The sequence below is a fragment of the Chenopodium quinoa genome, unplaced genomic scaffold, assembly GCF_001683475.1.
Source record: "Chenopodium quinoa cultivar QQ74 unplaced genomic scaffold, ASM168347v1, whole genome shotgun sequence".
Taxonomy (NCBI): Eukaryota; Viridiplantae; Streptophyta; class Magnoliopsida; order Caryophyllales; family Amaranthaceae; genus Chenopodium; species Chenopodium quinoa.
Window position 1 is genome coordinate 526,818 of NW_018744348.1, and position 55,684 is coordinate 582,501.

Sequence of the window (55,684 nt, forward strand, 5' to 3'; positions counted from 1 at the left end):
TTATCCATTTCCAACCACACTAAATACTCTTCAATGAAGCTAAGCTCACGAAGAAAATGCTAAAAACGTACATATAAAATTGCATAAGCAAATTCAAAACCATACATATGTAATTTTTGTTGTGTTGCTCGACAACAATGAAAATAAGAGGCAATATATATATATACTAGTGTAAAATGTACGAAGATGCAAGTAAATAAAAGGTGGTTTGACTGCTTTATTAGCATGGTACAATGGCATCATAATGCTAACACGAAGAACAGGTACTAATTCTAGTGAGTTATCTTGATGGTCCATATTTTGTTCTCCCAAAGCCAATAATAAGGTAATGCCGGTTGTAACTTTAGTGTACGTGTGGTTGACTAGTTGTGTTGATGCTGATTACTCTATCTTAGGAGACCAGGATATTCTTCAGCATTTCTTTTATGATACCTAATTCCTCATTCCTTAAGTTATATTTGTCGTTGCGTATGTTAGTATGTACATACACGATACACCACTTCTAGGCTCCGTTGAAAAATAACAGTCATATACTCTGTCGATCTCCAATTAGCTTTATTTTAAAAGATTATATACTTTGTATATATTGTTTTCAATATACAATAAAGAGACTGAGTAGTTCTCGGTTCTTAAGTTGTGTCACACCACAATATATATTCTTATTTTTGTTTTATATTCAGATTAATTATGTTGGGTTGGATTTGATTTTATTCAAAACATATCATGCATGTTATTCTATCTCAAACAAAACCATGTATTGTTTGCAACATTTTGTCTAAAATTCACCTTTTCTGTTCGTGCATGCCATATATAAGTATCAAATATATTGGCAAATATCAACATGAACGGGTATCAAATCTATGAATGCAAAATCGTTATACTTCATATAATCTTAAAGCAATGATGTACGGACTATGAGCTTCTGTTATTTTTCTTAATTTTGTGATAACTATATGCTTTGGACAAACCTACTTAATTAGTAAGTACACTTAGTGAGCAATCAAGCAGTTGCAAGTTCGTCAAATCTTTCGCAATCAAATCACTTTCAGAAAAAGCATTAGTAGTTATGATTTGGAAAGATTCATAAGTTTACACTAATTGTCTGATTGCTTAATAAAATTAATTAAAAGAATTATATTAAGGTGATAAACTGATAACTCAGTAAACCAAGAAAAAAAAAAGTAAAACAGTGTGAGTAAATGTTGCTAGCCATCTGTTCTCTGGTAATTTAGCATTACTTGTTGAGTTGTTGTACAATTTACATGGTGGATTATATGCACCTTATTGTTCATTTATCAATTCTAATTTAATACTTCTTCCCTTTCTTTTTAGTTGCTACTTTTCTATTTTGGAAATTCTTAATTAGTTGCAACACTTTCCATTTTTGATATTCTTTTCTCTCTATCTCTGTCCTACCTACATGGATCCATCTTATTTTCTCTCTATCTCTCTCCTACCCACATGGATCTATCTTATTTTTCTCTCTATCTCTCTCCTCTTAAAAAACTGTCTAGAAGACCGTGAAAATAAAAGTATAATGACTTAAAAAAAACGGAGGAAGTATAAATACTTTTTAATCTCACTTTTTATTCTAAGGTATATTGCGTCTATTATTTGATTGACTAGTTTTACGCATGATAGAATATATAATATCCACCTATCTAAAAATTAAAATTATGCTATGACATAATTTTTGAAACCGTACCACAAATTAAAGGTCGTAAGCACGTGATTTTTTTAGTTAAGAATAAAGTTTATAGCTAAGTGTAAGAAGAGTATGTCAAAATAATATGTATTCTTAGGAAGATAAATTACATATGCGCTGAAATTAACACAATAATAAGGAAAAATGGAATCTAAAAATCCAACCTTTGGCCTGTCTGACAATAAAAATCCAACCTTCCATTAATTTCACAAAAATCCAACCTTTGCCTCCACCTTCTTTGACAGGTCCATTTGACCTTGAACCTGTTAAACAGGTTATTTTTTTTTTCCTTTTTTTTCTTTCTCCTTCCTCCTTCCTCCTTCCTTTCTCTTTCCTTCCCCTCCATGTTTTCCGGTCACCAACCCAAAACCACCCAACCACGACCACCCAACCCCCTCCCCTTCAAAAACCGACCACCCAACCCCCTCCCCTTCAAAAATCGACCACCTAACCCCTCCCCTTCAAAAACCGACCACCTAACCCCTCCCCTTCAAAAACCGACCACCCTAACCCCTCCCCCTTCAAAAACCGACCACCCTAACCCCTTCCCCTTCAAAAATCCGACCACCCAACCCCCTCCGTCCCCTTCAAAAACCGACCATCTAACCCCCTCCCCTTCAAAAACCGACCACCCTATTTTTTTTTCCTTTTTTTTCTTTCTCCTTCCTCCTTCCTTTCTCTTTCCTTCCCCTCCATGCTTTCCGGTCACCGACCCAAAACCACCCAACCACGACCACCCAACCCCCTCCCCTTCAAAAACCGACCACCTAACCCCCTCCCCTTCAAAATCCGACCACCCTAACCCCCTCCCCTTCAAAATCCAACCACCCTAAGGGGTAGTGGTGGCAGGGTATGGTGGGGATGGTTTTTTTTTTCTTTTAATTTTTTTTAAAAATTAAAAAAATAATTGACCAATTAATAGCTGACACGTGACATGTAACTTACAAAATCCGGTTATCAACAGGTAATGGATCTATCAAAGAAGGTGGGGGGAAAAGGTTGGATTTTTGTGAGATTAATGGAATGTTGGATTTTTAATGTCAGACCGGCCAAAAATTGGATTTTTAAATTCCATTTTTCCCAATAATAAAGCTATAGAGTGAGGAAGAATGATTAAAATACAAGATTGGTGCTATGGTGGTTTGGACTACACCTATTTATTTGTTAAAAATGAAATTATGTTGGACTATGTTATACTTTCCTTTGGTGTGGACTTGTACTGGCCAAGTGATGGTTTATTTATTTTTTATTTTATTATTATTTATTTATTTATTTTTAAATTAAGCACTCACTTGTCCAAGATTTCCCAAGTTACCACCCTATATATAGGGAATAAAAATGAAATTAAAGCAAAAAGAACTTGTTTAATATCTTTAATATCAGCTTTATATAATTTGTTTTCATAATTAATAACTAGGGTTTCGTTTGGCATCACTATGGTTTTCTGTTTTTTGGTTTTTTGTTTTTTAAAACCATATGATATATGTCACATAACGAGTCAAAAATTATTAAAACTTATTAAAATCATGATAATTTTAAAAACTTACAACAAAAAAGTGAAAACACCTTTTTCTTATTTCTTTTTTTTGGTTTTTAGTTTTCAAAAAAACAGAAAAACTGAAAACAAAAAACGATGCCAAACAAGCCCTAGTTTACTTAGTTACATTAATAATCAAAGTTTTGTGTTGATGACATTACCAAAAAAGGGGGGGGGGGTGTTAAGGTAACATAGGACACAATTGTATCAAAATTGCCTTATTTAGTAATATAACTTTTTTTTGCTATATGAGTTTTTGATTGGAAATGGAATAATAGCACACTTATTCTAATTTTTCAAATTAAAGACAAACCACTTGACAAACAAAAATGTGTGATGTATACATCAATTATAATAAAGAGATTTATGAAATAATAACTCTTATAATTGAAGATAATTAATTAATATAATCGAGTAGATAATAGTGAACACTGATTGGTCCAGCTAATTTCCTAGAACAATTCCAAATGTGATAGCTTAAATTCAATTATCAACTAACACAAGCAAATATAAACTATTATTTAATCATTCAAAATTGCATAATTTTAGCTTAATTATGCGTATATGCATGTTGGCCTCTTGCAGACATTAATTCTGTCTTATCATGTTGTAATATTAATTTAGGTTTCTTCAAGAATTATACAAAGTAGTTGCTAGATCTCTTCCGATGAAAAAGTTGAAATTATAATAATTATGAAAGACTAGATGTAATTATGCGTCAATTTGTAGATACATGTTCTTATCTTTGAATAAGAATTTAAGGTTTCAAAACACATGAAATTGGATCTCTTTTGTCAAATGTTGATTTTGATTCACATCATGCATGTCGACATTATTGACTCTAGTTTCATGGAAACAAATTCTACAATGACTTAATAGGGGTTGTATTGAAGCGTGTCGACCCTTAGTAATTTTTTTAAAAGCTATTGATAATAGAATTTGTATTCAATCTATCTAACTATTAGAAAAATACACGAGATAATTATGATTTATTTAAAGGATGCCACAATTTTCTCCTTGTTCGTTATCTAGACTCCTTATATATGTTATATCAATCTTGCAACGAACGTAACATTTAGGTGTTGTTTGGTTGATATGGGATTTTATTTACCCATAGGCAATTGCATTTCATTGGAATTAAGTTCCCACATTCAATTTCCTAGAAATTGCATAAATTTGTTTGGTTGCTATAAAGGAAATTGTAATTCATGAGAATCTTGAGTTACCAAGGGGGGCCTTGGTAATTTATTTCCCACATTTTGTAGGAATTGGAAATTCCCATGAATTTGCAATTCCTACATATTTCACTTTTTATAGGCTTATAGCCAACCAAACAAACCCCCAATTTCTAAATTCCTATGAATTTTCAATTCCCCCATTTTTTTGTTCAACCAAACAAGGCCTTAATTTGTGCCTTCTCTTAGTATTCTCATCTCTAGATCTAAATAACACTTTCATTCGCCTTTTGCACACGTTTTTAGGAGGGTGAAGAAAAAAAACAAATAGTAGTGTTCGGTTAATTAAAAGTGAATACTCAGATAATGAGTGACATATAAATTAATCAAGTTGAAATTTATAGGGACAAAGGGTAAAATGATACTGTTATTTGGGGATAGGGGTATTTTCTTTCATAGAAGAGATTAGTAAGAAAAACAGCATATAATTACACTCGGATGTATGACATGATCAAATTAGAAATTAAAATAACTTTAGAAAGTTGATTTCAATTGAATTATTTTCCTCAAAATCAAACACACACTAATACGAAGACCTCAACCAACGTCATTTGTCAACTTTAAGTGTGACATACGCCATTGAAGTGTTTGAATGTGTAGCAGACATAATACTCTTCAAGAACAAGCTCATATGAACAATAATATTAGTTTTTGTTCATGTCATCTTCTATGATATATCCGAAATTCGCAATAATTCATCGAAATCGACGACTTCGTCCGCCATTACAGGGGAGTAGTTGCTGGGTTTTTGTCAAGGGAAAGTGTCTAGAAACCTTGAACAAGATAAATAAGCAGAAAATATGATTGTCAAAATTATGATATAACTTATGAAGCACTTCATGCATATTAAATGTGCCCTAAATGTTCATTTTCACATAGTTATGGATTTTTCCTAGATGCTTCACAATTAGCTTCTATTTATCAAACAAATCAAGTGAATTATAAAGTACGGAGTATAATTTTAAACATATACACAAGTTTTTAATTTTGAACTAGGTAGAGTAAATTGAAGATAGAAGAAATGTATCAAGTATAGCTAGAAGGAAATTATCGGGAAAATACTAAGATTATGCAAATTCGGTCAATTTTATGTTTCCAAAACGCATGGACAATATTGATGTACATACGTAGTCTATCATAAAATGATGGGTCACTTTCTAAATTAATAAGCTAAAAGTTTAAATTACTTTTACTAATACTGTATATATTTAACATCATGTTGATATGATATTGTTAAAAAAAAAAAAATTGTAAGAATGGCCATTTATAATATGATCGAATATTTTTAGCGTATCATTACCTAAAGGAAATATATAATTCATGTGAAAATAATTACTCCGTATAAAATTGGTTTTATTTTTTTTTTGAAATAAAAAATAAAAGAATGTGAAAATACACGTCATATCCTTTAATTAATTTATTAAATACGAAGTATTAATGTTAGAGCGAGTCATGTGACAATTAGTAATTCCGGACAAAAGAAGTATGAGATGGCTATTGAAGTACATATAAATATAGATGAATTGTACATGATTTTAGCCCGTAATTAGTCCAAATATAGTAACTACTTTCAATACACATTATCTTTCATACGTAAATGAGTCCATAAGTGTAGAAATTCTTATTACGTAGATTTCTTGTAAACATACACTTAAATTAAAATAGCATAACCAAGTGGTGTAATTTGTGTATTACGCTCACGTATGTTAGGTAATAGATAGGAAGATAGAGTTCCCTCTTTTTGCTATCGTTTATTTACTGCTGCCACTCTAGACCATGCAACCCCTTCTGTTTCTGAGAGAGAAATAAATTCAATGCCCTGCTCGTTAAGTTAGGGAAAATAATTGTATAGCATGTCTTGAACTCTTGATCTACACTTGCGCACCCACGGGTGGTGCAAAGTTATAAACAAGGTTAACATTATAGAATGTCAACTAACTTAATTAGTACGTATAATTTTAAAAGTAATACCTTATGCTGATGAAAATCAATATTATTCTCGTTAACATCAATTACCTTTGGAGTATTGATCCCAATAATCTATGGCCTATGGGATGTGAAAAATGTCCTCTCTTTTTTTTTTACTCGTATAAGTTTACATCTTATTTTCTCGATAGTTTTTATTGGATAAAGTTTATACTGGAGCCTCCATTTAAATTTCATTAGTAATGGTCAAGGCTAATCCATACTTCATATGTGGCATTGTCTTAATTTTATTAATTAAAATTTTTATAGGTGGTGATACCTAAACTAAAATTAAACTCTGAAACCTCATGTAAATTTTACCCCTAAAAATTGGACTTTTCTAGCCAATTTGATTTTTTTTTTTTTGTGTGTGTGTGTGGTGTCAGTGTGTGATTAATTAAGGAGAATCCCTAATCAGAGCTCAAACGGATGATACATGACCGGAATCCCTACCTCTAGGCCCCAAAACACCCTCACTTGGCAAGATTATTCCAAGCCCTACCCTTAGCCGGTGCAGATTGTGCAACTGCACAGTACTTAAATTTTGTTTGAGGCCTCAAATAAGCAACATGTTATATACTACGTACAATTTGTTGAGCAAAGTTAGAATATGAGGTGCTTTGGTTCAGTGGTGTAGTGAAGTTCTTAAGTCAATGGGGGTTGCTTTAAAATTCTCACAAAACAGACTTTTTTTTTTTTAATTTTGTTTTTAAAATTTATGTGTATATTTAAATTAAATCGGAACACTTAAATAAAAAGTAAAGGAGTAATACCGCAGGATTTGAACCCTAAACCTTTACAATATGAGATAAGAACCTTACTAACACTTTATTTATTTTTATTTGGTAATCCTATCTTGGAAGATGGAATGATCAATATTAGAAATTTAGAATGTTAAGTAAGAATATATAAGTATTGAGGTTAATTACAATTGGGCTTGGGCAACCCACTCATGAGCAACTCAATCCACATCTACTTCATCAAAACTTAATTAGACAATCCAATCATATTAATGGGTTCAAACTTCAAAGTCAATTCAAGTGTTAAGCAAATTGTCGAATGTGATGTCTTTGGTTGGCACAACATTCCCTTTAAAGATTGATCCAGTTTTATCAAGGTGTCCATTTTCCAGCTTCCACTCTATACTTGGATGCACTCTCAATATTTGTTTTTACCCGTTTGCTTATTGTAATTTTTTTTTTAGTCTTGGTACCTAATCATTTTTTTTTTTTAATATAACACAATGTATAATCTTACATATATAATAACCAATAGTATTTTAGGTCCGTAATCGTCTCAACATTATTTATAAGAGTTTAGTCATACTTTAAAACATTAGGGTTAGGGATAACTGTCTTACGATCACATTGATAAAATATAAAATCAATCTTGAGGTTGACCATCTGTTCATGGGCAATTGGGCGCAAATCTCATTACCCTTTGTTACAAAAATATTTAGCGATAAGTATAAAAAAATCATGTTGTACCCACACTTCAAACCTAAAGCATGAATATCATAAAAAGGATTGTGATAGAATATAATCAATCACACATCATTCATCGCACCCAACATTAAACTAGATTGTATGACTCAAGAATCAAACCTCCCGAGTACTTGAATTGACCAGAATCCGACTCAACGACCCGACTGTCACCCCTTACGAGTATCGCTTAGCCAAATAGCCAATTAACCATAGTCAATTGACTCAATTGCCAATTCCAAATTGCTCTTCCACTCCCCTCCACCCCTTCCTTCCAAAACCCCTTCTTCTTTTCCCAAACTCCCTTGCTGTCTTCCACACTCCTCCTCGCGCTCTCTTTCTCTCTCCTCCTCCCAGCAGAGCAGCACAACCCCATAAAAATGGTGGAAACAGCCGACTTACAAACTGAGCACACAACCCCACCACCAGAAACGACGGCGGAAAACACCCAACCGGCGCCAAATTCAGAAGCCGCCACCACAACCACACCTAAGTGGCCCGGTTGGCCCGGAGACAATGTCTTCCGCCTCATTATTCCTGCCCCTCAAGTTGGGGGTGTAATTGGGCGAAAAGGGGAATTTGTAAAGAAGATGTGTGATGAAACTCGAGCTCGGATTCGGATTCTTGAAGCCCCTGTTGGTACTGCCGATCGTGTGGTTAGTTACCCTTTTCGTTGAATTTAATTTGGAACTGTTTTTCTTGGTTTAATTCAATTTGGTTTTTAATTAGGGTTTTGTAGCTTTCATTTATTTGTGGGTATTGTGAATTAGGTATTGATTGTTATGATGAGTATGACTTTGTAGAATTGAGCTTTTAGAGGAAAAGATGGAATCTTGTAAGGTTTTGGTTGATGGGTTTTACTGGGTTTTGTTGTTTGGTTGAAGTGTTGGTGTAGTTTGATGTGATCGTTTTGGGTGAGGTAATGTTGGTTCAATTTAGGGTTTTGTTCATTGGGCTGAATGGTTTTCGATGCCGGGGAGGTATTTGACTGAGAAAGTGAGTTCTTTGGAGGTTAAGCTGTTGGTTTTCTCTAAGTACAGTAGTTTTGGAACTGGCAAATTTGGTTGCTTTTGCTGTGGAACTGGTATTTGAGTTAGGGCTATGTGTCTGTAGGTATGAAGGATATTGTGGTGTTGAAATTGGATAGAAATGTGTGTGGAAAAGAGAGCTTTGATGGTTAAAAGTTTGGTTCTTGGGGTATAACATATTAGCATTGATTATTTTTGGTTGTTTTAGTCAAGGCTGTTTTGTTAACAGGTAGTAATAGATTTGAATTTGATCTTCTTTTGCTGTGAAGAAAATTAGGCTTCAATGGAGAACATCATTTTGAGGTTGGGTTCATGATTACCTAATTTACATTAAGCTCAGATCATAAACATAGTGTGGGTGTGCAATGTTCACCTCCTAGACCGTTCAGCACGATGGAGTTTTATGAGTCACTAGTACTCATTTTGGGACCTATAAATCTGTTTTATAAATTGTACAAACTTGGTACATATTTTCAAACCCCTTGCTTATGAATAAACTATCTATTACTTAAAACTTCTTTGTGGCAGAGGAACATCTTCAAGGGTATATTTCTTTGGAGTGAAATGTATGATTAAAGTTGGTTTTTCCTAAAGATGACCTTAGATGTGCTTTTATAGTTGTATTGAGACAAAACATGTTGTATCTGATGTCATGAACAAACAGTAAGGATGTGGATTGAGAGGGCTGGTGCTCCTTTTTTCCTTTTTGCCTTTTGGGGCCAAGTCGACAGTTCATTAAGTTTGTATCATTAACTGTTGTTGACTTGTAGAGGAGGTCTGCTGCGAGGTTGCTTTTTTGTGAGAAGAGCCTTAACCTTGTTTTGCTTGAAAAATCTTATTGTGCTCCAGTATTTTCTCTTCTAATTTTCTACAGGCCACAAATCATCACTTTCTAGATATCTATATTAATTTTGATTATGGGGTTACAATTTGTGATTTAGCAAGTACAATTGGTAGTGACATGTGCACATGTAGGATGCTTGACTGATATGATTTTGTCCTAGGCTTTTCATGCAAAATGCACCTGATTATTGTTAACTTTTGTCATTTCTTGAGATTGTTTGAAAGATGTGATTTGATAGGGGATTTATTTGGATTATTTTCCTTTCAAAAGATTTTTTTTTTCCAAATTCCTCAACAAATCACTTTCCTAGTTGAGACTTTATCCTGATAGGGAGCCTGGACAATATTAAGCCTTTTTGTGGAGTGTAGAGAGTTATGGTTGTACTGGCCATTATTTTCATACTCAGTAGTCTGTACCATAAGACTGTAATAAGTGAGTTTGGTTTGGTTTGATTGGAAAGAAGTGCTTTATGGGTTATGTGGGTGATTTATAGCTGTTTAACATATGCTGTGAGACAACCAATAACCTTATTGATCATATGTCTGTCAGTGTGGCTGCTTTTAAGTTTTTAAGTTCATCCATTGGGATTTTAGGTTGACAGTGTTTTCATATTTATCATCTCTGAGGACATGTTGCCCTCAATGTTTTATATTTATGCATCATCCTGTCTGATAAGAGTGACTATTGTAAACCCTGAAAATGAAAGAACAAGAAGAGTGAAAGCTATATTACTCATCAGTGTCCAGTTATCAGTTTGGGCTTGGGAAAGGGATGAGCTTTTTCTGTATCCTCTAGTTCAATGGCTGTTGATATTTGTTGCACTCTTCAATACAATAGCTGTTCATAGTGTTCTTTATTTATATGTAGGTTCTGATATCTGGGAAGGAAGAGCCAGATGCTGCTCTGTCTCCAGCAATGGATGCAGCAGTAAGAGTGTTTAAGCGTGTTTCTGGTCTTGGTGAAGGTAACGATAAAGGTTCAGCAGCTGATGCAGCCGCTTTTTGTTCAATAAGGTTATTGGTCGCCTCAACACAAGCCATTAATCTGATTGGAAAGCAGGGATCTACAATTAAAGCAATACAGGAGAGCAGTGGTGGTGTTGTGCGAATTTTGCCCGAAGGTTTGTGTTGCAACTATTCTTTTGCTTTCAATACTTTTTTTTTTTTTTTTTCTTTTTCCCTGTTTGTAAAGTACTCTAGTTCTACTTATCACTTTGCTGTCCCTGCTTATTATTTTGCTTCAGTTAAAGTTCATTTTATAGCTCTATTTTCTTACCTTCCTCAAAAACTTTCGTCTTTGTGTACAAATTTTATCATTTGTGTTTGGGACGTGTCTCATTGAGTCACTGTTGAAGGTATGAGCTTATATGTGGTTGTAGCAAGGATATGGTCTTACAGGGAAGTACACTTCTTATCATTTTATGATAAAAGTTTAATCTTGATTTTGAATCAAGCCAGATTAATCTGATCTATGTTCATGGTGTTCATAAATAAATACTAAGATGGAACTATGGAAGTATGGGTTTGATGATTAACTTCTATATAGAACCTAATTTTCCTTTCAATGAAAAATTTATGGAAAGGGAGATCTTGATGGTTTTAGTTTTCTGATTTATAACAGCAAGAAGGGGATGTAATGGAATTGTTGGACTAGAGGTGCTGTTTTAGGTTGTTTTGATGTTGCAAAGATGTATTATTATATTCAAGGCTTGGAAAGTAGTTTTGATTGATGCAAGACTGTAAGGTCAAACTTATTCCTCATGACTTAAATCATTGTATTTACATATTGAAAAAAATGGAAGCCTTATTCATCTCAAGATACGGATACGTTAGAGCTGGAATGACAGGAACTACCGGAGAGAAAAGGAGATTGATTACCTATTTACTTCATACGCCATCAAATGTTCGGGTTTGAGTAGTGAACCCTAGTTCTGGTAATTGAAGTTGAAATATATGATTATCTTTTTCAGATTTTGGGCCTTTTGCTCATGAGTTTGGGCCGAGAGAGAGAGTGGGGGGGGGGGGAGGGGGAGAGAGAGATAGAGAATCACATGCTGGTTATATGTTATAATTTCCCTTTAATATAAATAACCAAAGTATTTGACTCTTAAACTTTATATTTGGGTATCTTAATAGAGAATTGAGACAATTTGTATGAAAAATTTATAATTGCCATCATGCCTGTGTCCAAAGTTAAGATGGTGCCCTTGTAGTCGAAATTGTCAGAATTATCGTGTCGGACATTTAGATCTGTACCCGTGTGTATGTAACATAGTGGATGAAAATAAATTGTTTCAGTATTTGTTTGCTGTGTCACTCAAGTGACTCAACTACCACTAGTATATGAACTTCAGCCCAATAGTGCTTAGGACAAACTATTGGTTCCAATGGTTAAGGTGCCGCTGAATTCTGTATGATTAGCTGGGAGAACATTCTCTGCAACAGGTGCCCTGTGCTGGGTTGATTCATGCATTTGTAAACACAATTTTGTCATCTTGAAGTGTTGCTTCACAAAAATTCAGTAGAATCTTGTTCTATCCCTTTTGTTATATAGTTCATTGTAATTTAACATAAGATATTATTGTTCCATCTTCTGTTTTGCATAAACTCTACTGGATATATTCTTGTCTAGGTGAACTTCCGTCATATGCAGCTTCTGATGAAAGGATTATTGAAATACACGGGGAAGCTCTCAAAGTTCAAAAAACATTTGAAGCAGTCCTTGGTCACCTGAGGAAGTTTTTGCATGATCACAGTGTTGTGGCTGTGTTTGAGCAAACTGTAAGAAGTTGTATTTTTGAAATTTAGCATTGTCTTCTTTCATTCGGCATTTGTTGTGACTTATATGCTGTTTCTGCAGTACAAAGGGACAATATCGCAAGATAGGACAGCTGATGCTTTGGAAGATAAATCCCAATCTTTGGTTCAGGCTACCACATCTCAGTCATTAATTGCTGATCATTCTCTGTCATTGAAGCGGGAAAGCTATTATGACCGTGAAGCTGAACTTGATATGAAATTCCCTCGTTCTGCGGTGTCACTGTATGGATCAGATCCAGCGCTCAGTTCTCTTCATTCTATGGGACTTTCTCGTGCTGCTGCTCCTATAATTACTCAGGTATAAACGATTATTTCGTTGTACATATGTTGGGGATAGGGATGTTAGGTGACATGCACCTTGCAAGAAGTCAATTATTATGTAATGTCAATTTGATGGCTTTAATACTGATATATACGAATTATATTTTATATTTGTCTTGCCTAAAGGGCAGGTGGTGTCGGGGAGGAAAATTATGAACTATTGAAACTGCAAAGAGTTTGTTATGAATCAGTGAATTACATAGTGAGCAGCAATTACCTGGACAAATTTCAGATAAATTTTATGTAATGAGAAAAAATTGTCTTATCAACTGCTGAGATTATTAAGGTAGGAAGTATACCTACTAGGATACTGCGAGTAGTACCATTACCTTTTTTTTTTCCTCAACTACCATCACCATCCTTCAAATTTACACCAGCTGCCACTACCTTTTCCTTAATTGTCGCTACCGCTACCAACCTTCCTCCCGTCATCGCCACCACTCCCCTCCACAATTCTCTCTCTTTTTCGCTTTTTCTCTTAGATCTGGTTCGTAGGTAGCTTATGGTGGTGATTGGGTGACATTAGGGATGATTTTTGGGTAGCTGGGTGATTTGTGGAATCTTGTGGTTGGTTTTCGGGGTAAGTGGGTGGTATTCGAGGTGGTGGGAGGGTGGCTTTTGGATGGGCATTGAGGCTGTTTTCTGTGATGACTTCTGAGGAGGGTTGATGTGGCAATGGGGTGGTGTGATGTTGGTTGGGGACATGGGGTCAGGCGTTGGTGAGAAGTGATGGAATAGTCAATGCTGGTCAAAGATGGTTTGGTGTAGAGGAATTTAGGGGTATGGCTGATTCCTTATGGAAGGCAGGGAATCATGTTAGAAGGAAGTGGGGGAAACAGCGGGGTGAAGGGAATGATTAAAAAGGCTTAGCAAACAACAATTTAGGTAATTAAGGCTGTCTTGCTAATCTTTTCCTTGAATACCCCAAACCAAAAGCCCCCTTGAGAGTTTTGGGGTTCTCCTCTTCACTTCAGAGGGAAGCGAAAATTAAAAAGGTTTTTTGGATTAGTCAAAGAGACTGAACTCAAATGTTCTCCTACTATTCTATGATTGAGGATTCTGGCTATAATAGTATTCAAAAAGCAAACAATCCCTCCTACTAAAATTGAGGGGGACTAGGGGATACCGAAATCTACTAATTACTTTTACAGTCACCCATCTTCTAAAGCATCTGCTCAAGGATAAACTTTTTACTTTTCTGCAATACAACCAAAAAAAACCTCTGTTTCTCCTACCCTTGATCCTCAGATCATTGAACATCACACTCTACTGTTGATTTTACCCATGACTTTACCTGCTGATCAACGAGCCAAAATATTGCAATCTCAGAGGCTCACCCTTCTTTTTCCATCAAAGAAAAGAATCCTAATAGGTCTGTCAAATCTGTACTTGCAAGTTGCAACACGTCATTGTTTTAGTGTTAACTATATAATGGTTTGACCATTCGAAACCACAATCCAATGAAAAGTTATTTTTATCCTATCTAGGACTTTTGCTTGCCAATTACTTTTTTCTTTGGAGAAATGATATCACATAATATATTTAAGAAATAATGATGTTTGAGATGCTAATTAAACCTGTTAATCAAGAGCACAAAAGAAAGAAAATAGCAAGAATCCAGTAGATATAGAATATAGTGAGAATGAATAATATGAAGTGACTTTAAATGAAATCGTTTTAGCTATTATGGGTTAAGTGCTGAGTGCTGACCATGCCTAACACGTTATCGATCAAAATTTAGTTGAGATTGAAGTTTTCATCTGTGATGCGTATCAAAATTTAGTTGAGAAATTTATTTGCAAGCATAGCGCATTTGCTGATACATTATTATTCTAGAGAATTTCCTGATTAATTGTGCTGTTTTGTGAGGCCGTGTGGGACTGTTGTGGGGGGGGGGGGGGTATAGAGCAGGCTTCGCTTGGGATTCCTGCTGCCAGTATTGTTTGTCCTTTTCTAGGATTTGTTTCTTGATGACTTAAGTCATTTTATGGTGATGTTTGCAATTTTAGTAGTTTTCTAAATTTTGTCACGTGTCTAAGATACATGAAGAGGCTGTTGTGCATATTTTTAGTTTTTCCATAAAGAAAATTTGAGTTTTTGTTGTCTTTGGAAGAACCCTATACTTTTAGCCCAGTAGCTCTACTCTTAAAATGCTATTTGTTTGTGCAGCATATTAGAGCAACTCCAATGGCAAGCTAATTGTCAAATTAGCTGGCCATGCCACCTAAGATTGCAAAGCTATTATTCCTTCTAGCTAATTCATACCACAATGGTTAGGCTAATTAACATTTAGATTTTTTAGCTTTATTTTTTAAATAATTAGTATATTATTAGAGATAATTAATTTCTAAGCTAACTAGCTTAGGTAAGCTAATTTGCTTGGCATTAGCTTGACCAAGCTAATTATTAAATATACTCCAATGGTTGGGCTATTAGCTTGAAAATTATTAAAATTGCAAGCTAGTCCCTAAAAGCAACCATTGGAGTTGCTCTTATAATCTTAATATGACTTGTGAAGGTTTGGGATAGAGTAAGTCAGGATGTTCTGTCTGTGTACTAGATTGAGTTTCATGTGTTAGCCTCTTAAATTTGTGCTGGCCAGCGGCTACTTGTGTATCTTGTTTTATTGAATATGAGTGTGTGGATGAGAGTTGTGTGAGATCATAATTTTTTGTCTGTGGAAAGAGATTAATTATAGTTATTGTGGGGTAGTTTCCGAATTAGAAGTGAAAAAGTTAATTTGGGGCAAGTAAAAAAGTTAATTTGGGGCAAATGAAGAAGGGATGTTAAGATATGGTATGTTTTGCTTCCCAGCAACATCATAGTTGCAATTGAGATATTCAACAATCCTACATATTATATTTTGCATTAAGGACACTGTGTTCTATTTTTTTTAACTCTGTATATGCAATTAATTCCATTCTTTTGACTGATTGCTCTAATCAGGTTACACAAACAATGCAAGTACCACTTTCTTACGCTGAAGACATCATTGGAATTGCTGGAAGAAATATTGCCTACATTCGTCGTGCCAGTGGTGCAGCTCTTACTGTCCAAGAAAGTCATGGTCGAGGTGATGAGATCACTGTAGAAATTAAGGGCACTGCAACGCAGGTCCAAACTGCTCAACAGCTTATCCAGGTTTTTGCCTTCGTTTACTTCTTGTTTTTCTGCATCTACTTGCGACTTTTGCAATATGTTTTTTTCATTCTAATCAAAAAGTTTGTGTTCAATCTTTAGATACTGATTTAAGACCCTTTGGTATTTCAAATAATGATGAAAAGTTTTGGACATCATAGCACGACTTGACTTGACCAAAGCTAGTAAGACAATGTTGAACCAAACATGACCTGAACCCGGCCTGATTTGTTCCATTTGTCATAATGTGTAATCATAGTACATTTTATAACCACTAGTATTCAATATTTTCTTTTTTCATCCATAGCCTATGTCTACTTGTGTATCATGTTTAATAAGGGGTTTTTTTTTTCTCATCTATAAACTGGACCTGGAGTTTATTACGGTTTTTGTAAAACTTAATGACAACTATATGTCTTTATGGTAATGTCAATGATGATGAATTGGTGATAATTTAAATGTTCTTCTAGTTTACCTCAGAATGAGTAAAATTATTGATATGTCCTAACGTTTGCAGGATTCGATTAATGGGCAAAAGGTAGCCCCTGCTAGCATGTACGGAAAAAGTGATTTGGGCTTGGGTGCTGCATATTCACATCTTCCAGAAAGCACGTATCACCCTTCATCATTGTCGTCTTTATCATCCTATACAAGTCAAGGTCTTGGAGGAGGTTATTCTTCTGGCTTGGGAGGCTACAGCAACTACAGGTTTTGAGGTGTCTTGTAGTAACCACTGCAGTACCAGATCCGCCTTCACTTTGTATCTTTTAACTTTCTTGTTTGATACTTGTATTGTTTACTACTAGATGAACTTTATAGGAAATTTTTAAGTTGATAACCTTCTAATCTTGTCAAATGCAAAAGACAGAAGGTTGTGCTGTACGATATTTCCATTAATCTCGTGCCTTTCTGTTATTTGTTTATTTTTGCGTGCGAACTGAGAATTGCTGGGTTATATCTCTCTTCGGACAATAGAGCCTTAAATATGTGAGAACCTTCTGCCTATTATAATTTTATTCATGCATTATTTGCATACAACTGCTTGTGAACGCAGAGAGAACTCCAGCGTATCAGTATCCTTATTATCTGACCTGAAAATTACCGGGGTTCCCATGGATATTCAACTCAATTGTACACAGACTGATACAGTGATACTAGTGACCACTGATGTAAACAGGCGAAGACAGGATTCGAATCTGTAATCCTCAGGGCAAGACTCACTTTACGAGTCCGTCCAGCTGCTCTTGCTGAAATCATTACTCTTCATTCTCCCATGCTCCAGCCCCGATTAGGCGGAATTAGTGGTTTACAGCAAAATTGGAAGATTCAACCATTGATGTATAAATGTATTTTTAGACTTGCATATAAATAATTTTTGGATCAGCTCATTTTCTAAGAAAAATAAGCTAATTTGAAATCAATTATCGTAAGAGAAAGCTAGCAAGGGCTGCCAATTGGAGAAAGCTAGGGTTCCAAATTGAAAAGAGAATACTATTACCAAGTTTGACTTCGTTGATCATTCTTAAATTAACTGATTTTCGCATGTCTATCATATACATGAGAATTAGTTATACTAAACAAAAATTTTTGGTATCTAGTACATATATTATAGAACATTACTTCAATTGGTTCACCAAAAAAAAAAAAAAAAAAAGTAACCTTTAGGTGTGTGTAAGAAGACACGACGAGCAATAGGTATGATTTAAATCTCTCACCTAGTTTCCTAATTCTAATTCTTTCATCTTTATTTTTCTTTAATAGGTTACTTTGGCATCAGTTTATCTTGTAAAGTGTTTGTTTCTCGGCCCGCCAGCTCTGTAATCTCTTCGAGAAGGGCCAGCTTTTTGGCCACCCTGTTTCCCAGTGTTTCCAAACTTAAGGGGCACTATAGGTTTAAGGTACGAAAACCCTGGAAAGTGACGTTTATCCTTGGGTAGCCGTCTTAGCTCCGGTAACCAATAGGCTACATACTCGCCTTCAGGATCGTATACCTGTGCCTGAAAATCAAATTCAAGCAAGTTCCCTTAGAATGTCAGCAATGCTTTAGTTGGCATGATATATTCTTGTGTTCTTTTGCTACCGTAACCTATAAAATACAGTATTGTGTTAAGTACATTTCTAGATTATTCTGTTCTGCAGTTCTGCTTGCTGAGACCATGAACTGGGATTGTTTCAAGATTATTATGCTACAGCCCTATAAAGGTTAAGATTGATCGTGTGTTAAGTCGAAAAAGCACCCTTTATACGAAGTACTTGTTATTTTGTATAGAGGGTTGAAATTTGAAGGTTATACCTGTTTGGGAATGCTGAAATATCTATCTTCCCTGGGATCATTTCCAACACCTGCACACACAGCATCGCACAGAGACTCAGTAAACTAAAATTTACGACGCATGGATATTAAGAAGTGGACATAGCACAGATAGATGAATAAGCTGGTGGCCTGGAGCACCATCTATCAGAATGGCTTAATCTTTTTAAAATTCACTATGTACTACATCCCCCTTTGTTAGCAAATCAGAATCAATTTCAGATCGATGTGTTTACAGTATAACATATCCGGATGAACTTGTACTCCATATTATTAGATTAAAGTGAACAGTTTTGAGCAGAAGAACACGAATGACATGCAAAATAAAATTCCCTAGATATTGAATGTGAGGCAAAACTAACATCAAAGCATTGTAACAATGACCATAAGATGAACATTGAAGATTGAGCCGTGGCTAGCAACCATGGACAAGTAGACAACTAGTGAATACATATGATTTCGTGTTTGTGTGCTCAAGAGAGAGATAGGAAAGAACCTGCTCCATATGTCCAATTTCCGTAATTAGAACAAGGATCATAATCCAAGAGACACGTCTCAAACCATTCTGCCCCCATACGCCAGTCAATACCCATATCCCTCACAAGAAAAGAGCAAACAATCTAACAACAAAATTCCAATGCCTCAATTAGGTTATATACACGTTAAAAATCAATAAAAATTTCAATATCTTCACAAATGGCAACAAGCTTGATGAGAAGTCGGAATTTACCTGTCTACCCCTGTTAGACATGAAGCCAGTAGTTGCTAATTCTTTCATATTTGCATCTATTAGTGGGTACCTGAAAAAATGTTGTTTATAATAGATGTGAAATGTTTGACCAGAATGCCTGACCACCGTGCATCTAAAAGCATAAATGAATCAACAGCTCATAAGGCCTGTTTTGTTCATGAATTATACGCCACAATTCAAGAAAGCGAGAGACAATGTGCCACACATTCAAGACCAGGCTCAAAAAAGAGGTGCAACTGGTGTGTTTGTATACAATAGGCTTAATCGCCCCAAATTCATAGTGTCACCCCAATTTACATAAAACCAAGCTTCAAAAAGGTGTAACTTTCATTTGATTTGAAGTTACATTTACAAAATTGCAAGTGTCTAAGCCCATTATTTTACTCTTGACCTACTAGAAAATAAAAGGTAGAATTTGAAAATGCGATATCTGAATTGATATAAAAGCAACTTGAATGAAAAATGTATACCCAGTTTTGCCGTCTCTCCATGATTCAAACAATGCAGTATCCTGGCTCCATTTGTTATCTAAATGCCTAGGACCACCTAAAGGATAGACAAGGAAATAAATTAAGAATGGTTACATAACTATCAACCAGACCACGGTTTTCAGGACTTAGGAGTGAAAATGAAGAGTCTAAATGTTCCATGCATTTAATTGAGAGCAAGAAATTTAGATATTACCCAAATGGAAAATAGAATTTCCGTATTTGATTGATATAAATCTGAAGTAATCTCTCCATATCAATTCAAATAACACCCTGAAATTATATTGAACAGTTTAGAAACAAATTTCTCGTTGGACAAGCTGTTAATATGAGTATATAACTAATAAATGAAACTATTACCAGTATGTTGAATCATTAGCTACCCTCTCCCTTTCATACCTCTTGACCTATAAAAGTATAAACATAAAGTCATTCTCCATGTGTTATAATTTTTTTCCATGGTTTGAAGAGACTGAATATTTAGATAAAGAAAAGGTTCAATACTCAACCTCCTCGTATATGAGGCGTGGAGACAAACTTCCACTAGCCAACCATGGAGAAAATTTCGTTGAGTATTCAGATCCAATCATTCCATTCCGTGTCTCCTTGTATGTTTTCAACAGATCCTAAACATTTTATCATAACGTGAACAACAATCTTAAAAACAATTGTCATAGTAACATGAGCTGTTAAAACGGCAATGTAGCAACACATGTACAATATGTTTCACATCGTAAGGATGCATCTTATTATGTGCTAGAGGAGATTGACATCACTTGTCAGCTCAAAAATCAAGCAGCTAACCTGTTTCCAGAAGTATTCATGAACTCTGCTCAATGAAGCGCTTTCACCACCAACAAATACTAGACCTTTGTCTACCTGTCACATAACAAGAAACAGGCCATATTCTATCTCTGTCAGGAAAATGAAACAGCAAAAGAAGGGCACTTGTGAATTCGTTGATTCGTGATTTAGTTACACTCAGATACCTCAGTAACATACCTCTTGGTTATGTAACCCTAACTGGTCAATAGAAGGAATGGTACCCCAGTCTTCAATTTTAGGAGGAGGGCCAAGTGATGCAGGAATCTTGATGAAGGCTCTGATTTTGCTCTTGGATTCAATGGACTGTAAATTCCAACATATGTAGTAAAAAAAATTTGTAAAAAAAAGGGATGAACAAGAAATGACTGAACAACTAGTGGAGGGTGTTTGGTGCCAAGTATTAAAAAGACCTTACATACCTTACGGAATTGTGTAGACATCAGGAATGTCTTTCACATTAAAGGGAAGATCATTTTTATGGTACAAAGTAGCTCCCCAAAGAAGTTGCAATTTAGGAGTCTTTGCTCCATTTTGGGCTGTAGATTGGCCTACTGTTGATGGAAGCGATACTTTTTGCAAACCTTTATTTACCCGTACTTCAACATTTAGCTCCTCGCTGCATGTTTCCTTCTGAGCATATATCTGGTACAGCCAAATTGAAATTTATGTTGTTTAAACAATATGGTTAACCAAAAGCAGAGGACAATTATTCTTCTTCAGAATTCAAATTAAGGAATTATCTTAACTGTGTGAGCTCCAAAGGTTTCTGCAAGTGCAGGAAGAATTTCCTCAGGCTTTCCATGTTTAATCAGCAAGTTTAAACCATGCTTCTGTAAGTTCTTCCTCAAATCGGCTAAACATTCTATAAGAAACTGTGCTCTTAATGCTGTCATATTTTTTTTGTGAGCTTGACATCAGATAAAAATCACAAGCTGAATACTTCTTTTGTTTTAATATTTCAAACAGAAAGCATAATAGAAATCCTCCTTTATGTTAACTTTGGAAGAAATAGCATTAGCAGAAAGCAGCTCATAAGCAATTAAGCACACAATAATTTCCAGTTATTCCAGCTTTAGAAAGCTCTAGAAACTTGACTGCATGAAGTATACAATATCATTATCAAATTTCAGCATAAGTACAAAGTTCCAAACTATTCAAGTAGGGCGGATAGACGTAGGAGCAATAAAGAGCACATTTTTTGTTAACATTCATGCCAATATTGCCAACTGTCAAAGCCAATCTTTAATGCTTAGATGAACCCACATCCCCAGAAAGTAGGCCATAAAATAGAAACACAGCCTAAAGCATTGCAACATTGAAGCAAGTTAGGCATCTCCAAGCAAGTTAGGCATCTCCAAGATATACTTGATCAAAGTTAGTTTTATAAACATCACCTTAGTTGAGAGTTCTTGCCTCCAATAATTGCATCTTCCCACACCTGTCCATTAAGGCAATGCTACCTAAAACTCACAATCTTCCTAAGCATCCAAGCCATACCCTTGGGTAAAAAAGTTTATTCAGTCTAGCATCGAGCAAATTTCCTCCAAAAGTACAATAGTAGTTCATAGTTTCATACTCCGAATTTTCCATCCAGCTCATTTCCACATTCAACTATCCTGTCCAAATAATTTTCCAACCCTCAAGAGTCCTAATAGAAACGACCATGTTACCAAAGCCCTTGCACTATTTAGTACCAATCCAAATCTCTCTCAAATTGTTATTGAAACCCCATTGTAAACCTCATGAGATCCAGAGAAGAAGAAGGTAAAAAACACATTATAAGATTGAAAAGTCACTCATCTTATAACATATTCTTTGTAAAGCATCAACTACATTATGATAAAATTTAAACAAGATAGAATTTTTGTATGTGTAGAAAGCCACAAATGCCAGAATTGTAGACAGGATTTGATACCCCAGAAAAATTGCAAACATATAAATACACTAAGATGAAAACACATCCAAAATCCATACAAAAATCAAAAAAGAATAAACACCCACATCACAATATTACAAATTCTCCTCCATTAACACATCAGAAACCCAATAATTTAACTTTTAACAAGAATTATATGAAAGAAGCAATCATACCTCCAGTTTTAGGGAACCCAAAACTATAAGTAGTCCCAAAATGGCGAGGATCAACACAGTAAACAGGCAAAACGACCTCAGAAGAAGCCCAAGCTTTGAACAATGCTTCATTATCCAACACTCTCAAATCATTTCTAAACCATATAATGCAAACCCCTTTACCATTTCTCTTATTTTCAGAAGAAAGATAGTATCTTTGGAAAATTTGCCCTGTAATTTTATCAATGTCATTAGTTTCCAAGGCAGGAACTTTATAAATTACTGATTTTTGGGATGGTTTTGATTGAATATTTTCAGAATTAGAGGCTGAATTCATTGCATAAAATTGTTTTGGAAAGTGATTTTGGGTTAAATTGATGATAATTGAGGTGGGTTTTGATGAATTTGTAAATTTTTGCAAGGATAAAATTGAGAGGGAAGAATTTCTTAATGTGTACATTTTTTAATTTTTCTGTTTTTAGTGTGAGATAGGAGAACAGAGAAAGGTGGAAGAGGAGAAGATGAGAAGTTGACACGTGGAAGTGTTTTTTAGTTATTGATGAATGATGATGTGGAGCTTTTTTGGCCTGTGGAGAGGTAGATTTTGTGATTTTGTTTTTAAGATTTGGATTAGTTGCTTGTAAATTAATGTTGTAAGGGTGATGCTACATTGCTATGTGACAAAATTGTACATACTTTTTGGTTCATAACAGTGTACATTGTTTGATTCATAACCTTTTTACTTGTACTCGGGTATCTATGTTTGACACGGATACGAGTACAAGTATCCGATTTGGCTCTTTTGTGAAAAACTCTTTGATTTTGAACTTAAAATGAAGTGTTTAAGTGTCATACTCATGTTCGAGCGTCAAGGGTCCGACACGGGTACTTGATATGAAATGAAGAGACCGAATAAAATTGTATATAACGCTAATAATTTAATTATTTTCAATTTTAATCATTCATATTAAATCTTTTTAACCAAACTTGCATAATTAGATATAGAATAGGTAAGAAATTTATGATCAAATCATGAAAACCAATGAAATATTTTCATGAAAAAAAACAAAATGAATTTTTAGGGGACTCATTTGGGGAGAGATAAGGGAAATCTCTCAATTGAGTCCCATTTAGAGGTATATATGAAGTAGGGAGCGATGCAACTACGCTACATCTCAACCTTTTTCCCCTTCTATATTTACGGGGAGCAAATAGAACAGGTTCATGAAATAATCCTCAATTATTGCATTTGTAGAGAGCATTGAAGCAAAAACTTGAGTAATTGCTACTTTATACAAAAAAGAAGTGGCATGCATATGAATATATGATACAAATTACTTCTTTTGCTATTATTAGCTTTGAATTAGCTTAACCAGAAGTTATAATTTCGTATCAGTTACAACTGGAATACATGCTTTTTTCTGCAGCTTACTATACGCCATACAATACTATACTGGTTATACCGAACAAAAGGGGATAGGATAGAACAATTTACTAGACCGATTTTGGGTCTTGGTACATGTGAACCATAGTAGTGCTTGCTTCAGTGTAACCCCCATCAATCACGAGATTATGTCCAGTAATGAATTCAGATTCATCAGAAGCGAGGAAAACAGCAGCTGCAGCAATGTCCTGGGTTTTCCCACCCCTTCCTGTCAGTAGACTACAACTTTTAGCACTTATTTTGGAAACTTCCTCCGCATCAATGTCACCAAGGAACCTCCGATAACCGCTAATGAGCATATCGGTAGGAACTCCATGAGGAGAAATGCAGTTCACTCGGATACCATGTCCTCCAAGTTCACATGCTGCACTCTTGATCAGGCTCTGGATTGCACCTTTTGACATTGTGTAGGCATGTGAGGCTAAGCCTCCCATGATTGCTGCTGAGCTAGAGGTACATATGATGGAACCGCCTATTTTACCCTCGATCATGGCACGGGCTGCATGCTTGATCCCATGTACTACACCATACAAGTTAACTGCAACAATGTTTTTTACTTCATCCATGTTGACATTGGTGATGCTCCCATCTGCGCCAGATGTGCCTACAAGAAAATTACGGTAGTGCATGTTTATCGAGTATTTGATGAAGAGAATTTAGCAATATGTAAATCAATCGTGATTAACTGAATTTTACTGATTGCTAAATTTGTAATGCTATATGCTAAACCTAAAATAACTAACTCCAACCTGATTACTTGACAAGAATTACCCAGCTCTAACTCAAATAGTATCTGACCATCAACCTAATTACAACCAGTCCGGCCAGTAAACTAAGATGACTAATATAGATTGAGCTATCCCGTATATGACTAAACCGATCTGAAAAGAACCGAAAACTAATTAATCAAACATGAGTACATGCTCAATTGCTGAAACAGTCTAACCATATTGACTTGAACAGAATGCCTGTTTGTGTGACTATACTTACAAAACCATTTACTTCTTAGCTACAGCTGCTATTTGGTACAAATTACTAAACTAGACCTTAAATAACCAAAAAAATGACCTCCCTTTGAGCAATAATTAAAATATACTTTCAAACTAGAAAGCAGAAAAAACAGATGAAGAAAAGTTTTACATGCTCCAGAATTCCAAGTAATTTGAACATGTTAGCTAGAAACTATTCAATTACGTACCTACCTGCATTATTGAATATAATGTCAAGACGGCCCTTCCATGCCAAAGCTAGCTTCACTGCTGACTCTACATCAGCTTCCTTAGAGACATCACAATGTATGTAGCGGCCTCCTATGGAATCGGCGAGGGCAATGCCTAGCTCATCGAGTACATCAGCCACGACTACATAAGCCCCATTTAAGGCAAAGAATTTTGCTGTAGTGGCTCCTATACCTTTTGCACCCCCTGTTATTATTGCAACTTTACCCTTCAACCTAATATGTATTTTATCATAGAATTTTGTGAGTAATTTCTCATAAAGAGTACATGAAATAAGCAACCAACTACCTTTCAACTAAATAAAAAGGATTTTTTTTAAGATCCAATTCTCCAAACCTCAGTTACCTCACTATAAACTATAAAGGGCATAAAAAGATTACACTGCAAATATGCTACAGTCTTTGTAATGGAAATCTTACACTGAAGGACATGCTACTACAAACCTACAACATTGAAGAATCAAACAAATAGTAAAATGATTTTACATGGTATTGCAAGTTTGGCATAAGATATAAAAAGATACAGTACTAATAGTAACAATTAAAAAAATTAGAAAGGGGGAGCCCTTTTACCTTTGTTCTCCACTGCATTTGGTGTCATTACCCTCCATTTATGGATTGGTATAAATTGATTCAAAGTGGTAATATACTTGTATGTATATAAGATAAGGAATTCCGACAGAAAAGGAAACATGAAAGATTATGTGAAATGTCACAATCTTTAGATGATGGTTTTTTTTACTCCAACACACGTTTCCCACTTTTACAACAACTCCCCTATTCCTATTTTAATCCAAATTTAGAAGGATATTTGTTTGTATTCTATTTCTGTGGGTTATCAAATTCTCAACCAAAACACTCATCACCCATGCACAAGATGATCATTGACAATATAAATTACTGAAATTATACTCTGTTCTGTAGCTCTCTTAGAATTTCCCCTTTTTTTTCTTTTTTCTTTTTTTTTGTTAGAGGTTAGAAGTGTTTTTATTAACAATAACAATTTATCAATTTTTAGGTCACCTCCATTATTTATTTTTCAGACTCCGTATAACTAGAAGGTATTTTGGACAATTCAATACAAGAAAGAGACAATTTTTAAACATCTCAGAGTAGTAATATATAACTTTTCATGAGTATGCAACATTATCTTGGAATAATCATGCATCCGTTTTAAATATTTCAACCTAACATCCTTTCTTAGGAAATCATTATGAATGCTACTATATACTGATACAAAATGGAAAGTGTAACTGATGGGTAGAGCTACAAGGCTCGGACAAAACGGGAAATAGTCCAACTTACATTGTTGAATCAAGAGGATCACCTTCCAAAAAGAATCTCCTAGGATTTCACATAGTTATGTGAGTTCATCACATTGAGTGTCACAGGGTCACAGCAGAAAAATTAACCAGAACACTCAATTACATCAAGCGGTAGGCAGGTAGTCAAGCTTGCGTTTTGAGCATAACACACAACAAACTCTGGCTCATTGTAACGACAGGTTGACAGCAGCAGACACACTCAACTAATGGCACCAAAAGCCACAACAGAAATCAGAACTCTGCAGCAGCATCACGCAACTGATCAAAACAGAAGTAGCTCCTCTCTGTCAGCATTTGACAGACAAAATCTTTCCCAACACTTTTTCGTATCTCATAAAATTGCTCTGCTGATAAATCCAACTCATATGCTTTAGTCCTGTACTCCTATTCTTTCTGGTTGAAGAATAGGCATAATCAAACACCATTAGGATTGGTATTGAGCTCATGCAGCTCCTAGCCCATAATATCCTACCCTTATTTTTCAATAACCCTCAAAACCATGTCAGCATGGATGTTATCAACATCATTCTTAGCCTTAAAATCAAATAAGAATGATTTCATCTTTTAGTTAAGGCAGCAATCAGATTGTTATTTGCAATTTCATTACAATATTTTCTCCTCTGAAACATTTCTTTCTTGGGGGATATTCTACACAGCATGAAGATCACTTGGGTAACACAAAGGTATCTCAACAGAATGAAGTAGACAGTCCAAGAGCATGTCCCCTTGATGGGGGATAAACACTACCCAACTTCTTAATCATCTCATCAAGGTTCTGCAGTTTGTCTAATTCACCTGCTTCCCGCAAAAACCTCTCTAACATGTGGAAAACTGGTTTTCCCATATGCCTTCCTCTGTTTAACATCTGTTTGGCACAATCAAAAGCTTCTTGAACCCGCCCGTGCGAACATAAACTTGTCACCAAAAGAGCCAATGCATGGTCATGAGGACAAGAACCCTTTTCCATCAAGTAATTCCACAAATTTAAGCCTAAATCTAGATGGTGATTTCCACAGAAGAATTTCATAAGCATCACTACAGTACGGGTCTCAGGAATAAAGTTTAACAATACCATTTTTTCGTAGAGACCTCTAACAGCCTCGATGCCATTTGACTTCATTAAGCCATGGAACAAGGTATGATACGTTATGCCATCAGGAGCAATTTGCTTCTCTTCCATTTCATTCATCAAGTTAATGGCATATTCCACCTGTTTACATTTCACAAGAACACTAATCATTGCATTATAAGCCCCAACATCAGGGTATAACTTTCTTGTAGGTAGTTCATTGAACAACTCCCATGCCCGAGTCACATTTTTAGCAACACCTGCCCCATGAATCAAAGTAGTGACTGTTTCTAAAGTTGGAGAGCAATTTGTACGTTCCATATCTTGAAAAAGTCTCAATCCATCATCAAAGCAACATCTCTTGCAGTAAGCATCAATTCGGATATTATATGTGATGTTATTAGGCTTGAAACCTCTTTTCACCATCTCATGGTAGAATAATTCAACTGAAGTTATATCGCCAGATTCCTTGAAACCCAAAAGCAAAATGTTCATGGTCTTAGTGTTTGACGGGAATCGTGAATACATTTTACTAAACACAGATTTTGCTTCCTTCATCTGTCTTTGGGAGCAAAATACACGAAGCAACACATTGAATTCGTCAATTCCAAATTCTCTTCCAACAAATATGTTTTTTTCCATTCTCTCAAATGCACCAAGTGTGTCTTCATAAGTCTGGAACTTGGCAATTTTAGATAAAACAATACTCATTGACTTGAGTGTCAGCAGGGAAGGATCTATTTTGACAATCTCTTCCATCACTTCCCATGCTTTTTCAAAATATCGCATTCTTGTAAGAATGTGCAGAGTCTTCTCAATTGCATCTGGAGTGGGAGAGAAGTTGGAATAGTGAAGGGTGAACTTGAAGAACTCAAAGGCTTTGACACCATTAGTATTGGCAGAAAAAAGTCTGCCAAGAACATTCTCCACAAATCTAGCTGAAAGGTTGGAAGGTGGAATATGGTGAAGGAGGGTAGGCTGAAGTGGTGCTTCAGGAAATGGATGGTCATTTATTATCTTAGTAACTCTCTCAATTTCTCTGTCACTTTCTGGAAGAAGACAGGCCTGGCTGGTTGACTTAAAAGCAATAGCAAGATATGCAGTGTTCTGGTGACATCTGATCAACTGCCTAACACACATTGGATGGAAGAAAAGAAGCATTCTCTAATATTTCTGAGTTAAGGGCACACATAAATATCCAGACTCTCTCACTTCCATGAGAAGGAAAAAATGCCAGCAACTTCGGTAATCTGATAAGGAAATCATAGAATAGTTATTACGTCGAGAGAAATTTTTTTGAAGCATATGATGGTACTCTAACTCTAATGAGAAAGAAACTTCAATAACATTCTAAAAATAGAAAAAGCCGACTAGCTAAATATCTACAAGACATGAGACTTAGACACATAATTATGCAGAAGACTGAATAATATAGTGTCAAATAATGCTTAAAATGCACAAAAACATAGCAACTCAAGAATTGTCATGTGACATGTAACATATTACATATCAACCCCAGATTTTGAATCCTTCCTAATTGTGCTTTGAAGCTAGAAGTTTTGCTAGATAGAGGATCAGAGGCCACCACAAGACTCCAGTGATTTTTGTTCAATATTCAATTTTGGTTCAATATTATCACATCCACAAGCTTTTAGCTGATACTAACTAAAATTAGCTATACTATCATATCATTTTCCCAAAGAATACAAGGGATGAAGCAAGCTGATTGCTCACTAATCCACATTACTACTCCTAGACAAAAAATTATTTACAGGCTATATGTCACTCTACTTACGACAGACATATCCTGCTACTCCAAAATATGATTATAGATGAGCCAAGACATTTACAGTTCTTGCTACCCTACACTAAGTAATTCGTTCGCATAGTTAATTATCAACTCCTTGGCTAAAAAATTAGCGCAAGGGCACGAGCTACGCAAACTGATAACTAATGGAAAGAAGCCCATATTCTACAGGAAAGCTCTAACAACAATGAATATCAGGAATCGCAATACTCGACAACCAATTCCAATGCAATTCATCGCAGCCATTCATTTATTTTTCTCAGGAGTCTTTACAATAACAACAATGCAAGATTTACCTACTAAACACTAGTGGATGAATCACACAATAAGCAGGCAAATCCCTGAGCTAAGGCAAGAAGAGCGGTTCGCCGGGGGTTAGGAGAAAAGGTACAATATCATACTTTCATCTTAACATTGAAGATTTGTAAACAAAACCCAGAACCATATTAGCAACAAATTTTGATTCAATTATCAAATTAGGCTCCAATATTCACATAAAATTCATCTAGCTTAAAAACATCAAAAAAAAAAAAAATCAACCTTTATGAATTATGATATCTCATAACTTCAGTAATTATAAGTAAAAGTTCAATAATCTAAGAAGAACCCTAAATTGAATATACTGACAATGAAATTAACAATAAACACTAGGTTGCGAAATTGATATTCGATTCAAAAAAGGGGTTTACTAAAGAAAACATCTTACCCCAGAAGCTGCTTCAATGGAGAACTCAGAATGAACTTCGATGAAGCAAAGATAATACAGAGCAAATACTGAAGTAGGGTGTAACAATTTCAAGCGAAATTTTTTTGGAATTACTGAATTGAAACGATGGGAACTTCTGTTTCAAAAAAGAAAAATGAACCAAACTTAATTTTAGCTCACCAAGTGGAAGTTAACTAGAAGGCTTGATGGGTTTCGGCTAAGTAGGGTCTCCGTCTTATATCCGGTAATACCGAGCGTCATTGATTTTGCGATTCATGTTTGAATTGTGTGCTTGGGTGTTTAGGGAACGATATGCACCCAACACTCGTTCTAAAACAATGGTTAATAATGTAACATGAGAAGAGCACTTAATAATGTACCAATCCAAAAGATCATGTAGAAGGAATTGGTATCAAAGGATCTTGGTGTTGATTCTCGTTAGTGTCATCAATTTGTCACCCGCCTTTATGACTATGTACACACCAAAAAAAAAGGGAATAAGTGATTATGAGTAATATATTTTGATTATGAGGATCCTAAGTGCTCAAAGTTATGTGGAATACCATTATTCAAAAAAAAAAAAGTTATGTGGAATACCAAATACATAGGTTAGATGGGTACTAATTTTTTTTTTTTTTTTTTTTGGTAAAGACTAAAGAGAATTCTCTTGCAAGTAAGGGGATAAATTGGGAATTCTAGTTGCTTGGGGTGAGAACCAAAGTCCTCTTTCAAAAGATTTAAAGGATGGTCTCTAACCACTAGGCCAACCTTGATTCTCAAATATTCATATAAGATTCATAATTGAATTTTATAATGTGCTTTCGGTATACTTCGTATGAAATAATAAAATACTACTAGCAAGTTTGCTAAAGAAACACGGTAAATAAATATATTAAGGGTTTAATTTCACGATACTTGTCTAAATTGGTCCAAAGGCGAACTAGAATTGACTAATATCAAATTTATATGGGTCTTAAAAATTAGGTCTAGACTCATGCACGTGGGTTGAAGAAATTCCAATTTGGTCTTCAATCCATCAAAAAAGATGAATTCGATATATGGTCCAATGATTTTGATCTAGCTAGATGTTGGACTTGTACATAGCTTGGACATGCCTAAAATTGGATGGTTTTTTTTTTTCTTTTACAAAAGTGAAAATCCAATTATACTTATGAGAGACACTAACCACCCTTACACAAGTAATTATAATATGGGAGGAGTGGTATATAGCTCATGACCTGCTAACAAGTACATATAAGGGGGTTGATCATTTCCTTCATGAGTGCTTGAATTTAGGTCATCAATGCTGGCTCTGTAATTCCTTTGCGGCTTTGCGCTTCTTGGACCTGCAAAAATAATACCTAGGGTGATTCTTAACTTTTTGGACCTTCATTTTTGGCATATGCAACGTTCCATATTTCTTTGGCTTGGACGAAAAAATGAAGGTAGTGGGTGTGAGCATAGGCTGCATTTGATTGATTTCAAAAGGCATGGGATCATCATCAATAGAGCCAACGGATTCTACTCCCACTTGATCATTTATTGGGTTCTCACTAAAATCTCACTCCTTTCCTCGGCATTAACTTCTTTGGTTGATTTATAGTTTTTTATATCTATGGTTGTTTACTATTTTAATTACATTTATGCATTGGGATGAATTATATTTTTATTTCCAAATTACCATCCAATAGCTACGTAAGATTGGTTATAAAGTTCGTTTCTTTTTAATGGATAAAACTTTATTTTAATCAATGATCTCATTTGCTAAAACCACTTCTAAAGAATGAATTAATTATGACAATACTTGGTACAAATATACAACTTTTATATCAAGTAGCACTATTAGCCAAGTTTTATTCCGATAAAGACTTAAGATATGATTCATTCATAAAAATAAAGGCTTGTTTGGTTGACATAAAAAAAATATATAAAAAAAATAAAAATAAAAAAATAAAAATGAAATGTGAGACTTTTTAGGAATAGTAAATTTGGTGTGTTGTTTGGTTGACAAAAATTTGGTGATTTAGAGAAAGTGGAACTTCCTAAGAATTTTGAGTTCCCACAAAATGTAGAAACTTACTTATCTAGCCTCACGTAATCACAAAGATTCATATGCGGCTGGCCGCACCATACGGCCAGCCGCAATATAATTTTTTCTTTTAATTTTTTTTCTCTCTTTTCTCTATCACCTATTCTCTTTCTTGTTTTCTTCTTCCCACCTAAACACACTTCTTTCCCGAACTTTCTTCTATCTCTCCTCTTTCTATCTCCTATTTTCATCTTCTCTAGTTATCCCACTCAAAATAAACAAGTTAAATGAAGCAACGGTGGTAGGGGGTAAGGAATCTCCTCGTACTCCGTCGCCGAAAAACAAGCTAGAGGTTTAAAGGCTAAATTCAGCCATGGAAACTCTAGATCTAGACTTTTTATTGCTGAATTTGGCTTTTTTAGCCATATTTCAAGTGACATTCGAAGACAATATTACTTTTGTGATATTTGTTCGATTTTTTTTAATAATTTTAATTTATTTATGGTTTTGATCTAGGCGTGGTTGTTATTGGTACGGGAGGTGGTGTGGTGGAGTTTAAGGTTTTGAGGACGGCAGTTGAGAAAGGTTGGTGTTGGTGGTGCTTACGGTGGGTTTGGGTGTGGGTAAATGGTTACTAGGTTGGGGGTTACTAGGGGTTAGTAGGTTGGTCAGGGGTTACTAGGTCGGGGTTACCAGGTAGGTCAGGGGTTACTAGGTAGGTCGGTTAGGGGTTACTTGGGGTTACTAGGTTATGAGTGATGTGTCTATTTTATATAGTATTTTACCCCCGTCCCTTGGTCATAATTAGTAGTGTTTTTGGCTCTTTAGAATCACTTTTATTACTAATTAGTGCTTTATAGTGTTTTCGTAGATGTGGTTGACTTTTGCAGGGATTTATGCTTTTGGAGTATTTTCCCGAGTTATTTTGGAGCAATCACGAGCATTGGAGAAATACGACCATCTTTGAAGCCCAAGGCCGGTTAGAGTCATCGAGCCGGTGATTATGGGCTCAGTAATTGGGATTCCAAGGTATTTGGACCGAGTATTCAAGACCCGAAGAGGAAATCCGGATTGGGCCAAGAAATCAAGCCCAATCGAAGTCCGAGCCTCAAAGTGAAGCAAGGGCCCGATCGGGCAAGCATTAGCACGATCGGGCGCGGCATGCTTAGTGTTGTGTGTGGCTGATAGCGCGCCCGATCGTGCAAGCGTCTAGCACGATCGGGCGATGCTGCTGAGAAGGAGCGCAAAGAAAAAGGCGTGCCCAATCGGGCGGCCCTTCGCCCGATCGGGCGCGCGTTTTATAGGACCTGATTAGTTTAGTTTAAATTTTTGTTTTAGGGAACGTTTAAGTAGGAGATTTGTACGTAATTTTGGATTACCTTCTTTCTTAGACTTTCTCTCTCTAGTTAGGAATTTTCTCTCTCTTAATTTTTCTCTCAACTCTTGTTCTTAATTATTTCCATTAATACATATTAGTTTGGTAACTACTTCTCTTCTCTTAATCTTAGTTGTTTATCTTACTCCTTTCATCATAAATTGTTTTATTGCTTTGATTAGTTTAGTTTTTACTATGTGTGAGTAGTTTTCTTTCTAGGGTTTATGGGGAACCATGAATAATGTGAAGGGGTAATTTATGGTTGTTAATTGTCAATGCTAGATTAATTTCCTATTGATTGATTTAATGCTCTGTGACTAGATTTGCGCAAATCTTTTATGCATGAGTTCAACAATATTGATTCGAGATTCGACAGATGAGAATTGATGTTTAGGTCTAGTTTCATTAGGCAGGTTAATTTATAAATGGTTAGGTCGAGATTCGAAAGATGAGATTTAATATCAGTAAATTAATTGTGTGATTATAATACGTAGCGAAAGCCCTTTATAATCTGATTAATATATGCATTGATGAATGATTATTATACTCTACCCTGGAATATTATTTATTGGTGAACCTGTGCCCTAGATCCTTTTATATATTATTTTCTCTCTATTCTTGATCTCCATAGCTTAGTTTATTATTCAAATTTACATAATTGGTTACCTAATAATCTAGATCATATTAGTTAATTAGGAATATAAAGATCCGTTTATCTGTGGATTCGACCCTACTTCCTATCTACATTAGTTAGAGGATTTAGGTATTACTTTTGATTTGGGGATACGACTTTACCCTGTCAATGAGTTACTAGGTCGGTTAGGGGTTACTAGGTCAGTCAGGGGTTACTTTGTCTGGGGGGTTACTAGAGGGGTTACTGATATGCCACCTTGTCGCACTGTGTAGCCAGCCGCATTAGAAATGCGTTGGAACGAATAATTGGAGATGAAGTTAAAAATCCAACCTTAAAGAGATTGACCTCTACTTTGTTCTTCATATTCACGTGCACTTTTCAATTAATATACAATCAATATATTAACTCTCATTTTATGAAATTCCCACAAATTTTGTTTTAATTGTCATGTGAACCAAACAACAGTACAACACCTAAGGGTTCGTTTGGCAGTGCTATGGTTTTCTGTTTTTTTGGTTTTTTATTTTCTAAAACTATATGATATGTGTCCCATAATGAATCAAAAATTATATAAACTTTTTAAAATTATGATAATTTTGAAAACTGACAACAGAAAAGTGAAAACACCTTTTTCTTGTTTCCTGTTTTTGGTTTTTAAAAAAAAAACAGGAAACTGAAACCAAAACTGATGTCAAACCAGCCCTAAGTTATTCGTGTAAAACAAAGAAATTTAAAATTACTTTGTAGTACGGAGTACTAAATAATCTGTAAGTCTCTAATTTGGATTGAGTGATGTTCATCGTTCATGGCAGTTACAGTGTTAGCTTGTCATCTCCCCAGTATCGTCATCAATTCATCAGGTTAGCCTTTTGCTTTACCCTCTGATTTCCATTCTACATTTGCCCTTTTGTTTCCTATTGAATTACAATGACATTACAACTGCTACAGATTCCCCTAATGGAAGGAAATGCAAATACACTGGTCAATCTGTGGTATAATTTCTCAACAGCCCTTTTCATTTCTTTGATTTTTACTGTTTAATATGCACATAATTAGTAACCCTTTAATCGTTTGTTGTAAAATCTCTTAGGGTTTTCCTGAATTTTGTTCAAAACTCAATCTTTGCTGAATTTGAGATACACCCATTAAACCCAATTTCTTTGGGATACTGAAAAATTATGCTTTTGATTTGATTTTTTTGTGGTTTTGATGAATTGGGGTTGCAGAGAGCGATTCCGATGAGGATTTTAACAGTGGGGAAGAAGCGGGATCGTGGGGTTCAGCTCATTGTTGATGAATATAAAGATAAACTCCAACATTATTGTAGCATTGATGATGTCTTAATTCGCTCTAATCCTAAAAATGCGCGGTATTTTGTCCTTCTCTTTTAAGATTTTGTTATGCTTTGGTTGAAATTTGATTCCATGCTAATTCTCAACTACCAAGATTATTAATTTATTATGCCAAGTAGCTAGTGGTTTGTTGCTTGTATTTGTAAGTTGTGCTGCATTCGTTGTTTGTTTTATCGATGTTGTCATTAGTCTCATATTTGTGATATGTTGTTAGGTTTTCAAATGGTTGACAATATGCAGTTGAAATGCTTAGTTTGAGCTCCGCAATATTGTTTTTCCAATGTCAAAATAATAACCATTGGATCCAGCGAAGATGTTTGATCTATTGAGTAGGAACCCGTTTATAAGTCTGCTTGAGTACGTAATGCTGCTCAATTACTGTGAACATGCTTCTAATTTGCTTTTTCAGGTGTTGGTTAGTTAGGGCAAAAATTGAAAAGAGGGTGTTTTTATGAGAAATGACGTGTTTTTATGAGGAATGACTACAGAGAATTTTCCAGTTTCAGTTTCTAAGCTGCTAACTTCAGGAATTGTTACCGGGTTTCTTTGATGCCATAGAGAGCAACTATGAAGCTATGAAATCCTAGTTCCATAGCACTAGTTATCAGTGGCAGTCTAATATGATACAAAATCTGAAGTAAATGGGAATCAGTTTGATATTTCTTCTTAGGGCACCTCCAATGGTTTAAATCTCCTAGAGGTTTGTTTATACCCATGCCACATGAAATGGCTCACTTCATTTGTCATAAGTCCATATTCCTTTAGTTCTCATGGGATTTAATAATATATTCATCTCCAATGACATTTTCTTCCCAGATTAGTCCTCCAAAAGCAACTGTAATGCTTTTAATGAGCTCCCTCCTTCTCACTCTCTCAACTTTTCTTTCGCTCACCTCCCTCCAACTTTGAAATACTCGAGTTATATTCTTTCCTTCATTTATGTTGTTAATTGTGCAGTAGTTGTAATTACATGCCTGTTTTTCTATCTGCAAGGAAACCTCTATGTTCATTAAAATTTTACCTTTGTTTACTGGAGGAAACTTTTCTCCATGTTCCCCAGTATCCCCCCCCCCTTTTTTTGGGAGGTTTTGATGGTTTGATATCGTAAAATAATGAGAATCATGTTCATAACGCTACTGACTAATATGTATCATTTTTGGTGATTAACTATAGCACTTTGGTTTAAGTTCACTTGTGCTCATGTTGTTCACTTAACAACAGTTTTATCACATAGTCAAGTGCTGCAGCCTGCAGTCAGGATTTAATTGTGTTTGAGATTTTCCAAACAAATTAGGTTCTCGCTTCGCAAATCCTTGCATGACATACTTATTGAGTAATGTGTTTATGAGCAGTTTCCTTACCTGAAGCTGTCACCAGTGTCATGCTCGGTTCACAAATCCTTGCATGACATACTTAGTGAGTAATGTGTTTATGAGCAGTTTCCTTACCTGAAGCTGTCACCAGTGTCACGCTTAATTGTGCTAATTAAGTGTCACGCTTAATTGTGCTAATTAGAATTTAAAAGCTATTTCCTTTTGCCTAATTTAGGGATGTCAAGGCTCAGATTGAAGAAGAAGACTGTGCTGTTGTAAACCTCATCAAGTCAAATGATTGGGTATAATATTTTCCCCTTTCGAAGAGGTGTGGTCCATAGGAAGGGAATGATCTGCTTTTGATAAAACAATTATGTTAGATGAATTTGTCCATGAAGCTATTAGGTTGCTGCATGGCGTGCCTTTGGTGGATCGAAGATAATGAGTGAAGCCTTATCATTGTTATCATATGACTTCCTTAAATTCTTGTTTCCCTTCCTCTCGGGCTGTCCACTGAGCATGTCGTATATCCGTTTCATGTCGTATATCCGTTTTTAGATTCATGATTTCCTGGGATAGTAAGTGTATGACTCTGTCATACTCTGATTTTTTGAGATCACTAAGATGGCTAACTGTGACCTAGATTTTTTTTTTTTCTTGCCTGCCTGGATGTATAACTAATAGCTAATTAAAAGGCCAACCATTATTTTGGACTGTGTTTCATTTTATTTTTTTTCCGGGAAAATTCCTTTTTCCAAAACTCCAAAAGAGATCTAGAATGTCACATTATGTATGTAGTAGAAAGTTTGCTTTCAATGTTTCCTTTCATAGAGCCTCCTTATTTTCTAGAAACTGCTTCCTCCACCATGACATACATAATTGGGTGCTTGCATTCTTTATTTATAGTTTACTCTTTAGTCTTTACATAATTCGGTTATGTTGGATGCCTTGGTGAGTTAGTGACAGTCTTTAATCTTGCCATTCCTTCAGGGAACAATGTTCTGAGAGCCAAAACTAAGCTACTCTAAAAGAGCTATTTTGTTGTCGAAAGTTTGATGACAAAGAAGTGTTTTCCAAGTATTTACTTTCACCCATTTTTTTTAAGTTGCAACATTTAACTTTTGCTCATATACCTATTTTAACAATTTGACCATGCCGTTTTGTTGATCCATAAAAACAAATTTTGTTATGTTGAAGTAATGTTCTTAAATAAAATAAAATTGTGTTCAGGGACCAAACTTTTAATGAGATCATGAGGATATCCCTACCTTTTAAAAAGTTTGAATTAACACTTATGAATAGTATTTGGACGTACCCTTTAAAATGTTTATTTACTTGCTTGCCCTCATCAATGTCAATTGCCTATTTTTCTGAACTCTTAAAAATAGTGTGCTTATATTATTTATACCCTTAAAAATATTTGTTTATACTACGTATAATTTTCCTCATTAATCCTACCAATAATTAAAGTTATGGTATAAGGCTAAGTCGAAAAAAACTTCCCATATGTGGCTAGCTATGGCGCGAGTGAGTAAAAGTTGATAAATGTGGCCATCCCTTTACTTTATAAACTGGTTGTTAAAAGCAAAAGTATGGAAAAGGTAAAATTGAGCATATGTGGGTAAGTCTTCTGGTTATATTTTCCTTGTTTTGTTTTCTGCAGTTCTTCCTTATAAAGTGATGAAAAAAAACTGTGGAATGCTAAGCAAATCAATTGTATAACTTAATAAAAACCCAATTTCCATATATTATCATATAATAAACGTAACTAAATAAGTTCTCAATATAACATGATGATTTAGTCACCACTATAGACTTTGAAGTAAGCACAATGTAAGAGAAGCTTATATTGTATGGTCATAGTCTATAGATATTTATATTAGTCCTCAGCGTAGAAGAAGTAATTGTTTTTGGTGTCAAGGAAGATATAGTTCATTTGGGAGGTACAATACCTGAAAGAAGTAATAGTTTATTTTCTGAAGGTAATGCCTTAGTAGGGTAAGAAACAAGTGGTCAGTGTCTAACTATCGGTGGAAACATACACTTCTTCCAGTCAAGTCTCTTAAGTTATTGGGTATGGTATTATTGGTTACTTGGCTCAAACTATGACATTTTTTTGTACGAAAAAGTAGAACATACATAACCACATACCAGTAATTCATTTAGAGCTAAAGACTTCTACATGTTGCTGTTCTGTTGATTAACTTTTTTCTTTTGGATGTCTAACTGAAATCAAAGACATGGATGTGTACTACTTTTCTTATATCGAAGACTAAACTAATATCTATTGGTGCTTAATGACAATAGAATCTGCAACATCTTGCTACTAAAACTTTAAACATAATGTTTTTTCCCACTTTGAAGGTATGATTGCTTTGGATTAATATAATTGTTGTATGTATCATATCTAATTGCCTTTATATAAAACCTGTTATAAGCTTTTTGTCTCTTTTTATTTTTTTATTGGTACCCTTTATGGGATGTCTGGAAGTTAAATGGCCAATCATGGATATATTGCTCAATCATGTTATATCTATTGTCCACAACTGTTTCTCTTTCATCTATCTGACAATGTGCATGTAATATAGTTGAGGGTGAGGCTATTTCCTGAAAGATATAAGTATTTGGTGCATCATATTCAATAGGCTTCTTCTGATGGCTTTTTTTTTAATATGCTTAAAAATGTTTGATATTAGGTGGTGATTTTGGATGAGCATGGACTTGATGTTAGCTCAGAGCGGCTTGCTGAGCTTATAGGAGATGCAGGGTTGACGGTATAACTTCTAGCCCTTTTTATCTAAATCTCTATAGCTGGTATCAAGTGTTGTACAGGACTTCTATGGCTCCCATATCCCATCTATTGTAATCAGTAATGAAGAGATTGTCAAGCGTTATGTGTTGATTGCATTCAACTACTCTGCAGCCTATTGAACACGTGCCTTTTATTGTTAGAGAACCCTTACGGTGTGGTTGGATTGAAGGAAATGGAGGGAAAGGAAGGGAAGGGAAATGAAGAGATGGTGTATCTTTCATTTGGATAACAAATGAGGAAGGAATGGAATTGAAGGGGAGAGAAATGGAGGGATTAAATTGTAGGAAATTGATCCCTCCAACAATGGAGAGATTTGGAAGGAAATCTCACCATTCTTCCCTCCCCTCCTCTTCTCCTCCCTCCCCTTCTTTTCCTTACCCTTTCTTTATCCAAACACATTGTTGGTGTGTACAATAGAATTATCAAAAAGCAAGCATCTAACTTGGCAAGTATGCCGCCTTCCACCTTGATGGCTAGGTTCAGCTGCTACCATTAGTTGTTAAGGGACAGTTGTTTGGTAGGCCTAACCCTTTCAGGTCATTTAGTTTGTATTCGGAGTCTTTTCAGTATAGAGATGTTTGCCTGTGATAAGAGATTTACTCAGCTGTCAGCTCTCTCTCTTTGTTTTATTTTTATTTATTTGTTTTTGTTTTGTAGGGAGCTTCAAAAATGATATTTTGCATAGGTGGGCCATATGGTCATGGAAGACAGTTACGTCAACGTGCTAATCTATCAATAAAGCTATCGTCATTGGTATTGAATCATCAAATTGCTTTAGTTGTGCTAATGGAGCAATTATACAGGTTAATATATAGCCAATTTGTTAACTTAAGCTTGCTGATTCTGATTGCTATTTTAAGCATCTTGATCTACTGAAGCTTTCATTTATATTAATTTTGTGACTGACTGATGTGTTTCCAATCTGGAGACATAAGCAAACTTGCACATTCCAGTGAGCAAGCTCTTCTTAGTTAGACCCTCTTTATTTATTAATTAATTATTTTTTATATGTGCAGAGCATGGACTATTCTCAAAGGTCAGAATTATCATCACTAGGAATCTGCCATTTTACCTGAATCATTGTGCAGGTACAATTAGAAGTAGCATTGTCATTCTAATTTGAGAATATTTTTTTTCACCTCAATTAAATTATTTTCTATTGATCATAAAACTAATCAGAAGCTCAGAATAATATGCACTAGATACAGACATTGTTAACATAGTGGACTAATGGAGTGGGATAAAATGTGCATTTGCTTCTTTTGTAGCCTAAAGAGGCTTCTCTATTGATGTGGGGAAATCATGAGATGGGCCAGGGGTCACGGAGAGTCTCCTAAACCAAATGTAGCAGTAGTTGCCCTTTGACCTTGAATATGCATTTCTCATAGGTTCTAATCTCTCTTGTTACCTAGGATGAAGGAAAGCTATAAAGGGCCTGGATTAGAACAGCCAACTCTGTCAACCACCAAAGCCAATTGCTTCTTCATTAGCTTAAGATCAGGACCTTTGAGTTCTAATGTTCATGTTGTTGAGATGATTCTCCCTAGAAATGGGACCTTGGTCATCAGAACTAATATATTGGGTTTTGATTGTAAGCCTTCTTGCACTTATTTTGATTTGATTAAATAATAAATAAATAAATAAGATGTGTGCATACTTTCGTCTGAATTTATGATTCAGCACTACTCACCATCAAACAAGTTCATAATATCGAACCTGCATGTTGTTGGAGCTGACAAATAAGCATCACATGTGAAATTATCAAAATATTGCTATGTAAAGATTTGATCTTTTTTATGCCATTCTGAGATCTGTGCATAGCACAATATCACATTAACATTCACTTATAGCTTGCTTAAAGGCCACACTGCCACACCCTAAACTTTTCTTTCTTTGTCCCTTTCTCCTCCTCTACTCTGCATCCCCATTATGATTTTTGTGTTTATAGTCTTTTCAAAATGCTGGTATTCTTCTTTTACATTAAAACTAAGCTACGATTTCTGGTTGCAGAATCTGATATCTAGTAACTTCTGAACTTGGTCTTTCACTCAACCGATATATGCTGATAAATTCAGACCTGGGGCATGAGTTCATATACAAGGCACAAAAACACTTGTTAAGATAGATTCAGCGGTTAAAAGAAATTGCAAGTCTGCAAGTGAATTTGATTCCAAGGATATTTTCGGTTCCAGGAAAAGTGATACTAACAGCATAATCTCATTGTGGAAGTGGAGTGGATTTTGATGAAGGATTAAGGGCCTTTTCTGGATGCCTTTACTTGAGGACTGATTTACTACTTGTTTAGAGAATTTATGTCTTGGGTATATTGACACTGATTTTAATTTTTAAATCGCACTGGGTGCTGGGAGAAGGATGACGAATGAGAATTGTTCGATTTTTCTGCTCCTTCAGAAAGATGAGGAAATTTGATTATCGTCATTTTTCTTCTTTTTCCCCCTAGACTAGATGAGGTGAAATGTAAGCGGATAGCATGCCTTTTATCATGAATATTGATAAAATTTCTTCATAAAGCTACATGTAAACTCCTTACCTTTTTTTTAAGTGTTTAAAGAGCCACAAGAGCGAGTGATGAAAAATGATTTCAGGTTTCTTTGGAATCGGTAGGAAAGCTCTAACCACCTGAGTTATCCCTCAATCTCAACTCCTTATCATTATTATCAGTGCTAGTTTTAAATGTTGGTGTCATGTGATTTACATTTCAAATACATGTACAACAATCAGTATTTAAAAATAATAATAATCAATAACTATATACATAAATAAAAATTTAGCAAAAGAATATATAAATAAAAGATTTGATATATTCTTCTATAATTTATACATTGACAACTATACATACTTAAGTAAAGAATAAATAAAAAATTGGATTTTAACATAAATTGGGCCAGGATATTATGTATTTCAATTATTATAACAAGGGGTTTTTTTTTATTTAATTATATCTTAAAGCTCCAAGAAAGTAATTTGAATATCAAATTTTAAAAATATACTTATAATAAAAGATTTGATGTATCATTTTTTAAAAAATATTAACAGTTCAGCTCCTAATTTCCCTCTCTCGATCATAAAATATTCATTTCAGTTCAATTCAACTCAGCTCAGTAAATGAAAACCGGCTCTAAATTGTGCATGATAAAATCACTTTTTTAATTCTCAACATAATTTGTGACATACATACAAACTACGTAGTGTAATGTACGTGAAGAAATTCATTTGGTTAACAACAAGAAAATGGTACCAATCAATAACTTTATACTAAAAGATTTGTTGGTGAAATTAAATATATGAAAAAATACATGTGAGTCAAATGTGTTTTAAAAATAGCTATCTAGCTAATAGGCTCCTTTATAATAAATACATTGTTTATCTACAAATAGTTATGGACCTAATCTAGTAATAGTAAAAGGTAAGTGCATTTAGGCATTTTAGGTGGATATAAAACCAATATTGTGGATTTTTTTTTAGAAAATATTGACAAGAATAATCCTAACTTTGTCTCATTCGCCTAAAATAATCCCAACTTTTAATTATTTGTTAATAATCAGAATTTTAATATCAATTTGCTTTTAATGGTCCCAACCTCTCATACAACCTGTTATAACAAGTTATCAGACACGTGTCAAGAAGGAATTGATAATTTTAAAAAATTAAAAATTAAAAATTAAAAAAATTCAATCAACTAACTAAAACCCACCACACACCCCTCCCCGACAGCTCCAGTCCAGTCAGGTAGTCACCCACTGGCATCACACTCCCGCGCAACCCAAGGCTTCCTCGCCGGCTACAGCGTCGCCTACCACCTGCCATCATCCCCAAACCCAAAATCACTGAAATACTTAAAAAATAACCTCTCGCTGAAAAATCCCGAATTCCACCTCGCCCACCCTCGAAACCCAAGCGAATAGGGGTTTCGAGGGTTGGGGGAGGAGCAATGGGCGTTTTGAGCGGTGGGAAAGAGTTATTTTTAGGATTTTGGGCGGTGGTGAAGGCTGGGCAGTGGTGGCGCTAGTGGTGCTGTGGTGCTTTTTTTTAATTAGCTTTTTTGTTAAATCGGTAACTAAAAGTATTAGTTAAGATTTAATTAGTAACTAAATAAAATTTAAACTTATTTTGACCAATCATGTAGCAACATATGTACATTTTAAAAAAAAAAAATCCCACTCAACAGGTTACAAGTCACTCGGGACCACTAAAAGCAAATTGATATCAAAGTTCATATTATTAAAAATTAATCAAAAGTTAGGATTATTTTGGGTAAATAAAGCAAAGTGTTATTACTTTATTCTTGTCATTTTTTCCTTTTTTTTTTATATCACAAACTATCTCATATTAAGTAACATTATTACTTTATTCAATTATCTTAGTGTTTCTGCAAAAGAATTTCGGGATCTGAGTTGTGGGGGAGCCTGCTCATATGGTCAAATTAAGTCCTGCAAAACAACGAAAGTCAACTGCCTCGGGGGATGTTCCCGAGAAAGCCCCTCTGACGGTCAAGTCAGTCAACAGTGTTTAGAGAGAAAGTTTGTAGAAAGAGAGAGTGGAGAAAATTAATTACCTCGCTAGTCTGTGTAGATTAGTATTTATAGGAGAGGATTAACTAACTTCATTAGGGTTAGGATAAGGGATTTTGGCCGTTCTAGGTCGTATTAGGCGATGTTGGGCCATAATAGGGTTTCTCGAGTTACTTGTTGTGCACGATTCTGGAATTTTTCCTATGCAGGGTTTAAATAAGGGCATTTTGGTAATTTCCATATTTAATGAAAGTAGGTCCACAGGGGATCCAAACACTTAAGGTCTGTTCTCATTGACTGAACTGAGCTAAACTGAACTGAAATTATTAGAGTTGAATTGAACTGAACTGAATATTTTATAAGAGAAGGAAATTAGGAGTTGAATTGAACTGAACTGAATATTTTATAAGAGAAGGAAATTAGGAGTTGAATTGAACTGAATTTATTAGAGCTGAACTGAACTGAACTGAATTTATTAGAGCTGAACTGAATTTATTAGAGCTGAACTGAACTGAACTGAAAATAATCGTATCAAAACAGGGCCTTAGTATTAGATTTTATTTGATAAGAAAGTTTGTAGAATAGATTCCGTGTCAGTCCTTTAATGATTGTCTTGTATACTATTTGCAATATAATATCTTTGGGTGATTTGAGCTTTTATCATATTGCTTTGCTTTGCTTTGTTATCTCACTTGCTCTCTATCTCTCTCCTTCTCATGTACAACTTTGTTAACCTATATGGCCAGATGCACAACTTTGTCTATGCTTTAAAGCAAAAATACAAGTATGGGATAATCTTTCTGGGCGGATCAGAGCGAGTAGTACCTTACCAGTTACCAGTTGGACCGCAAATGGTAAGATTACAACAATACTTGGCCCAAAGAAAAAGAAAAAAAAAAAAGATCATTATGCTCGCAAAAGTGACAACTCATGTTGCTTTTAATGGTACGATTCCTTTGCAATTATATCAACTTTATTTGAAATTAATACCAAGTAGTTCAAACCATGTGATACACAAGCGTGTTTTTTTTTTTTTTTTTAGAACATTAATCTTATTTGCTTATGCATGTAATAAAAAAAATAAATATGGAAATAAAAATAAAATTAAAAAAAAAGGTGGGGGGAGGGGGTGAGAGCTTAGAATTTTGGTAATAAATTAATTAAAAGGACGGGTTTGGAGTTCGATAAAATATAAATAAATAAAAAACTCTATATATTTTTAATTGAAGAAATATATATTTAGAAGAGTAACACTTTTATGAAATAATTCAATTATTTATAAAGGGTAACTTTTCTCCATCCATTAGAGTTATGTATTGTACAATTTATTGAACAAGGGCCTATTATTTATAAGGGTAACTTTTCTCTATCCATTAGAATTATGTACTGTACAATTTATTGAACAAGGGTCTGTTCTCTTACGTTGAAATTCAGTTCAATTCAGTTCAGCTTAATTCAGTTCAGTTCAGTTCAGCTCAATTCAGTTCAGTTCAGTTCAGTTCAGTTAAGCTCCTAATTTCCTTCTCTTATAAAATATTCATTTCAGTTCAGTTCTGTTCAGTTCAGTTCAATTCAGCTGAGTTCAGTCAATGAGAACATGCCCCAAGTAGTACTCCCTCCGTTTTTAAATACTTGCTTCACTTTACTTTTGCGGCCGTTTTTAAATACTTGCTCCATTTCCTTATTTGGAAAGTTTTTATAATACTTAATTCATTTCTCTCAACTAGTGGACCCAATTTTACTACTTTTAGGTTCTCTCTCCTCCAATTTATCTTCCACTAACCCTACTATCTCTATATTTTATTACTTTCTCCAAATTCCACTAAAACTCCGCATGAAAAAATGGAGAAAATATTTTAAAACGGAGGGAATATTAATTAATGTAAAAAATACGGAGTAGTTTAAATTGGTCAATCGAGTAAATCTTTTTCTTTTATTTTAGTTATAAAATGAATAAATTCATTTGTTTAAAATTAACGTTTATTTTTCATTTGAGTAACCACACATATTTTTGATAACTCCATTATTTGATTGTCAACGTAGCTCTCATTACACAATTCATTGTTTTATACAGAGTATGTAGAGTGCCCACAACCCCGCACTATCAATATATTTCCTCTGTTCTTTTTTACTTGACCTGTTTCTTTTATCACGCTTGCCAATGCAAAACTTTAACGATTAATAACTTTAATTCTTCATAAGTAAAAATTATAAAAGTTATATATTATAATAGTACTTCTTAAGACGAAATCAAAATATCCAAAATGAACATATTTTTCCTTACAAATTATTCACAAAAGACGGTCAAAGGAGGAGTGGTGAATAGTGTAAAAGTCAAAGCGGGTCAAGTAAAAAAAAACGGAGGAAGTATCAAGTAATGGTGTGGTTAAACAAAGCTAAAACTTGTGTTATTATAAATATTAAATGTAGTTGTGTTATGATAAATATTAACTGCAATTTAAATATACATGTCATAAAGATTTTTATGTACACCCGATTTACAATAATTTAATATACGTGAAACATTTTTAGGGTAATCTTTAGCCAAATTAGGATAACGTGTAACCCTAATTGTGCTAACCTTAAACCTAATATGAATTTGCTGTAAATAGATGGTAGGACAAAATTTTATATGATTAATATAGTTACTTTCATTCAAAGATTTGATTTCTATTTATTTAAAGAGGCAACTTTATTTATCGATAAAATATAAATAGCTTTTATTTATAGGATCATGCTATAATAATATCATTAAGCGATATGTATAATAAGCTACGGAGTAAAAAAGAAAAACATTAATGAGATATATTCATTAGTTACACTGATTTGTGCATGATATTGTGGATGAGGCATCCACTGGGGCTTGCTGGTGGAGGAGGCATCCTTCGTGACAGCACTGGGGGGTTCAGCTATGCATATATACTCCCTGAAATTAGGTCATTGCAACGCTTTCAAAGGTGAAATTCTTGTTGTAGAGTATGGGCTAGAACTTGCAAAGAGGCTCGGGGTTACAAGATTGCAGATTCAAATTGATAATCAAGTTGTGGTTGTGAGTTTGAAAAATACAGAAGCTACAATAGGGGAATGTTATCACAATATTGCTCATTGTCAGAAGCTCTTAGCAGAACCAAGATGGGAAGTTGAGGTCAAAGCATATCTATCGAGAGGCTAATCAAGAGGCAAATTGGCTTGCTAATCAAGGCGTAAACCAGAACAACAAATTTCAGTTGATTCAAGTCCCCCCATTAGCTTTGGGTCGTATTTTACATAATGATTTTGTAGGAGTGGTTGTGCCACGTTTTATTTCTCCCTAGTTTTTTTTTTGTTTTTCTCTGGGGCTTGCCCCTCGTGTGCACCAAAAAAAATTTGCGCATGATTTTGTCATGCATTGATGTATTCCTAAGCTAATACCTTTGTCATGCATTGATGTATTCCTAAACTAATAGGAGTTACAAATAAGGAAAGATTGTAATGCTTATTTGTTGCCCTAAGCAAGGGTTACATATAGCGGCATTACCCTTATTTATGTTGTAATAACTTTTATTTATATCAGAATAACTTTTTATCATTTTAGGAGAACTTTATAATTAATGTGCACACTCACTTTTCTTTTTAAAAGTTATTATTTAATAACACTGAGTTGGCCAACAGACACAACTTTGGCTAATACATACATGTTCAACTTGAAGTTTTTAGATATTGGGGGATTTAAAGTGTTATATGTGTTTTTTTTAGAGAGACAAAAAGATAGTGATATAGACAAAATCGGATCCCGAACTATTGAGAGACCAAGAAATGTATTGAGTATCACATTTAGACTATGGTAAAGATGGTGCCATTATTAAGATTAATACTTCATTTTAGGAAGGATAAGAACTCTAGTGAACTAACAGGTCGATGCTTGAAGTGGAGGGAAGGTAAGGGATCCCTACTCATAAGCATGAGTAGATCATGAATCTTGAACCCCTAGCCTCAAAGCTAAAAGATAATTCCCCCACTTGTAAGACTAATACTTCGTATGAGATAGTGAGGTACTCATAATAGTTAAAACTAGATTAATCTTGTGGGATACACGATTTGAACAAATAAAATTTTCTAACTTTATTTATTTATTTCATACCAAAGTGAAGGGAGACAAAAAAAAAAAAAAAAAAAAAAAAAAAAGGGGCTCCCTACCTTTTAAAAAGTATTAGAAAACACTTATGAATAGTTTGAGACAATTATATCATTAACCCATAATAAAAATAGAAAGTTAGCAACAGTAACTCTTTGAGTTATTACACTAACACCCCCGAATTAAATGGATTGCCGGAATTACCCTTTGTGTCTTTGCATTGCATTCTTTTTGGCAACTGTAAAGGAGACTACAGGTGTTAGTGTTTTGGCTGCCAGCTAAGGTATTGATGTCTTGTCTTTCAGTATAGGGGTAGGGGATGTCATTGAGGTTTGCCTTTGGTTTGGTTTGGTTTGGGTTTTGTGTTTCCGTGGCTGATGAGGCTTGGAAGGGAATTCGGTTTGATTGCTGCTATGGCTGAGATTGCCTGGTATGGTTTCCGCTTTTCTTTGCATTATTGCCTTTGATTTGTAGACTTGGATTGCTTTTTGTTGGATTATGAGATTGTATGCTGGTATTTTTAGCTTGTTTGATTTTGGATTTGTTGGTTTGGGCTGATTTACTGTATTACATGTTTGGTTTGTTGATTAGGGTTGTTAAGTGGTAGGAAATAGATCCAATTAATTCTTCTGAGATCTTCTGTAGCATTAGTAATTTGTGCATTGCCTTCTGAATAAACTTAAGGCAGAATAATGCCTTGGGGACTACTCAATTGTACTTCTGAGGGGGCGGAAAAGGACTTGCATTGGTTAATTTAGGGTTACCCTTGTGGGTATAGTCGGTTAAGCGGCCTATAAATAGAGGTACAGATTGCTGGGGTTTTTCATGTATTCATTTCTGTATTTCTGGATATGGTGCTTTGAGATTGGTTTGTAAAGGTATTTACTAGGTTGTTGTTACTTGGTTGCAAATGGTATTTTTGAGAAAAATGAAGAATCTCTAACGATTTGAATAGTGCTGTGATATTTTTTTGACAAATTGGACGTTCTTGGCAAATCGAATCTTAACATTATAATGTTTATAGATTTCTGTTGCGGTGTACTGTTTTTTTGGGTTACTGCTGTTGATTAAGTTTGTAATCCTTGGATATCATTATTCGAATACTCGCGAAAACACTGAAAATCAACTACTATATCTTCTTTATTAAATCAGATAGATTAGTTAGTAGATGATCTTTTAAGGGTATGGTCCATCTGAAATGGTTATTAATTAATAGTCTATTTTACATGTTTTAAGTTGTGTCTTTTTTTGGATTACAGGTTTGGTGAATCTATTTTGTGGTTTGGTGCATTTAAGAGTTAGTGTGATTTATTTAGTGTGCAAGAATTTCTAAGGTAATTCCTTACACTTGTTTTATTATGGTTATAGATTTATTATATAGATATATTTATGAATAGTAGTAGTGATTTCTTATGAGGTGCTTAAATATTCTTTGTTGCTTTTATTAGATTTTGTTTTTTTATAGCCTTGTTCCATTTTTTGCTTTATTTTGCCCTGTTATTTACAGGGTTGTTGTTTTGGTTGTGCATGGTCTGCTTACAGAAAAGTCCATAGCCTTTAGAGATATTTCCTTTGTCTTATTAGGTTGCCCTTTGATTAGAGTTTTGTATGTAAATTAGTTAGCTCTGTAGATACGCTGTGACGGTGTTTTTTGGAAGAAACACGGTTTCCCTGGTCTGAATTGTGTCCTGGATTTTGCCATTACAGGTTATGGCTAGACGAACGAACAAAGTCTGTATCCCTTTCCAGCCTCTTTTGGAAAAGATTGTTGCTTGGCTCCAGTTTCCACCTCCATTCTATGGATTTATAGATGTTGCTAAGAACAATGCCTTTGTTCGAGTTGGCCGTCCAAATACACGTGCAAGGTTTCTTTTTTATGGTGGAGATGCCAGTTCGGCAGAAGAGTCTCGCAAAAGAGCAGCTCACAAGGCTGTGAAGCGTTTGATTGGTCGGTTTAATGTCCGAGTAGATGACTTTACACATGAACGCCTTAAGATGTATCGTCTGTGTGTGAAGCTATTTAAAAATAGATGCGCTGAATTAGTCCAGGAGAGAGAGGACCTGAACCGCATACGATCAAACTGCATTTCAGGGGAGAATAGTGCATAAAATAATAGTATCTGCCCACTATCTTAGTCCATACTACTTTCTAGATGTACGAATAGTAGAGTAAACAATTGTAGCTTTACTGCCTTCAACAGTACTCAAGTGAAAAAAATTAGGTTAACTTTAGTACCTAGGATCGGCTATAAATACCCACCTCCTCCCTCTTTATTCTTTATTCTCTGTTATTTTATTTTGTTTTGAGGTATATTCTTCTTCTTTTCAGCTCATTTATTCTATTTTCCTGGCACGCAAATTCATGGCTTGTGTTCATGCATTATGAGCTAACCATCACTAGAGTAAGCTATTAGCTTACTAAACAGATTACAATTTGAAAGAATTAAATCCTATAAATAGATTATTCAACCTCCTTTAAATATTATCTACTTGTGGTGCAATTAAAATTTATAGTTTTATTAGAAATTTATTATATTTGATTGTACATTTCATAAAAACAAAAAAAAAAAAAACGAGATCAAATAAATTGAGTGCAATTTATACAAGTAGCTCTATTTTTCTTGACATTGCTAAATATTTAGTATATTATTTTATTATAGTTGTTATAGTTATTTTTGAAACCTTTTTTTTTTTTGGGTTTTTTTTTGTTATTTTTGTATATATGTTCTGCACTGTGTATCATTCATATTTCGTTTGCTATTTGTAGGGAAAAAAACGTTAGCAGAAAATCAGTTTCGTATACCTTTATAATGAAAATGAATGCTTATATGTTTGCTTAACTATACCTATTTATTTCCTTGCACTTGTAGCTGAGATTGCATTTAAATTCTTGGCTTGAAATTTTTTTATAAATGTTGCACAATAAATTTATTCTTATATAAATTCATTTGTAGATGCTATAATTTAAATTCCTTATAATAGTTTATCTTTCATTAGAAATTTATTATATTTGATTGTACCTTACAATGGTTTTTTACTTTGCATGAATTACCGTCTGTCTAGATTAACTACCTAAATTAATAGTGCTTATTTTTACTTTGTTTCAATAATTCTTAACAGAAAATGAATACACCTTCAAAGATGAAGCTTGAACCTGTGTACTTAGATGAACTTAACACTCAGAGCAAAGACTACAAGGTTAAAGTGACTGTAGCTGAAAAAGGAAGGGCTCAACCATCACCTAAAAAACCAGGTGTCATATTCCAGACAATTATCTTAGAAGATGAGAAGGTAATTCTGCTTCATTTGTTTATTTTTTACAAAAACCCATGTATTTTTTTCATCAATACTGTGATAAGCAATTGTTTTGGACTGAAAGCTTATCTTATTACTGCTACTTTTATAATTATCAACATGCACCTTTACTTACCAAGGAACTTTGTGTGATGTAAAAGTAATAGGATTTCTTTATTTTGTTTGCCTATGTAGATTTATGCATGTACTTTTGCTTATGTTCAGCTAACATATTCATTAAAGTGTGGTGTCCTTTTTATAGAGACATAATCTTAGTATTTCTAGATAAGCATGTTGTTGACTTGTATATTACATGTCTTAACAGAAAAACAGAATGAGATGTGCTCTTTTTGGAGATCAAAATCCATGCATATGAAGATGTCTTAAAACCAACTGGCCAATATGAAATATCAAAAGCTCCTATATCATATATGGATGAGCAGTACAAGATTAACCTTGAAGAGCTTCCATATCATATGACTATTGGCCACCAGACAATCGTTCAGCGTTTAAATCCAGAAGCTGGTCCAATTGAGCCTAGATATCAGCCACTGTCAACTCTCCCACGATCACCTGATCCTAATGGCAGATTTGGTATACTTATGCTATATTTAAATTTTATTTACAGATAAATTCCTCTCTATAATTAGTGTATATTACTATTAATATCATCTGAAGCTACATTTCTTTTTTCCTTGCCTAAATAGATATTGTTGGTGTGGTTCTGTTTGTTGAGGAGGCACCTCGAATTATATCTAATATTCGTGGGCGCGACAGTCCAGTTCGTGAAATATCTGTAACTGACACAAGGTAATCAATACTATATACCTTATAGCTTTTTAGGGCATATTTAACCTTTAATGCGCTACTTGATTGAAATACCTAACAACCTATTAAAAATATTGGATCAGCCAAGACCATGCTATGACAATTTCAGCATGGAATGATCTCACTGGTAAGCCCTGTGATGCAATAAGTAATTGGGCTGAAAGATTCAATGTTGTCGGCTTTACTGCACTTAAGACTCGTCATACAAGAGGTAAAAGCAGCTCCTGTACTTGAACGCTTGTACTGTACATATATAATCTAATCTGAAGCATTCTTGAACTACATTGCAGGATTCACTTTGAACACTACTATGTCTACTAGGATCATTATGAACCCTAAAGGAGAAAGAGCAGATATGCTACGAGAATGGTAATTAGTACATGCATCATATATAGAACAAACAGATCAATAATAAGATAATGTACTTACCTTATTCTGTTGTGCATTGCAAGGTCAAATTATATCAGCATGTTTTGCTTGATAGACAAGAAAAAATCCTGAATGTTAGGTACCCAAGTGCTGAGAAAAAAGTAGTGACCATAGCAGAACTTCGGAGCAAAAAGGTTTAATCTTCATGTTATTGCTTCAATTTGAACACAATTATCTGCTTACAATTTACTTACTTTTGCATATGCTGTCGTATACATGTTTTACATACATGTTTGGCTAAATGAATGCAGGCATCGAATGCTATTCCGGATGAAGTAGCATGGATTAGAGTCACTATACCAGACCCTGACCTACAAAGAGTTAACGCTTACATTGGCTGTCCAGGCTGTGGAAAACGAACACATCTTCCTATTGGAACTCGTTTCCCTTGAATTTCTTGCAAAAAATCAGAAACAACAGCTGCTTACAGGTACTTTAAATGACCTTATTTATATGTTACTTTGCCATAATAAGCTTATCTACTAATTCTAACTCCTTTACCATATATTTGTATAGAGTGACTTTCAAGTTTGATGCTGCAAATGAAAGTGGAACAATGTCATTTACAACATTTAATGATGACGCGGAAAAGCTTTTCCGAAAACCAGCAAGTGAAATTTGGAATATCAAAAGCACTGTAAGAATAATCCCTAATATTTTAATCTGTTGTTATTCATAACTCTGCTCAAATCAAATGTATGCTATGTTTTATAAACCACAATAGTAAGATATACTATGCACACTGCCCATACAAGTACACAAGTACGCTTATGCTGTAACAAGCACTTATTATGTATTTTATTCTCTGCTGCTTCAGCTTTTACTCCTTCGTTATTCTTCTATAAGTGTTGCTCAACTGTTTCAGCTTTGTTGTTGTTTCCTAGGTTTATTTTGAATATCATTCACATTATCTTTCCTTAAATATTTGAATTTTGCAGGGGAATTTGGAAGCCTTCAGAGTAGTGCAAAGAACTCTTTCCACTAAGCCATTCTTCATTCAAGTAACTCCCACTCAAGAGTTAGCCATGAACAGCGTGCTGCTGTGGACTCTCAAAGGCATTGATGTAGGGGATAATGAACCAGAGGCTCAGGATCTAGCCTCAACAAGGCCTGAGACCTGCACTGTGAATAGAGAACAGTTCCATACTTCACCTTTAATGTCCACAGCTAAAGCTCGTGGGAAAGCACCTGTTATTGCTGACCCTGATAACGATGCTCCTTTCAACACAGACAGTGCAGCAGCATTTGATGAGGCTTTTGCTGAAGCAATGCAATTTCAAGAGATCAGATTAGCTTCACAGGCATTCGACACAGATTGTTTTGATATTGCAAATCAACCAGCAAGCAAGGGTATTGTCATTTCAGAAGCACCAACAGCAGCTGCTGAACTACCTACTTGGGCCAAACTTTCTCGGCCACGAAGCAATGCGAAGAGTAAGGAAGCGATGATTGCAGATGTAGACATGGACACAGAGGATGAAGATCCTGTTCCCAGGAAGAGGCTCCATACAGCTCTTTTCAAGGACACCGCTGAAACAGATGATGCTGACACCACAGACTCTGCAACACCCAGTCCCACTGATGCATAATCGAAAGCAATCTAAAGTTTATGAAAGTGCACCGTCTTTTGCTCTTAGAGTTTAGTTTTAGAGTATGGTAGTTTTCTAAGAATGAAGCAGCTTTTAGATGTTTAAAAGGAACATTTTGCTCATCTTATGTTCCCAATAAACATCATTTATGTATATAGTCATGCAGTCATGTAGTAAGCTAAGTTGTGTAGTAAGTGCAAGCTTTTGGACATCCTATTTGAAGTTAGTTAAGAACATCAGTTATGTAAGTGTTTATGCTATCAGCTCAAGCCTTATAAGTTGGCTGTAATGTATATATTAATATCCTTAAATCAGGATATCTATATAAATAATATCAAATATATTAAGTAAACTTTCTTGGCTTCTTATTCAGTTGTTTTTACATCTTCTTTAAAATTCTTTGGTTTTCTACTGCTTCATGTCTCAGGGACAGGTTTTTCTAAACAAACTACAGATTATCTAAACCTGTAAATATATACCTGAAAAATGCATTATTAAAACAGCAATTGAAGTGAACCTAAGAAATTGTTCACTGTCATTTCATTAACAGCTGCATATATATATTCTTTTCCTCCTATCCAAGCTGATATTTTTACAAGTTATACACAATATACGATAATATTAACATCTTTACTCTTCCATGATTGTTTTATTATACATATTTAACAAGACAAGACTAGCACTTCGATGTAATCTATGCTGATGAATTCAGATCCTGAATACACATTTCCAGTTTGATGAAAACATAATTGCACCCTTAAGTATTGTCTTCAGACTGGTAATCTTTTTTCACTCCTAAGTTTTTTCTTTGTGTTTTGCTACAAGATAAAGGCACTTGAAAATCTATTACTCCAATTTCTAATGACAAGGTTCATAGGATGACAGCAATAAATCTAAACCAAAGTAATACATAAATTTCAACATATATAGGCTTAAAAGCAAAGCTTTAATATAGTTCCATCAAACATCAGGCCTTACAAAAGAAACCTTACACACCTATTTAGTAAATACTACAACAAATCTTAACCAAGTACATTTTATTATAGCACAAGCCAAACACAGGTAGCTAGACAATCCATTACCCTAGGACACTTACATAGGCCCAAGTAGGAATTCAAATAAGACAAGATAACTGATAAGTGTCATTTATGTCGCTATTTTTAAGAGTTTTCTAGTTATTTTTTCATAGTTTTTATATCTTTTTACTTGGTTTTAATAACGTTTTATTACATTTGTCATGATTGCGTGTGAAATGTCGTTATTGCTCAATTTTGGCT

General features: G+C 34.6%; 7 protein-coding genes across 14 annotated transcripts; 4 read left to right on the forward strand and 3 right to left on the reverse strand.

Moving 5' to 3' along the window:
* The first annotated feature begins 8,153 nt into the window (after window positions 1–8,153).
* LOC110696295 (RNA-binding KH domain-containing protein PEPPER-like) lies at window positions 8,154–17,006 on the forward strand. Its single transcript, XM_021873580.1, has 6 exons — window positions 8,154–8,579; window positions 10,663–10,915; window positions 12,427–12,575; window positions 12,655–12,912; window positions 15,882–16,076; window positions 16,591–17,006. The coding sequence occupies exons 1-6, from the start codon at window positions 8,304–8,306 to the stop codon at window positions 16,786–16,788; spliced, it is 1,329 nt and encodes a 442-aa protein (XP_021729272.1). The 5' UTR covers window positions 8,154–8,303; the 3' UTR covers window positions 16,789–17,006.
* A 165-nt stretch (window positions 17,007–17,171) lies between these two features.
* On the reverse strand, window positions 17,172–22,920 carry LOC110696294 (cryptochrome DASH, chloroplastic/mitochondrial-like). The gene is given in 14 exon segments (XM_021873578.1): window positions 17,172–18,070; window positions 18,367–18,416; window positions 18,881–19,004; window positions 19,115–19,184; window positions 19,606–19,681; window positions 19,820–19,896; window positions 19,984–20,030; window positions 20,133–20,249; window positions 20,428–20,502; window positions 20,626–20,751; window positions 20,868–20,880; window positions 20,882–21,090; window positions 21,195–21,334; window positions 22,540–22,920. Coding segments are annotated over 14 exon segments (1,659 nt in total). The 5' UTR covers window positions 22,856–22,920; the 3' UTR covers window positions 17,172–17,851.
* An 859-nt stretch (window positions 22,921–23,779) lies between these two features.
* LOC110696297 (short-chain dehydrogenase reductase ATA1-like) lies at window positions 23,780–26,630 on the reverse strand. Of its 2 annotated transcripts, none has more exons than XM_021873583.1 (3): window positions 26,505–26,630; window positions 25,165–25,415; window positions 23,780–24,566 (listed from the first exon to the last, which is right to left on the reverse strand). In XM_021873583.1, coding segments are annotated over exons 1-3 (807 nt in total). In that variant the 5' UTR covers window positions 26,507–26,630; the 3' UTR covers window positions 23,780–24,012. The 2 variants fall into 2 exon arrangements, with proteins under 2 accessions (XP_021729275.1, XP_021729274.1); XM_021873582.1 differs by lacking the exon at window positions 26,505–26,630 and adding an exon at window positions 25,773–25,887.
* A 558-nt stretch (window positions 26,631–27,188) lies between these two features.
* LOC110696296 (pentatricopeptide repeat-containing protein At3g61360) lies at window positions 27,189–30,553 on the reverse strand. Its single transcript, XM_021873581.1, has 2 exons — window positions 30,107–30,553; window positions 27,189–28,843 (listed from the first exon to the last, which is right to left on the reverse strand). The coding sequence occupies exon 2, from the start codon at window positions 28,752–28,754 to the stop codon at window positions 27,213–27,215; it is 1,542 nt and encodes a 513-aa protein (XP_021729273.1). The 5' UTR covers window positions 28,755–28,843; window positions 30,107–30,553; the 3' UTR covers window positions 27,189–27,212.
* Window positions 30,554–34,861: 4,308 nt separating this feature from the next.
* On the forward strand, window positions 34,862–42,209 carry LOC110696298 (putative RNA methyltransferase At5g10620). The gene is made up of 8 exons (XM_021873584.1): window positions 34,862–35,004; window positions 35,093–35,136; window positions 35,371–35,513; window positions 37,045–37,111; window positions 39,506–39,583; window positions 40,279–40,424; window positions 40,638–40,709; window positions 41,632–42,209. Exons 1-7 carry the CDS (start codon window positions 34,950–34,952, stop codon window positions 40,675–40,677), a joined length of 573 nt encoding a protein of 190 aa, XP_021729276.1. The 5' UTR covers window positions 34,862–34,949; the 3' UTR covers window positions 40,678–40,709; window positions 41,632–42,209.
* Window positions 42,210–48,519: 6,310 nt separating this feature from the next.
* LOC110696300 lies at window positions 48,520–53,202 on the forward strand. 7 transcript variants are annotated; one of them, XM_021873587.1, is made up of 10 exons: window positions 48,520–48,697; window positions 49,527–49,601; window positions 49,975–50,575; window positions 51,388–51,558; window positions 51,887–52,155; window positions 52,269–52,371; window positions 52,473–52,600; window positions 52,680–52,758; window positions 52,842–52,952; window positions 53,070–53,202. In XM_021873587.1, exons 5-9 carry the CDS (start codon window positions 51,993–51,995, stop codon window positions 52,888–52,890), a joined length of 522 nt encoding a protein of 173 aa, XP_021729279.1. In that variant the 5' UTR covers window positions 48,520–48,697; window positions 49,527–49,601; window positions 49,975–50,575; window positions 51,388–51,558; window positions 51,887–51,992; the 3' UTR covers window positions 52,891–52,952; window positions 53,070–53,202. The 7 variants fall into 7 exon arrangements, with proteins under 7 accessions (XP_021729279.1, XP_021729281.1, XP_021729278.1 ...); XM_021873589.1 differs by having other exon boundaries at window positions 49,975–50,215; XM_021873586.1 differs by having other exon boundaries at window positions 49,975–51,558.
* LOC110696299 lies at window positions 53,114–54,759 on the forward strand. The gene is made up of 3 exons (XM_021873585.1): window positions 53,114–53,248; window positions 53,335–53,455; window positions 53,757–54,759. The coding sequence occupies exons 2-3, from the start codon at window positions 53,375–53,377 to the stop codon at window positions 54,405–54,407; spliced, it is 732 nt and encodes a 243-aa protein (XP_021729277.1). The 5' UTR covers window positions 53,114–53,248; window positions 53,335–53,374; the 3' UTR covers window positions 54,408–54,759.
* The last annotated feature ends 925 nt before the right edge of the window (window positions 54,760–55,684 follow it).

Bases quoted from the DNA above. Each gene is read 5' to 3' on its own strand.
- LOC110696295 (XM_021873580.1), top strand. From the start codon at position 8,304: ATGGTGGAAACAGCCGACTTACAAACTGAGCACACAACCCCACCACCA. The intron at 12,913-15,881 runs GTATAAACGATT...TGCTCTAATCAG, and splicing joins CTGCTCCTATAATTACTCAG to GTTACACAAACAATGCAAGT. The intron at 16,077-16,590 runs GTTTTTGCCTTC...TAACGTTTGCAG, and splicing joins CTGCTCAACAGCTTATCCAG to GATTCGATTAATGGGCAAAA.
- LOC110696297 (XM_021873582.1), bottom strand. From the start codon at position 25,810: ATGGAGGGTAATGACACCAAATGCAGTGGAGAACAAAG. The intron at 25,416-25,772 runs GTAAAAGGGCTC...AATACATATTAG, and splicing joins AAATGCAGTGGAGAACAAAG to GTTGAAGGGTAAAGTTGCAA. The intron at 24,567-25,164 runs GTAGGTACGTAA...ATTTTCTTGTAG, and splicing joins CATTATATTCAATAATGCAG to GCACATCTGGCGCAGATGGG.
- LOC110696296 (XM_021873581.1), bottom strand. From the start codon at position 28,754: ATGCTTCTTTTCTTCCATCCAATGTGTGTTAGGCAGTTGATCAGATGT.
- LOC110696298 (XM_021873584.1), top strand. From the start codon at position 34,950: ATGGCAGTTACAGTGTTAGCTTGTCATCTCCCCAGTATCGTCATCAAT. The intron at 35,137-35,370 runs GTATAATTTCTC...TTGGGGTTGCAG, and splicing joins AATACACTGGTCAATCTGTG to AGAGCGATTCCGATGAGGAT. The intron at 35,514-37,044 runs GTATTTTGTCCT...TGCCTAATTTAG, and splicing joins TCTAATCCTAAAAATGCGCG to GGATGTCAAGGCTCAGATTG.
- LOC110696300 (XM_021873586.1), top strand. From the start codon at position 51,993: ATGGATGAGCAGTACAAGATTAACCTTGAAGAGCTTCCATATCATATG. The intron at 52,156-52,268 runs GTATACTTATGC...TTGCCTAAATAG, and splicing joins TGATCCTAATGGCAGATTTG to ATATTGTTGGTGTGGTTCTG. The intron at 52,601-52,679 runs GTAAAAGCAGCT...ACTACATTGCAG, and splicing joins TAAGACTCGTCATACAAGAG to GATTCACTTTGAACACTACT.
- LOC110696299 (XM_021873585.1), top strand. From the start codon at position 53,375: ATGTCATTTACAACATTTAATGATGACGCGGAAAAGCTTTTCCGAAAA. The intron at 53,456-53,756 runs GTAAGAATAATC...TGAATTTTGCAG, and splicing joins TTTGGAATATCAAAAGCACT to GGGAATTTGGAAGCCTTCAG.